The sequence below is a fragment of the Lonchura striata genome, chromosome 11, assembly GCF_046129695.1.
Source record: "Lonchura striata isolate bLonStr1 chromosome 11, bLonStr1.mat, whole genome shotgun sequence".
Classification (NCBI taxonomy): Eukaryota; Metazoa; Chordata; class Aves; order Passeriformes; family Estrildidae; genus Lonchura; species Lonchura striata.
This window is the reverse complement of record NC_134613.1, coordinates 14,255,842-14,327,930: the sequence shown is the minus strand read 5'-3', so window position 1 is coordinate 14,327,930 and position 72,089 is coordinate 14,255,842. Positions and strand designations below refer to the sequence as shown.

At 36.1% G+C, this 72,089-nt stretch overlaps 2 protein-coding genes across 2 annotated transcripts; both read right to left on the bottom strand.

Annotated features, from left to right (window-relative positions):
* Positions 1-19,105: 19,105 nt before the first annotated feature.
* DTWD1 (DTW motif tRNA-uridine aminocarboxypropyltransferase 1) lies at positions 19,106-28,757 on the bottom strand. Its single transcript, XM_077785906.1, is given in 7 exon segments — positions 19,106-19,372; positions 19,375-19,456; positions 19,653-19,878; positions 23,830-24,103; positions 24,834-24,977; positions 25,987-26,265; positions 28,699-28,757. Coding segments are annotated over 6 exon segments (1,020 nt in total). The 5' UTR covers positions 26,260-26,265; positions 28,699-28,757; the 3' UTR covers positions 19,106-19,351.
* Positions 28,758-44,949: 16,192 nt separating this feature from the next.
* On the bottom strand, positions 44,950-68,861 carry FGF7 (fibroblast growth factor 7). Its single transcript, XM_021537376.3, has 3 exons — positions 68,576-68,861; positions 45,532-45,635; positions 44,950-45,144 (listed from the first exon to the last, which is right to left on the bottom strand). Exons 1-3 carry the CDS (start codon positions 68,859-68,861, stop codon positions 44,950-44,952), a joined length of 585 nt encoding a protein of 194 aa, XP_021393051.1.
* Between the last annotated feature and the right edge of the window lie 3,228 nt (positions 68,862-72,089).

Here is a 72,089-nt window from a genome sequence, read left to right as displayed (position 1 = left end):
TTCAAGTACTAGAGTTTATAGACTCAAATGAACACATATTGAACACAGGAGCTGATAAATAAGAAAAGGTGAGATCTGTGTGATGCACAAAAGGACTTCAAGTAGTGCAAGTACTTCAGAGGCCAAATGCTCTGGTGACACTTACTGCATCTTTGCTCCAAGGTCAGGAGAGGTGGAACATTGCTAAAGATACAGTGGTTTTCTGCTGAAACAACCAGGGTTTTAACCTGAGAATATCAAACATATTTCAACCCTGATATGACATCATTAAGCTATAACCTGCGTAGTCACCATTGTAGTAACAGCAGCCCTCATGCCTTCCTATAGCCTTCAGTCCCTTCTTTTGGAAGAGAAAATGAACTAGATATGCAGTTAAATTAGGAGACAGGCTTAAGGTCTGTGAAAACTGATATTACTTGTGTGCTGAGCGCAATTTTCTGTGCGCAAGATGTTTCTTGAGATAAAGTGATTCTTTTTCAGTCAAGTTTATTTTGGATGTAGTTAAGAAGAATAATTCATTTCTGTAGTTGTGGTGAATTGAAGATTGACAGGAATCCATATTTGCCTGCAGGTAGCATTAAACCAAAGTACAGACATGCAAAACATCTAGGTATTGGCAGACTGGAATTACTTTTCAGCTAAGGAAGTGTTTGTAAAGAGAAGCATATGCATTTTAAGCTTTTAAGGAACACAGTCTAGGATTTAGGTGTGTTATCTTTTTTAATGTTTGTTTCCTGTGCTTTCTTTTGTGTTTGATTTGTGTTTGTCTTGAATTTTTTGTTGTATTTTTGTTCTTCCCACTTCAGTGATTAGTGCATTACATCTGAAATATGTCAGGTCCAAACTGGTTTAGTAGGAACAAAAAATTGTTTTTTACTACTGATTGCTTGTAGTGGTTGGTGCTGTTTTGCAAATCAAGGGTTATAGTAATCAGTAAAAGGTAAAGGCCAAATCCCATTCTATTTACTCATGTGAGTAATCCCACTCATTTCAGAAGGACAAATAAGTCATCATGACAAAACTTTGCTGAAACAGCCAGCCCATAATATAAAGAAAGGTAACATACAGTAGGAATCCATCACAACAAGTATTGTTTCTGCAACAGGAACATGTAAAGCATCATTTCAATAACCTTTGCCAGGGAGAGCACTATTTTCTATTAAAAAAAAGATTAGCACAATATCAGGAAGAGTCATATTATAATCTAGGAAAATTATGAACACATTGGAATTTAGGTAAGAGGTACAAGAGACTTTATCTATATTTCTTGTTACCAGTTGGCATTTTGATGATGAGCCATGCTAGGAATAATTATGCAAAAATAAAGTGAGCTAGTAGTGTGGACTAACATTGAAAAGCCACAAAGAGTGGTAAGTCAGGTCTCCTAACGTGTCCTGTTGCTTTCCAATTAAATGAAAGGCTAAAAATTCACTTTTCAGGGTCCTTGGTGAATCACCATATGCCTTTTGTTCCCAATAAATTTACTCTGATATTAATTATGTATTAAATAAGGAGCTAGTATAGTATAGGTTAAGAACCCAATACGGGACCAATTGAAATGAACATAGGTTGTTCTCAAAAGCTTTTGGATCAGGGCCTGTGTATACTGCATATCCAGATGTCATTATCTGGAATGGATAAATGAATCATATAGCAAGGTTTTGATTATGTTCAAGAGTATTCTTCTCATAAACAAGATTATTATGTACTTTAAATTAAAAATAATGATGGAATGAAAGAATAATGCAAATGATAACAGAAAAGGGTATGTATAGCAAAGCTTTTCGAGGGTTCACTACCTTCAAGACTCCTGTTCAAGCTTAATGAGTAACAGTAGAAATATCTATTATTTGAAGGAAGGCAAATTCTGGAAGTATGAAAAGTTGATTTTAAAGGAGGAAAGCAGAGAAGGAAGTCTGTTTCACTCCTTCCTTAACCAAACTTTGTACAGCAGCTGAAAGTCCTCCTTTGCTGTCTTCTCTCAGGGTCATTGATTTACCATGTTTTGTCCAAGGTATCACCCTTGTTTGAAGATCTATTCTCTTTGATTAACAACGGGCAAATTTGTATATACGTTTTGAAGATTTTGTTAAAAGCTTTCTTAAGTGACAGTACAACTGAAAATTAAACTGTCATTTCTAATAGTGAGATTGGAATATCTTTCTGGTTTAGCCTTTGTCTTGAGAGAAATTAATCCTGTGCAAAGATTTGCTCAGAGCTTACTTGGGTATATTTAACAAAACCTTGTGCAGGGGTGATGGCTCTGAGTAGAATATCGTATTATCACAGATTAATGAAATGATCTGGTCTTTTCCTAAAGAGGGAAAAACATTTCCTTAAACCACTAACACATATGGTCAAAGAGACTAGTACTGGAAGCAATAATATTTTCTCCCAAGGAAGTGTTGTTGAACTCTTTGTGTGGTCTGCATCTTTTAACAATATTCAGATGCTACACTGTGGTCTGTATTTCTACTAATGCAGTAAAGGTTGTGAAAAGCCACTAGGGAATTTATGACATATTTGATTTTGGAGTTTTTTTGGTGAACAATTTCTCCATATTGGCCCAAGTGGAATATTTTTTATTTCATAAATTTAGTTTGGCAGTCCCATGTGCATCTGCTGAATCCTGGGGTACACACTTTGTTGTCACGTTGGCCAAGAGTCTTTTATTCCAAAATTAGTTTTCTGGCAAAAACAATGTACACAAGTTATCCATGCAAAATCATGAGCAGGAAATGCCTTCTGCTATCATGGCTGGCTGTGACAACTTCTGTGGAAGAAGGATTTGGGTTCTATGCCTGTTTTTTTTGTTTTTTTTTTTTAATTGATAAAGAAAATTATTTTTTACTCTAAATGCATAGTGTTTTTTCTTTATCAGTTTGGCAAGTATTTTATGACTGATGCTTCTTTCTCCCAATCCTTTTCTTAATCAAATAGTGAACAGATTTATTCTTGCTTGGAATAGTGTTTATCACACTATCCAGGAAGTCACACCTGGCTTTCCTTTGCCTCTCATACCAGAAATTGTATTTATTATTCCCAAGTGTATTTTCTGCTGCCTTCTTCTCTCTTCAAAGTGATATACTTCACTATGACAGATTCGAGTTCAATTTCATTGAAAGGGACCTATAGGAAATCAAAACAAGGTTAATGACTTCTCCAAAATGAAATACAAATGAGATTACAATTTTAGTTCTTGCTTAAAACTTTTACTCCTGGCGCTAAATTATTTTTTTTTCGTATTTACTTTAAATTCATGATGCATATTCATGCACAAAGATCTACTGGCAACCAAAGGATTGTATCATCACACATAGGAATGCCAACATAAGCATCAACTTCATGTTTATACCTATTGACTCCACAGTAAATATACATAATTTTATGAGTGATAAGATAACAAAAGTAGTAAAAGTTTAACAGAATTAATGGAATAGTGAAAAGTGATGATAAATTTTGATCCAACCTCAGGTATGTCCGTCTGTATCCTTTGTTTTTTTCTCTGCATAGGACCAGTTCCTTTCTCCCTGATTAGTCCAAAAAGGAATACATCTCCCAAATAAGGGAGAGTGTTTCATCAGTTCATGAAGCTACTAGGTTAAATCTTACATCTGGGGATGGGTTTGTCATGCTAATTAGCACTCCACACTTATTTGTCTGTTATTTCACCAGATGTAGCAGATTTTTATAAGCTATCTAGTTGGTTTCTGAGTCATAATTTGTGGTGAAAAAAAAGATCCTGAATCACAATTTATTATTTTCTGTAATTAAAGATAAGGAACTTCATTTTAGCATTTCTCTAAAATACTGCCCAAAACTGCATGTAGAGACAAAGTCTGCCACCACAGAAAAGAAAGAGCTGGGAATCCTATGGAATAGGTAGAGCTTAGAGCAGCAGGGTGAAATCTGTTCTGTTGATTGGAATATGAAAGACTATTGAAACATTAAAGATATGGGGTAGTTTTCAAAACACAAGACTGGAAAAAGCAGATAAATTAGATAACATAATCTAGCATGAACTTCTGTAGCTCTCAAAGTAAAGCAAAGATAGAATTTGTTCAATGGCTAAGTAACCCAGATTTAGGAGGGTGGTCTTGGCTAGCAAAATGAGTAATATGGGCAAGTAAAAAGCTGGATCCTGAGTGAAATATTAGTGCTACAAGCAGTGAGGAGCAAGACTTGTGTGCAGAATCAGGCCTTCTTGAAAAACATCCCTCTAGGAAAGCCATTCACTTATATGGGCAAATATTTGTCATCCTTCTTCATTAGACCATGGAATCTGGTATCCCTAGGGCCAGGGAAACAATTTTATAGCCTTTTTGTTTTCTACTGTCCTTATTTGAGCATATTCCTTTGACTGTGCTTTGTCTCATTCAAGAGAAAACAGCTTTGCATTTCCAATTTTATAATGCTCAGTGAGTTAAAAAAGCAGCAGTATTCATTGAAGAACTTAAATTGCTCAGGTACCAATCTCTAGGCACTTTAGAGTTTATCAGGAGATCATATTTACCTTGATTTGCTATTTTTAAATCCACCCTCTAATGCATTTATTTTCTATTTTTTTAATCCATATCCAGATGCATGTGTTGTTCAAAACTTATTAAAACTGAGCTATTTCTTATTCTTGTGGAATGTAACTGGCATTCATCTTTACTAAAGACAGAGAAAGGAAGTATTTTGGGAAGAGAGAAATCTGATAGTAATTAGACCTGAACTGTTTTTTACCTGCCCTTAAGGCTTCCAACACCCTAGAAAATTGTTCAGCACTTACTCTGGAAGAAATGAGGTGTTGAATTTCATTAATTCTTTAAAGTTGTTTTAATGATACTATCACTGGAAAAAAAATCTAATGGATGTCCTGGACTTGTACGAATGTTACATAAGGTGTAAAATCACTGTAGCTAACTTTTTTCAGTTGTCTTACAAATGAATACTTGAGAGGTGTTCTGGGAAATTTGTGTTGTTTCTTGTGTTGCATCCTTTCCACAGGCCATAGTAAAGGGCACAGCAATACAGTCATACAGCTACTCTGTTTAACCCCAGATATCCTCAGGGTACAGTATCTATAAACTTGCTCCATCTTGGTATCCTTATGTGACAGCTTCCCTTCTCTCAGCTTGATGCCTTTGGGCTTAGACTCCTGAAAAGCCCATAAATATTTCTTGCAGATACCAGCCAACACATGGTCTTTGGCCTTTGCAAATGTTCCAAGAATGTTGTTGAATGGTTATGATTTGAGTATCATGGATTTTTCTGACTATATTATTTTGGATCATACTTCCAACTCATTCAGTGATGTAGGTTAAAAGACAGTTTATTATTTAAAATTTTCACCATGTGCTCTTCAAATATCAGATGGATGACTGCATGCTTAGTAAATGAGGTCATGTAGAAATTTCAGAGCATTTTTTATATCAAATAGCTAAAATCAAAATGTGAGAGAATCAGAACTTCATATTTACCTTAATAAAATATAAAAATGGTACCCATGAAGAACATAATAGCCAAAACATTTTTAAATGCGCACAGTGCAGGGCAGGACTAATCTAGCAAAGGTATTTTTTTCATCTTTCAACTTGAACTAATGTGCTAAGGGCTTTTCTATAAGGGCAGAGTATTAAGAAATAAGCCTGAAAACCATAAAGATGAAGGCGGTAATTGAGGCATTTTAAACTAATATTTGAAAACAATACCCCAGTGTTGATGATAATTGAAAACATGTACTCAAATATATGTCAATGGATCCTGGAGCTGAATTGCTGGGATGCTAATTAGTTTCATAGCTGCTCGCTGAATTGGTGTCATAAAAATACAGAAACCAGAAAATGTTGAGAGGAGTGTGCAGAAGTCTAATAATCAAAAACGGATATTCACTCACAATAACAAACAAAGAAGAAATCTTTCATCTTTAAAGACAAGCTATCTGTTCTCAGTCCTCCTGGCAATTAGAAAATAGTTTGAAATATATCAATACTACATGGTTGATTTTTTTCTTTGATTTTTGTGGTTTAGTTTTTTCACCTAATGTGTTTCAGCTTGGTTGTGTGCTGTGTGGGAGGGATGGCAGGGCTGTCTACTCAGAAGACTTCTGGATCTGGGAGTACTCCTGGTACAACTGAGGTGTCAAAACTTCTGCAGCAAGCAGCAGTAGAAGCACTGAAATCTTCAGCAGAAATTCTGGGCGTGGCTCTGGGTGGCACAATGGATATATGTACTTTTTGTAAGGTAGATGTGCTCAATCCACAGCATCCTTGTTATTGATTAATTTACTCGTCTTTGAGAGGTTAGGAAAATACAATTATGAAGACATAAATTCCTAAAGGTGACACTTGTATCTAAGGGGTGAAAGATCTTAATTGATGTTAAAAATTTGTTTTGTTCAAATCAAATGTTGTTTGTTGTTCACAGATGAAAAATCGGTGTTTAAAAAAGCACTGATCAAGTTAGACGTTTTTGGAACTTCCCATTTGTTTTCTTACATGAAACAATTTTCTTGTTATGAATTTACCAGCTGCCTCAGTTGATCTAAATTAAAATAAATTTATGGGAAAATAAATGTTTGAAAATTTTAAGTTAGTTTTAATGCTGATTTTTTAAGGAGGATTTTGTATCCAATGCTAGGGAGGTTGATAGAAATTCTCAGAAGCTGAGCCTGAAACTTGGTAAGAGAGAAGAGGGGAAGGTACTACTCTGCCAGTTTGTCACGTAGATTGTGGCAGTCTTCTAAAGCATCCAGAGCTGTTTTGCCTGCCTTGATTCTCTGTAGGCTAAATGTGTTTGGAAACTCTGGCGAGTACATCCACACAACTCTCTCCCATCCCTGAGAAACAGTGGCTTCAAAGGAGCTGTTCTGGCTCTGTTGCTTACAAGCTGTCATCCCAAAATGTTCTAGCAATGTATTTTTGGAAAAGACTTAAATTAGGTTAAAATTTCCTATAACTATTATATTTCTAATTCATTGTATGAAGAGGAAAACAACATAAGTAAACAGACCTTTCTTGCTCAATGGTCTGTTTATGTTTTGAGTATGAAACACAATGTAATATTTCATTTGGATCTAAATAATTTAATTTTCCAGGTCTTACCATTGCAAAATGAATTGAAATCTCTGACCTTCTTTAGCCTGTAGCTGCATTTCACAGTCTGGTTGGTTTGGCAGCAGCAATTCTTACATGAATTGCCAAGTATGGAATTGAATATCCACACCTTGATGTTCACCCTTCTGCCAGTGTTCTCAAGATTGTGGCATATCTGGGCACTATATTAGGGTGTAGTTTTAGTGCTTCTTTAGTGCTTCTTTGTAAAAGTTCTGGGTACTTTACTGTATTCTGTCATATGAAATTTAGAATGCAGTTCACTAGAGGCCCTTTTCTGTTTTCCTCAAAATCCAGTTGGCTGCTAGGAGGAGCCAGGGCATAATTATCTTAGGCCCTTTACAAGGGAAGCAGTCTTACACAATTTAGCTTAACAAATTTGGTAGGACTGGAACACAAGGAAAAAGAGGTTAGTGACTTTGGCTTTTGTGTTGATTAGGAGAGATGCTGATGTTGGTCCCAAGGATTTTTTTTCCCCTGGATTTGCTAAACATTTTAACTGAGAATCTGATTTAGATTCCATAGAGTTTTATTCCTAAGAGACTCATGTGAACAATTGTTGGCTAGAGGAATTGTAGTAAGAGATCTTTTAGGCCCTTAAGTAGCAATTATTTCCTACTGTGAACTTATACAGCTATTCAAACTTCACATTCTGTGTAATTGATGTCCTGTCTGATACTACAAAGCAATCATATCAAACTGCTTTTGTTTTCTCATGATTAACAAGGCTGATAGAAGGAGTCACAGACTGTGACAGGAAAAGAAGCTGGAGCACTTCCGTTTCTGAGAATTCCTTAAAAAATTCATGACTTTTTGTCTTCTATCTGAAATTGGCAGGTCTTCCTTCAGCTTAACTAATCACCAAGAAGACTAGTATCTTTGGTATTTTTATTCTGTACCATATTTTGCCTTAATTTCTAGTGCTTTAGCATGAAAAATATTTTAGTGCTAAAGGCAATACAGCATCAGAGCAGCCACGTTCACTTCCAGAACTCAGCACCATTTCTTCCTTGGGCATCAGTGCTGGCTTGTTGACAGCATCCATAGCTAGCATGATCAATTTTGCATTGGGTCCAAGCTGCACCCCTGGATTAGGAGGCACTCCTGGTGTTAGAGGATTCTCCTCAATTATGGTCAAAGTCTCCGGAGTGCAATTTTTGAACCATTTCATTGCAAATGTACATTTTTTGCATGCACATCCAGCATTGCTGAGTACTCTCCACAAGGGAGTCTTGCATGTCAATGGAAAAAATTGGCATCAACTATGAGAAATCAAAAAAGCACTCTGCAGAATGTTTATCTAGCCCTATAGAAATTCCTTAACAAGTCTGCAAGACCTCGTAGGATCCCACTAACCACATTGCAGAGATCCAAAACTTTCTAGCCAGCAGCAATGCTGTAAAATAAGCTGTGGATGTTTATCTAGTCAGATGTATATGTAATCCTAGCCATTGCTGTAACTGTGGACTAGTTTTGGAAATAAGTGAATAAGGGTCTTGCACTGCACAGTAACAAATTACTTCAGCTCCTATTATGCCTGTAAAATCTTTGAGCAAAAATTCTAAAGGCATATTTGCTTATGTGACCAAACCAATAGAGGTCATAGGTAACAATCTTCTGCTAACTGGGTGATTAAATGAATTTTATTTGCTTTTATTTCACTTAGTAAATATTTTAGGAATGATATAATTTCTTGAAATATTACTTCAATTTTTATTTCCCTTATGTGGTGCATACTAGATTGCAGGGGCTGACAGCTGTAGGTGGAGCAGCTATTGCTGTTACTCAAATATCAAACAGTCACTCTGTGTGCAGAAGGTTTTTTTGACATTAGTCTTGACAATTGTGGATGTCTTAATTAGCTCCTCTGGATGGAGCTATCCTGTTGTGCATTGTGTGTGTGGCAAGGAAATTCTACTAGTTTGTCCTCTTTTCTGTGTGAAAAAATACAAAGGCATCTACTTAGGAAACTTTTACAAATAAGATGTTGCAGCAGATTGGATGACTGGACTGGCTCCATGACAGAATTTTGCTCATATTGGTAGTATAAATAATGAAGTTATGACAACTGGATATATATGTCTGCTGGGTTTCCTAGAATTAACATTTGGCAAAAAGACTCCTAAAATGCCAATGACAGCAAAGAAATCAAAATATGTCTGGGTTGCATGATGTATAACACTGTAGAGATATCCTGCCAACTGAAGGATTGCAAGCAGTATATATGCACAAGGAGAGCTCTTCCTCATTTTTACCCTGCTTTTTAGCTCCTTTACCCAGAGTTCAAGCACTTCCATGTGGCACTTCAATGAACAGTGTGAATGTGCCATCAGTTCAGTTCTGGCTGGTCACACTCTGGGTCATGACTGGCACTCACATGTTAGCATGGAGTACAAACCAGTGGCCTTGAGAGAGTTGATTCCTTCTGACTGAAGTGGTGATCTTATGCCATAAGAGAACTTGAACATTTCTGCACGAGTTCTAGCTCTGCTGTATGTAAACAGTTCCTAGTACACTAAATCTGGCTACTGAACTTTAAAAATAACTAGAAAAAACAGTAATAGCAACGTGATTTACTTGTGAAACCAGCCATGTAAGTTAATATTTTATAAAACATTGAATAGCCTTCAATGAAAGATCTCACCCAGCAACTGGCTTTGAGGAAGTGCAAAATGTGCTCTTTCATAATATGCAAGATGGGAAATGTAATTTAACAAAGAACATCTTTGTTTCACTAGGGAAAAATGTTAAGGTAGTTTAAGGAGGAGAAGAGAAATAATTTTAAAATGTCTCAAAACCAAAGTTTTCTCCAAAGTGTATCTAAAAATCTGTTTGAAATGTAATTTTTATGCCAAGTGGGATCCTGGAGCTTTAAAAAAAAAGGCAATGCAATATTAAACTGTTGAAGTATTTCTGTATCAGCTTCACAGCTTGTTAAAGTAAACTTTAATGAGCTGAAAAATAATGCAGTCTGACTTCCCAAACAAACTACATGGGAACGAACAGCAAATCAACTATTTATTTTGGGATTCTTTTAATGGACTTGGAACTGTTGTTTTGACCAATATACTCATTTAATATATTGACATTTGGGCTTGATCTTTGCCAAATGTAACTTTTGGGTGGATATGGCACAGCATCTACAGCAGGAAGGAAACCTATGGAAATTGTTGGAACTTAGACCAAGTTATTGAAGAGATAAAGGAGTGTGATTCTATCATTACCCTGGGTGAGTTCAGATATTTGCTGTTCAAATTACTCAACAACAGGCTTTCCAAGCTACATCACATCTTGAGTAACACTGAATATTTTACTGTTCACTTCACATTAATCATGTCAAAGTCTTGTTCCCACTTCCTTTGAGTCTATCCAATTCACACTTGTAATCCAAATATTAAAATTGTTAAATACCTCTTCTCTCCTTATATGCCATCTGTATCTCATCTGATGTTAGCAGTCATTCCTTTATTGGTTTTGTCCATAAATACAGACCTTTAAAATTATTAGTCAGCTTCAGAGCATAGATCTTGGTAGTCCTACAGGGCTCATTCCTCTGTAATGGTATAGCATAAAGCAAAATGGTTAATCAAGGCCCTAAGACTAATTTCATCATGTTTACACAATTTGTCGTATAGTGAAATTTTGAGGTTTTGCAGTTGATGTGTATTCCACTTCCCATGTAAGTCAGTCTTGTTCTTTATGATCAGACCTTAATGAATAATGACTCACTCGAGTCTGTGAACTCTTCTGGGAGTTTTCCTCATCTTAATAATGAAGGCCTTCACTGCAGGACAGGGGATAGTAGAAATACAAAGAACTGGACACAAACCTAAATTATTTTGGTTTTTTACCCTTTGAATAGTACTGGTTTATAGCAAAGAAATGTGAGATGAAGTCACTGGCGTTACTTTACTGGGCCTCCCTCGTTGTGTTAACTCTCATTAAAAAACCCTTCCAGACTTGCTTTTCCTAAAAATGGGTAACCCAGTACTGCCAAGATTTATGTAGGGTAATTCAGCTATTCAGTCTGAGATTTCTCTAAGAATGGCAAGCTTTGGCCAACATCCATTTTCAATTGCAACAATAACAAAAAAGTTTGTGTCATGGCGTTTCAGGACAAATTAATTTCTGTAGCATAAATATACACGAAAAAATATTAATGGAAATCAGGAAACATTCAGTTTCCAAGCATCTCATCTACAGCACAGTATAAGCCACTAAGCTGAAATGTGCCAGCTAATCATTCCTTTTTCATTATAAAAAATTTCAAATGCTATAAAAGCATGTGAACAAAAGACAATGGTTCCAAGTATGTAGCAGAAAATCCTTAAATATAATAGTTTTTGTAGACTGGATTGCCTGAAGCAATTGAGAAGTTGCTATGTAGCCAGCTAAAATGTTCTGCACCTCTGCTGAAACCCGAGTGGAAATCTGGGTCTTCTGTGCCCTAAGTTGCAGGCGTTGGAGGCGCTGTACATCCCAACAGCTGGAATGAAGCTGACTTCTCCAGCTGACCCAAGAATACAGTTGGCTTCTTTCAGAGGCAGCTGCATGCAGCCCGTAGCCAAATGAATGGGTCATCACGACGAGGGGCCTCTGAGAGGAGAGGGATATGGAAAAAAAAGAAGAGAATTGCCAAAGTGCCTCCCCCAGCAAAGCAGGCTGCTGTAGAAAGTAATGTTAAGTGAAGTTCATTTGGTATAGTCACATTAAAAAAATCCAGCAGAAAACACTCAAAGTCTTAGAAATTTTGATAAAAATAGAAATGTTTAGAAATGTTGATATACTCTTCTCCTGAAGATTAAAGAAATTATTTTTAAAAGGGTCAGGGGCTTTACTTGTAATAAAATAGTGAATTCCAAGTAGAATGGTGCATTGTTAAAAATATGCACATAAAATTTTCAATGTTTAGGGTGTTAATGGGTTGTGGTTTTAATTTTCACTCACTTAATGGTCTCTTTTGGATTTTTTTTCTGTAAGTCCTAAGTTTGTAAGGATGGCAAATATTCCCTGATATATTCAACACTTCATGAGTAAGGAAGGTTGTAAGAGCTGTGATAATGTCTCTGGAGATGCATATGAGCTGCAGCACTAGGAGGAAAGGCAAAGATGGCTCTATAGTACCTCTGCCTTTCACTTCCTTCTGAGGCTGTCAACTATTAAACAATAGACTGTGTAGGCCACTGAGAGGTGGGGATCTGGTCATTTCAACAGCACCTTTTCAGATCTTTGTATCACTTTGCACTGACCATATTTCCTTCCAGAAGAATTCTTCACTGCTTAATCTGTTTGAGAGCTGCTTTGCATTGCTGGACCCAGCTTTAATGGATGGAGTCAATCTAGATGCCTTTGTTCTAAGCAACTATGCAGGAGATAGCTCATAAAGGAATATTTACAAGCTAATTTTAGTACCATGGGATCTTGAATTTACTGCTACTAGAAAAGTCAGTGTCAGATGTTTTCAGCTGACAATCTTAAAATTACTCACTGTGTATCTATAAACTGAGATTGGAAAGACAAGATTATGTTTCATAAACATTCGAAATAGGTGTGTCTTCATTGCTGTCAATGAGGATAATCTGCTTGCATTGATGTATTTGATGCTGTAACTTTGTTGACATTACATTTGCACGCACTTTAGGAACTTGAAACAGCAGGGAAATAAGACATTTATGTATTAGACTGCTTTTGTTCCCTTCTATGCTCAAAGTAGACCTATGGTTGCCCTAGACCTGGATGTTGCTCTCCATGTAACAGTACACTAAATTCCTTTGGCCCATGCCCCACAGTCACTTGGAGGGCTGTTGCAGAAGATAGAAAAATGGTACAGCCAAACATTCTTCTCTCATTCTCAGGTTGCTACAATCCTGGGAAGCACAGCCAGCCCTGTAGTTAGAAAGTTCAAGAGATATGGAAGCTCTAACAATCTAAGCTGATTTTAATACAGACTCTAGGACACTGAACAGATGTACAGACCATTAAGCTTGACTTTACTGGGCAAGCTGTGAACAACTTTGGAAAAAAAACTAACTGGTAGGCACATGTTGGGCAGAGGGAGTAGTGCTGCTCCTCAGATATCTCACAAGCCTATTAAAGAGTTCCTTGAAGGATTCAATGAGCATGAAGAGAACAAGGGAAATCTATTTTATGCTGCTGGAGCTAAAGCTCTAAGCTAAACCCTATGTTTTTATCAGTTTTTATCAGTGTTACTCTAGAAATATACCTTTCATGACCAGCATGGCAAGAGGTTTCAGAAATTATAAGGAATTTTTAGAGCTGTGTCCTACTATCTTAAGTGGTGGAATCTCTTGAATTACTAAAATGTTAATTCCTACAATGGTGCTAAAATGGATTGGGTGTAAATGCAGTGCTTCTTGCATGCAGAGCCATGGAACTGAGAAGCTGATCAGAACAGATACTGGAGGTTTGGCCTGTAAGTGAGCAGTGTTGAAATTCTGTGTGGTATAACATAATGCACGTCATCCTCAGATCCCACACATGTGCTCTATTTAGTGACCTCACCACGGCCTTGCGTAACACTGCCTCTTAAGTCTTAGGAGTATTTATTTTTATGATATCTTGCATAGGGAATGCATGAAATTTTTTCAATAGTTTTCATTAGCACATGGAACTGCCAAGATTGGATTCTAGGTTTGAACACCGACAGATGGATTTAATTTTTTCATTCACATGAAACAACAAGCTGTCATCATTTATTGTCTGCTTGATTAATGTGCTTTGGTGTTGTCTTGATAACTTGAAGCAGTGGCTTTTCCTTTTATAATAACACATTTTGTAATATATTTCCTTTTTGTCTGAGATACGCACTTGGCTCTGGTCACTGGTGCAAATGACACAGTAAACTCAGCAGCACAGGAAGATCCCAATTCTGTTATCAGTAGCATGCCAATACTGGAACTTTAGAAAACAAAACAAGGTACTGAAAGACAGGGACAGAGTTTAGTACAGAGTTAGTTATGATACATTAATTTCTTACAAGAAAAGTGCCAACATATAGAAATATAAACGAGAAATGTCTTTTCTAAATCAGTTTCTTAAAGATGGAGGTACATAGGCACATAGGCCTATATAGAGAGGGCAGAACTTTGCAGAGGCTAGAAAACCAAATCCTGGCCATTGCCATCAGACCATCCATATGTTGGAACAACTGAAGTATTGCGTGTTACCTTGATTGCTTGAATCTACTGTGTTAGTTTTCACAGTCTTCAAAAAATTCAAGCATTTTTTTGTTTCTTACTCCATCCTCTTTTCAATGAATTCTTTTAAAATGAGCAAAAGCAGCTCAGCCTGCCTACTTTAGAGAGCCTTTTGCACTCAAGACTTTGACACTATAATTTTGTTGGCCAGGTCCCTGGCAGCTACTTCAGGCATTGGTTTTAAACCAGTTGCCTGGAAAAAGTAAGCCATATTCAAAGAAAAGAGAAGTTTTTGGTGATGTAAAGGTTTCTATGTTATATTTTTTTTTGCCAACACAGTCACAATAGAATAGAATGCAAGTACTTTTGTATTCTTAATCAATGCATGCATGCAGAGCAAAGCCAATATTGTCACCAGACACGTGTGAGGTTAAAAGAGGAATGACGTGATCCAACTGCCTCAAGTAGACTGAGGTGTGTTATGTGACAATTCTGACAATGGAAGCTGTATCAAGTTGCTTATCTGCTGTAAATATGAAAAAATGAAAAAGACTGTAGCATTGATTCTGCCCAAAGCAAACTTGCGAACAGAAAAACTATACTGCATGTTCAGTTGCATAACCACTAGAAAAATGCAGTTTCAGATCAGCTGAAATTCATGCTGCATTTGGCAAAAAATTTAGTCATGAAACTGAAACCTCAAAAATAATTTTTGAAAGAAATAAGACATTATGGTGTTCTTGAAATACAAAATTTTTATTTAACATTAGGAAATTAAAAGAAGGCTGAGTTTCAGCTTGAGCAAGCTTCTTTTGCTGGAACCTCAAGTATTGTTCTTCTGTAGAAAAGACAAAAGGATAGATTTTTAAATGTAAAGGAGTTTGATTCTCTTCAGTTCATTAATATCCATCTCCAAAGCAAATAATTTCAAAAATTGTACTAAAGCTTTTAGATTTCATGCCAGTTAAACTGGCTTATGTGCCCAGTTTCATAGAGATAAGAGTTTCAAAGAAAGACACTTTATTCAGAGGCAGAAATTACTGTTACGAGTAAGGGAAGCACAGTGTACAGGATCAAAGAAGGAGCAGGACTCATTCTGGGGTATGTTGGTGGAGCACATTCTCTTCTGTTCAATCTTCTGTGGTATTTTTCTAAACATCCTGTTGCAACACCAGTGGTCTGAGAAGTCAGCAGTAAAATCATGTGGCAACCGCACCAGTATTGCTAAAGTTAGACAAAAATTTCCACTTTCCATTAGGTGAAAATACAGTCTGCTGTCTGTTTTGCATTAGAGAACTAGTTCCCACCTCTTACCCTGGAACTTCAGAATTATTTGAATTTATTTCTGGCAGATAGGGGTGAAGAAATCACACCACTATGAATAGTTTTATGTGATATACTACTTTCTAAATTCGACAGCATCTCATTTCTCTTCTGAATGTGTAAAATGGCAGCTATGTGTTACCTTTCCCAACAAGCAAACAGGAAGAATGTGGTAGATTTTTCATATAAACACTTCCTTTAAATGTTGGTATTACTAAGTTTGATCAGTCACAATTAACATTCTTAATGACAGCATTAGAATTTTACTAAAATGGTGTCCCTCAAGAAAAGGAGTAACAGTTGAGGAACTACGTTGAGTCCTTCAGTACCTTGGTAGGTGACCTCATATTCTGGTATCAGTAGATCAGGAGTTTAACTGCCACGTATTTTGATCTTAGTGAGAAAGCTTTCCTGTTGTAATTGTGCTGCAATCATCATTAACTGTTGTGTCCCAGAATACTCTGAGACACAAGTTAATGGCACCTGGGAGTGTATTAACTGCATTGTAGTATGTGATGAGAAATTAATAGGAAGTTTCCCTCCCTCCCTTCTTCTTTTGGCACTTTTGAAGGTGGGGTAGGTAGGAAGGATTTTCATATTGCATCACATTTTGTACATTTTGCACATTTTGTATGCTATAACCATCATTTATGCAGGCTGAGTTTTAGAGCATTCAGGCAAAGTACTGAAATACAGGGCAAGGTAAGAACAGATCCTTGTAATACTCTGCTGTTGGGCCTGAAGAACACTATGTCGAAAACCAGATGGACTAAAAAATTCCAAGAAGCAGTAGCAAAGGATTTAAATCAGGTAAGATTAGAAGTGCTTTGGGAGGTTGCGCTGTAGATTCCAAGTTGGCATCTCTTTTCAATCTCAATGTATCTTTACCCCATGCACTGACATGACCCTTTATTCAACCTCAGCTTGGATGACATTTCTGCTACCTTCCAGGAAAGGAATTGTTTTTTGCAGCAGCTCCCTCTCTTATTCATTTTGAGAAAAGGATTAAATACTCCCTCTGACCAAGCTTACAGGCATGCTAAAGTGAAGCCACTTCATGCTCCTGGCCAAACAAAGAACAAAAATACCCACAATAAGCAAAAGCAGATGGCTTCCGTGGCAGGAAATGAATGAGCCAGACTGCAGGTAAAATGGTTCTCTGAACACATCGTGGAGGTTTGCACTGACAGGTTCTTTGTTATTTGGGGCCTCCCCACAGGAGGCCAGATGTCTCCTGTTGTGAGAGGAGATAGAGATGCTCTTCCTTTTCCTCCCCCTTTAACTTATGGCTGTTTAAGTTACTGCTAATGGAAGCAGAAGCCTGTTTTTCTCTCTTGGTCTCTGATGTTTTTGGAAACAGAAGAGATAGTGAAGGGGTATTCTGATATGAAATAAAAGGCCCAGAACTGGCCTTTACCTCCCCATGACCCTCAATTTAAAAAACAGGGAGGTCAGTGCTGCTAATTGCACTTGAAAGGATTAACTACTCGATTGCTTTCATTTAGTGGAACAAAATTTTTCTTTAGTCTCAAAGCTGGGGAAAGGTATCAGATGTACTAAGATGCTTTCAGTGTGAGACAGATGACTTGGTTTGGCTTCTTATACCAACATCAAAATTAAATAGAGGATGTAAATATTTTTATATATATGAGAGAATGGGCAACTACATCTGCTGCTCAGACAGGACAGATTTGCAGCAGAAGTGATAAAAACCTCCTTCCTGCCCCCATAAAAGGTTATCAGAGGAATAGCAACAGAGCGTAACGAATTACAGATATTAGGTGTGCCTCTGTCCCTTGGTATAACAAATGACTCTTGCATTACACTGAGGTTGCATTGGAAGAAAAAGAATCTGAGCCCAATTCCTGGATACAGTATGCCAGATTTAAAATCCTTTCTGTACATTAATTTCATCTGAGAGTTAAAACTAATTTTCTTTTGGAAAGGATGCTTAATTCCCTTTGTTCAAATAAAGTGAGATACACAAAACTTAAATTGGGAAACAATTTTTCACCTTATGAAACTATTTTCCAAAAGTAACGAAGAACAGCTTATACAAGCTTTTATCTGACCTCTGCTTCTTAAATAAAAAACATGTTTTCAGAGAAATGTGTCTTGGAAGTAACTACCCATCTCCCCCCAGATTCTTCTCTCTGGTTCTTGTAAAACATTAGGTCAGTGGGTTAATTTTATTTTTGTTTGTTTAAAGTGGGTGAAAGTTTCCTTCTCAAGCCATTATACTTGTGTGATTAAAAAAAAAAATACAACAATCTTTGTTTAAGAAATACAAGAAGAGATGGAAATGTCAAAAAACTATCAAAATTCATACCAAAGGAAATAATAATAATCATTTTAAAAAGCCAAAATAACCTCTCAATAGCAATAAGAACCAAATGAGTAGGCAGTGTTGTTTCACTAGCACTGAGACATGACTGCTGATTTTTCTCTTTGCTTGGCACATAAACTCAATATATAGGTAGATATAAAAATGATTTTTCTCATTATGACTTCAAGCCTGTGTTTCCTGTGGTGCTATTATAGTTCATGCATATTTCATAACTTCATAACATATCCAGGATTTTGTTCTGCAAATGGGGATGTTTTTGTTGTCCACTGAAATGCCTTTTTATATGCACTTGTGTAGATAAGCATACCAATATGATATGATGTAAGAGAGTGTCTTTGTATCTTCTGTTTGAAGCAATAGTAAGATTTCACTATCTTGAAGCATTGAAAATGCAGTACAAACCAGCCATTTCAGCCTGTATGGACTGCTGTGTTAAGTATAAAAACATTTTCTTGAAGTATGTTCCAAGACATTATTTCTATGTTCATCAGGGTGTGTGAAGTGCCCTCCTAGAGAGTATGCTACAAGCGATAACAAAAACTTGAATGCTTTGTTTAAAAATAATCTATTATAATTTTTCAGTCTGTCACTTTGACAAGATGTATTTTGTCTAAAATAACACATTTCTAAAAATATTCAGAAATATTTATCCATCTTATATTGTACCTGTAATGAAACATTTTTTCTATTTTAGGAATATAACTTTTATCAATGTATAATCTAAAATATATTCCTATAACTCTGCTCTAAAGCTCAGGTCTATTACCTCTGTTTGGCCAGCACTGGCTGTGCTGGTACAGCTTGGCTACATCCACATGTGATGACTCTGACAGCAGCACTAGACCTATGACAAAACTCCCATCAGCACAAAGTCTTACTGACACTGTTCTAATCTGCCCTGTTACTGCAAAAGGAAAAACAGCAGATTCACAGCCTGCCTAGTTTAAGGAAGCCTTGTCAGAAATGTTGTGGTTGGAACCACCATCTTTTATATGCGGTGACTACAATATGCCATAGTGACATTTGTTAGGTTAGTGCTCCCCCAAATAATGATAATATATAATAGTAAGGAACATGTAACTAAATTTGTTTGAAGAAGTCTAAAATTACCCAGAGAGTTGAGAATAATCCTAATATAAGAGTACATGAATGGTACTACAGAAATCATACATTGTATAACAGTGTTTAAAGAGACCACTTTTTTATTACTAGAAGAATTTTCCATATTTAATCTTGAAAGTATATAATTCATATTCAATTAATGTGCTCTTTCATTCTGTATTGCTGCTACTCTCCCCAGTAACTAAACACCACCTGCTCATTTCAGTAAGCCTTTGATGCCATGAAGGCAAAATCAGTATTGCTGTGTAAACCACAAAGAAAACATCTGACATAAGTATTAGTAATGAGAATGAGAAGCCAGCATGCTAATTCCTTCTTACACTTAAGACAGATCACTCCTTACAGCAAGAGGGGTCAAGTCCTCCACTCCCATCTCAGGAAATGTGCTCATCACAGTAAGCACACCAGGCCTGTAGGTTGAAGTACAGCAATATTTAGCAAAATCTAACTATTTTCAAATAAGTCACTCTAATCAGACTGCTCATCTGAGCAGTTCTACAACCTCAAGCGTGCAGGAGGAGGTCTGCAGCTCACTTCTGGACATTATTTAGAATACAATATATTTCCAAAAAAAAAAATCCTGACAGACACTGACAGACAGCTTACTCTTTTCCTGCACAACACTTTGCATCTTTAATCAATGTATACATAAATGAAAAGAAAAACAGCAGATTATCATATTGTCCTCTGTAGCTCTCTTTCAAAATTTCCTGATGATAGTCCACAAGGAAATAATAAATTGCCTCAATTGTGGAAAGGTATGTATCTGGTTTTCCCTTCTGGTGACGCCAAAAGCAAGTTTTCCTTGTCTTCAACTCAATTTGCAGTAACCCTGTCAAGGAAAAAAGATTATCTAGATTAGACAATGTGGATTAGTGGCCAGAATGTCAAACAAGACTTCAGTTTTGTTTTCTGACTTTGCTGCTACCCTGTCCAGTGCCTGCATGAAAATAATTTCTCTTCCTGTACCTCCATTTTTTATCTGTCAAACTGAGGCAATAATTTTATCCTTTTTGGAGCATTTTGGCATTTGATGAAGTGCTGTAAGTCCTACGTTATAAGCTTCATATGGGCAGTTAATTACAGTTGTCCTTTCATTCAAACAGCCACACAGCCCTCAGTAAACTGCAGTCACTCCACATGTCAAGAGTGAAACCCACTCCTACCAAGACTCATCAATGTTCATAAAATCATTATTTCATCTTTTGAAAAGTTAATACTTTTCAAGTGTAAAACAGAATCCCTCAGACTGTTAGTGTTGCTGAAGTGAGGACTATTTGCAAGAGCCAGGAACTTTTCATTTATGCTTGTTAAGTAACTGAAATTTATTGAAATTTCTCAGGAGTAAGTATGACAGCATCTTGTAATTAACTTTATTACATACTAAAAGCATTTCCACTTAAGATGAAAGAGGGAATTTGGTGTCTCTATGGCACAAGAAAATCTTTAATTGACTCATAGTCTCTGTAACTATTCTATTATTCAGATGAATTTTAAACATGTATCTTGGTTTTTATGTTGCCTAAGATGCATAAACTATTCAAAACTAAAACCAACTCAATGTGTTACCACTTTGTAAACAGGATGGGCAGTTGGATCATGAAAAACAAGATACACACCTGTCATTATCAGAAGCAGATTGTAAAGTTATCTTTTTCTATAACAATCTGATACTCTGTCTCATGGAACAGTTTAATACAGGTAACAGTACAAAAACCAGTATGGTCGAAGAATTGATTGGAAGTTACGGACAGGGAGGTTTCCAAATTCAGGTGAGGTCCAAATTCAGGCTAGAGCCCAGAACTTGTAATGCTACACTTTTAGCCTATAAACTGTGTTTTATTATTTTCAGTGTTATTGCAAGAGGGATTTAGGTTGCTCTGTAGTTAGTAATGTATCGTATCCTGCACTGTAGAAGAAATCTCAATTACAGCATTAAAAATAACGAAACTGAACAGGAGAGCCTGCCCCTGAATTTAAATGTTATTATTGGCATTTCAGAACCAAACCTCAAAATAGCATACATAGTCTAATTATTACCTCTAATAATCCTACACATGTGAATTTTAAAATAGCAGTAGGAAACTGCATTAAGCTTGTTGCCCTTGAGATTTTTCAAAAGTTGAATTCTCAGCCCTAACCAAAGTGAAAACTTCCATCAAATCCAGCAGTGCTTTCACCCTAATAGTAGTGAAGTAAATCTCAGGGATGATTCCTCCAACATAAACTCCCAAGTAGTTGTGGTTTGAATACAAACAAAAATTCACTGAAGGCAAGACCATGGACACTACTGAGCTTACCACAAATGCAGCATTGCTTACTTTCAAACAAAAGACTTTAGGACCTTCCACAAAAATAAAATAAAACCAGAGGGGGTTAAGGATTAAAGTTTACTGAGCATGTTTGATCTTTACTGGATCTATACAGCCAAAGGCAATGTTTTCTTACAAATAGACACTGTTCATATGAAACCCCACAATACTAATGTATAAGCTAATAAAATATTTGGCTGATACAAAGCAGTTCAAACTTACAGGGAAGAAAACCCAAAGCAATCAGTTTCTTTAACAGTCATGGTGATATTTCTAATAAGCTCCATCACTCATGTGCAAAAGTCATCATCAACATTAGATTCAACTGTTTTTTTCTGATCTAGGGATCACTTTTAATGAAGTAATCAATCCTAGACATTACCCTGTTTTTTTCTGATCTAGGGATCACTTTTAATGAAGTAATCAATCCTAGACATTACCCTGTTTTTTTCTGATCTAGAGATCACTTTTAATGAAGTAATCAATCCTAGACATTACCAACTCTCATGTATTTCTTGTCTTTAACCTATTTAGTTTTGTTTCCTAAAGATATATTAAGCACTTTTCCAAGATATAGAAGTATTTTTTGTCCATGTTCTCTCAGCTTATTTTAAGATCAATGTACTCATTTGCTTTCTCTTGCAGCACAATTTACTAGATTTACTATCTATATAAATATAGGCTTATAAAACACAAGGTTTTTCTTTAAGTTTTCTTGGCTTCATTAATGTTTTCATTCAATATTTCTTGTAACTTAATCTTCATAAGTATGGCAATTACTTTTTATTTGGAATTATGAACACTCCTTTTTGAACTTTAGCATATGATGAATATTTTGTTGGATGATGACTTCATTTGCAATTTAACTGAAAAATGAAAACAGTTCTCTATTTTTCGTGTATGTACAACATAAAAATGTCATCAGTTTATGCCTAAGGAAACTCTGCCTCATTCATCTTGGAAGTGAAAACTGCAATCTCTAAAAGGGGTATTAATGCAATTTATGTTCTTTATGACAAGCACTAAGGAAAGCAATGCATGCACAGGCTGTTACACCCAATGTGTGGATGGGTAAAATTCTCCCTTACTAGAAACTGACTTGCAGGACACTATTAAACATCACATAATTCTGAAAGGTGCTCAGGAACTCAGGGAGCTGCAAAACAGCTGTAACCGAGTAGTTCTAGAAAGGAGAGAGTAGTCCACCAAATCAGCATTGTCACAGGGAAACTGGACACCACTCAAGAACTCTAAAGTAACACCAATTAAGACTTTTTGACTAATATATGCTTAGGCTTCCATGGGAATTTTCAGCTCCCCTGGCTGCCTGTTATTTTCCTTGAATTCATTATCTTAAAATAAGTTTCAAATGCCTTACATTAATGTGCAGCATGCAATTCCTCTAATCTTTACAGTAATACTTCAATGTAGCTGATAAGAGTATGTTTTGTGTTAAACTAAATACTTGTAACAGGATTTTAATTAGCCAATACATCATACTAACATGTGGAATTCTTTAATAAACTGACTAGACAGCAAGACAACATTCATCTCCTATGTAAGAAAGTCCATGGAATTCTTTGTAGGATCCAGTGTGAAGCAGTAGTAGTATATATTTGTGTGTGTATATATATATATATATATATATAGATAGATAGATAGATAGATAGATAGATATAGTATATAAACTTGACAACCTGCCTCCCAGCTAAGTGCACTTTTTGCACTAATGAAAGTATTTTCAAACTCCTATTCATCTCAAAGGAAATGGAATGCTGTTGCTAAATTGTTTTGTCTTTTGTGGTTTTAATTAGAATGCTTAAATGTAAACTTCTTGTAAAGAACCTAAGACAAAAACTTTTTGCAGAATTACCAGTTTCTGCTCTCAGAGTTGGAAGGATGTGGAGGGCAAGCAGCCATTCCCTTTTTATCTGGAGTAGTGAGATCTTGGAAATGTTCATTAACAACTCCAGGAAAAAGAGAACCCAAGCCATGAGAAACCTGTGCTGAACCTCCTAAATCCCTCATTTACCTTCTTGGGGCCTGTCTGCCACCAACATGTACACAAATGGTCCTGTGGGTCTCTGGAAAGCAGGCAGCCACCTGCAAAAAAAATCTTCCTGGCTTCCTTCAGAGGCCATTCAAACTACTGTTGTACTTTCTAACATGCCACCTCCCATTCTCTGAGACTGAGGAAATTTTCTCCAATAGAGAAGTGAGACAAATAAATGTAAATGCTCTCTTAGTACTAGTATTACCTTTTTGCAAAATAATTTATATTACATAAAAAGCAATGGAGTCTTTGGCTCAGGAAGTATTTTACAGCCCTGGAACAGGCTGCTGAATCCTTGATATACACTCAGAGATAGGGGTACATACAAGCTTACATTGTATTCAGGTCTGTTATAGACATATGTCCCTTAATCATTTCTGCAGCAATAATGTCTTAGTATCAACTTGTACTTTTTTACCTTGAAGTCGTTCATCAGTTATTATCTTGTTAGTTTGATTCCAGGTACTATCAATAAATATTATTTTCTTCAGTCTAGTGCCTTCACTCCTGCTGCTTGAGATGCATTCATTTGGAATTTTTTCTTCTTCAGGCTCTATTTTTGCTTGTTTAAGAAGTGGCTCTCTGGAACAGTCATCATCACTAGAACAGACACCTTTCTTGGTGTACTTTTGGAGATGAAAAGCAATATCTTTTACTGAAACTGAATTGGGGCCAGGAAATATAAGTGCTATCTGAATGAAGAAAACAAAGAGATCTGAGTGTCAATAAAATCTAACAAAACAACAAGAATTTTTGTATTAAAAGACAGAAATTTTCTACCCTGTCTATAAACATTGAAGTCAGGACAAGATGAAATATCTCTTAAAGATGTTCTATTGTCTAATCCAGTGTTAAATCTGTGTTAAAAACATGGTAATGAATTGAGATCCTTACTAGAGATTTTTAATTAATGTTACTTCCATGCCTCTACTACCAACTCTAACACTTCTGTAGAAAAAGATTTTTCAGCCAAGACAAAGGTGTCAGCTCTGAGGATGTTCAAATATCATTTGTCACTACTGTATATGGGGCAGGAGGGCCAAAAATAGCTTACCATTTAAATTAATATATACATCCAAGTCCATATCAGCACAACATTCAACTGCTGTTTAACTTGCTCCAAGTTGAATACTTTCATTTATAGGCAAAATATTTCTTCAGATACACAGTAAATCCAATTCTCCATTATGTGAGGTAATGAACATAGCAAATTCAAGGTGGTTAAATTGTGCTGCAGTCTTTCTCAGCTTTGGAGAAAAGGCTGCAGACCAGAACTGTGTGTTTGCAGAGCTAAGCTTTGAGAGAGCACAGAATGGACTGCACTAATGGAACATTGGTTTCCTCCCTGCAGGGCACTACCACTGCAGGAGGAAACTGCACCTCCCCAGCATAAAGCCTGGCTATCTCTAGAGAATCTCTTACTTCATGTCTCTTCTTGTCATATTCTGGAATGCAAGGGTATTTATAGATTGTAACATCATCAGGTGCCAGGAGCTTAGCATGCACAGCAGTGCTTTTGCCGTCGGTTTCGTTTGGGTGTTTAATAATGTCAATCTTCAGAGGTAACTAGAGTAGAAGAAGAAAAAAGCAATATTTATCATCATATTTATAAATATCTGTAAAAAAACCTATTCAAAATTTGGAAGAAATTCCTATGGGTATGTAACTAAAATATACCTGATAATTTTTGATAGGTTTAGAACTAGAGACAAGTCAGAAGAAGCACCTATTACATTAAGTTCATGCAAATAGCTAAGTAAGCAATGATGCACTTTGGAATGCTACCAGCAATAGTTTGGTAAAATCTCCAGAAATAGAATATAAGCTGGATGTGGTCTTAATTTGAGCAATATAATACTTCTAAATATGAATACTTATCTCTACTAGGTATTCAGCCAACTGTGAAAATTACTATTTCAATGAAAATATACCTAAGTTTACAAAGTCAAATTTCAAAAGTACTGCTAAAGTATTTTTATGATGCTTTCAAACTCCAGTGTCTTCAAAATGCATCTTTGATCCTAACTGACTTTGCAAAATGTCTCAGTCCTCTCTGGTAGTTTCCCCAAGTAACTCAGCTGAAAGGCATTACACTACTTATATTTTAAGAGTAGTTATCTGAATTATTGAGTCATGGAATGTCTATAGAAATGTCTTTTAGGTCACATTTTATGTAAAATTCACCCTTGGTTTTGGACAAATTTTTTGGTCACAATATAACATGTTCTGGCCAGAGTTATTAGAAACTGAAGAATGTGCAAGAGCACCATAAAGAAACTTTCAACAACTAAGTGAAAACACAGTTGCATGAGAAGCTGAGTGACTTCAGCCTATATTCTCATCTAGAAGATCCATAAATGTTTATGTGAGGATTGGAACATTTTCAGTGTTTGTACATGTAATTCCTCAAGTAAGAACAGTAACTTTATTTAACTGTAGTTTATGCCTACTTATAGCTGTGTTCAAAATGAATGTCTGTAAAGAATGAAAATAAACAGCTGCAGACAAGACTATTGTCTGTCCACAGTAACTAAAACCTAAAAGATATTCTAAAAAATCATTAAGAAATATTAACCTTCACAGTTGGAATGTCTTTGGTAGGGACAGTTTCAACAGGAACAAAGCATGTGTAACAATAAAACATCCTTGAACTATTGCATCGGGGGCATTTTGATCTCCCACTCTTTTTTGCCTTTTCCAGTACTTCCTGGGATGCTAACTGTAGTTGTTGAAGTGGATTGTTTTGAATTGATGATGGAGTCTGCAATAGGCTTTCCAAACACTCAGTATTTCTTTTTGCTTCTTGAGTGCTTTCTTCATTTAAAAGTGTAGATGAAGTTAAAGACATGGTTAGCTGAAACAGACAAAGTTTTGTTAAATAAAAATCCAATCATGATGAACTAATCTACTGGAAAATATTCTGTAGTATCCCATTTAACAAAAACATCTCATTAAACAAGGTATTTCCTACAACAGAAAGAATAATAAAATCATCTGATTCAAGAGATCCCAGGAGAGCATGAGATAAACAGCTGGAAAGAACCTGAGATCTGCATCTTTAATGCACAGATGCACATTCATTATCCCACTCACTCAAGTCCTGCAGAAGTCTACTGTTGTTAAGATCTGTGTCTAAAAGTTTATGAAAACACTGCTAAGCATGTTTACCTGGATGAGCAATCCCATTAGTCTCCAACATGACTACTGACAAGGAATTACATATAGAAATTTGTAAGACAGACATTAATTGTGCAAATTTAGATTTCCATCCTATAATTTATTGTGTGTGGGCCAACCAAATAACCTGAATGAAATTCCTCTTGGACAGAACTTTGTGAAATAGAAGAAATTTTCCAGGAGAAGAGCTTGAGGCTGAAAAGTAACAGAAGAGGGCTTTGATGCCCCATGTACCAGATAGTAAGTGCTGATCCAGTCTAGACTTCCTTTTGTGTTTATTAGTACCACTGATGGATTTTTGTCAGGCTTTCTTCAAGACAGCTGTTGTCTCACCCTCTACAGCTGGCACAGAATTTTCACCATGTACTGTGACCAAGGCATGAGAAGCATAACCATATGCCCACCCCAGGGCAGACAGAATTAGTGCTGCTGTGCTGTCACAAGCCTCTCTGATCACTCGGGGTGCTCTCTCATCCCCAGAGCAGCCCCCAGCCAGAAGCCTGCACAGCCTGCAGTAGTTATAAACTGCCTTTGGCATTTTGTGCTGCATTACATGCAATGAAAGAAGTTATTCTCAGGATTTACTTTCAGCTAATTGAGGTTTACTTTTTCATGTCAAGGATCACACTTATGAAATCATGTAGCAAAGACATGTTTAACAAAAACAAACAAACAGTAAGTCCTGAAATGTAATCCAAAATGAAGCGTTTAAATAAAATCAAGTGTAATGTAATTGGAAAGTAACAAAACCAAAAAAACTAAGCTATGTTTCCAACACCAAATTAAAATCAATCCCAGAAAAAATTGTTATTTTCTGGTAAAATTAAATACTCATGCATGCTATGATACCTTCCCTCCACCTCTGCCAAGGTCAAACTTTTGAAAAGTCAGGGAAGTCTACTCAAATAAACACAAAAACCTAATATGCATACGAATTTGCTAGTGCAATTTGCTTTCAAGTTTCTCTGAGATAAAGCCAGTATACATCTCAGAGTAACCTGTGCTATTATCAAGTTTCCTCAAGAAGCAGAGGGCGAGAGGCCCTGGAATTGGACATGCATTCCCAGCCTGCAAACCGATTCTTTTCAGTGTAATGCCTTACACTGTGTGGCGCTCAGCGGTGACACCCCGAAGCACTTTTGTTATGGATACTGACAAGGGACACGCTGTGGCCTCCAAATAAAAGCTGTGCCCAGGCTGCAGCACTATACAGTACAGTACACTTCAGAAAATTACAGACTAGAATTTTAAGACCCAAATCCCATTTCAGACACATATTTTTAAGACTAACAACTCCGTCTGCACCTCATCTCCAAACCCGTAAATCCCTCCACACTCGAGCTGCATTTCTAGAACGCCTCAGAACGCCGGCCGGAGCATCTCGGGGGCCGTGCCCGGCTCACGGGGGCCGTGCCCAGCTCTGTGCCCGGCTCACGGGGGCCGTGCCCGGCTCACGGGGTCTGTGCCCAGCTCTGTGCCCAGCTCACGGGGTCTGTGCCCGGCTCACGGGGTCTGTGCCCAGTTCTGTGCCCAGCTCACGGGGTCTGTGCCCGGCTCACGGGGTCTGTGCCCAGCTCTGTGCCCAGCTCACGGGGTCTGTGCCCGGCTCACGGGGTCTGTGCCCAGCTCTGTGCCCAGCTCACGGGGGCCGTGCCCAGCTCACGGGGGCTGTGCCCAGCTCACGGGGTCTGTGCCCAGCTCTGTGCCCAGCTCACGGGGGCCGTGCCCGGCTCACGGGGGCCGTGCCCGGCTCACGGGGTGCCAGGGCCCCGCTCCGTCACCGGGCGAGGTGAGCGCAGCCGGCTCCGGCGCGCAGCGCTCGCAGCCTCCGCGGGCGGACAGCGCCGGGCACGGCCGAGCCCCGCGTTACAGCGCGGCTCTGCCCCGTGTCTGAGCGGAGCCGTCCCGCCGCCCCAGCGGCACCGAGGCCCCCGCGGGCGCAAAGCCGCTTCCGACCGCGGGCCGCCCGAGCTCGCCCCGCGCACAGCGCGGCCCCTCGGCGCTCCCGACCGCGCTGCCTCCTCTCTCCGGCCGCCACCGCCGCGGCGGGGCGGGAGCGCCTCAGCCGCTCGCCGCCCGGCTCCGGCGCCCCGCACCGCCCGCTCCTCACCCGCCGCCCGGCGCGGCTCCCGCGCGGCCCTCGCAGGCCCCGGAACGAAAGTGGCGGGCTCGGCGGGCGCGGGGAGGCGGGAGCGGAAACAGCCCGGGGCTGAGCGCGGCTCCCCGCGCCGCCTCTGCCTGAGGGGTTTGCGCTGGCTGGGCGCCTCACGTCCCGCAGGGGCTGCTCCGTGTGAGGGTCACAAAAACCCGGCCAGAAACCACTGCCAGCTACCTGGGCAGGGGGAGAATCCGCCGCTCCGAGCCCGGCTCACGCCAGGTGTTCCCTGCCCTGCCCAGCGCTGCCCTCTCCGTGAGGGGGCACCGCCTGGGAGCCGCTGGGGTGTGAGGCTGCGGCTTTGGCTCCCCCGACAGCTCCAGGGAAGATAGAGCAGAATTTTTGTTTTTTTTTTTTTTTTTTACTCTGTCGTTCCCCCGCACCCAGTAGTATCCTTAGAGCATATTTATTGACTGGAGGAATTGTGCTGGCGCATTCCTCTCCGCTTGTTTTTCATCTCTCTAAAGGGAATGTGGGATCTCTTCTGCGGGATTCCTTGGCCTGGTTGAGGATGCTGCTCCATTGTAGCATTTGCCCAATATCCAGCCTTCAGGGTGATTTCCGGCTAATCTGCAAGCTTCACAGAGCTGCCAGCTTGTAAACAAATTACTGAATAGTGAGAATAGTGGCAAATCTTTAACTTTTTCTTCAGTGTGCATTTTAGAAGTATATGAATAATAATAATACAACATTGTGGAGGCAGTGGAAATTCTGTCTCTGTGATTCAGTGCCTTTACAAATCTTTCATGTATTTAGTCTGTTTCTTAGCATCTAAGGATATGTATTGTTTTGTGTATTGGAAGAGCCTACAGTGTACATCTTCCCTGTATACTAGAGTAATAGCTTTGATTGTCAGTTGTCTAAACATTTGCTAATACATGTTAACTAAGGGGTTTTTGAAAAGACATTTGGGTGAGAGCAATTCTTAATGTCTGCAAGCAGAAAAGACAAAAGCCTCTTTTTATTTTTGAAGAATTATTAAGGTCTCAAGATTTGGTGAATCCAGTTGACTTTTGTTTCAACTGCCCATGTGCACGGAGAAGTGAACATGTAGGAAGCAGGTCCTGAGCAAAATCCTGTGAATGTAAATACTGAGAACTGAGTTTGAGTGTAGATTTTATTTCCAAGACCCTTGGGTACTGCAAAAGAACTTTGTAGAAATGGCACACCTTTAAGAGAGCAGCCTCTCTGCTGTTATCTTTCTTTTTTCTTACACCTGTAGCATGGAAGAAAATGCCTGCATGCTGTACGGCAATTTTCTGTGGTTGGAACCGTGCTTGAGTGATGATCCTGAATCAAGTTTTGTTGATCAGGCTGTGCCATTACTAAGATAATAGAAAGTCCTGAGCCCTGAGGCAGAAGGTTCTGATGAGGATTAAAAGGGGAATAGTTGGTTCTGATTTTACCTTCCTCTTTTTTCTTACACTAGTAGGACTGCTAAGGAAATCTTTGACTATATATGCCTTCCTGGTTTCTTGAAGAATTCAGTATAATATGGTTACCAGTGATTTGTCAGGATGACATTCTTTTTGAAGAAGCAGAACATTCCCTTTGACCTGCCTACATTATTTGCAAGTATTAATTCACTCAAATACTTTAAACCAGAAAATTAGCTCTTTTGAGCTTTGAACCGGAATTTTTCCCCCCACTGGCACAAAGAAACAAAAAATGCTTGAAAAGATGTGGAATATTTCATTATAAAATTTAATTTTTTTTTAGAAGTAGATACTAAGGAGGAGGAACCTGACATAAAAATGAAAAAAATTCAATTTAGAGTAATATCAAAGCAAAGTAATGAATTATTTACATTTTAAAATTGGATTTGCTTAACCATTTTATCCTGAAGTCACAACATCACAGAATGAGCATGTGTGTGTTAATAGTTTCAGTGCAGTCAATAACATTTCACTGATTTACTTTTTTAAAGAAATCATTTGTCTTGCTGCCCTGCTATTAAAATAGAGCATGTCAATGTCCTTCAGGAATACCAGAGTGCTTAAAAACACACTGATTACTCTGTTTTAATGCTCACTGAGTTATTTCAGTGAAGTGATCAATTTGATGATCAAGTTCAAACAACTACCTTTGGTTCCAACAATTTGCTCAAATATTTAAGCTGCTAGTTTAAATTCTTTGCTAGATCATGGAACAGTTTCCTCCTGTGCTTCCAAGGCTGTTCTCAACAGATGGAAGGCATTACTGGCCTTTCCGAGAACTTAAATTGCACATGATTTTATTTGTCTCTTTAGAAACATAATGACCCTTTTTTCTTGAGTTATCTCCTTCTCTAACTAAAAAGTTATAGTCTTTTTAATTGCTCTGTGTCTGCTGTAATGGGCCTCCCTGGTCTATTTCTGTTTTTCTGGCTCTTTGAGATGATGTAATCCTCTCTGAATGCAGTACATGAGAGAGGAGGAAAGTACAGTCTGCATTGCAATGTTGCCAGAATTAGAGATTCTTCGATGTAAAATGCATTTATACTTGTAGTGCAATTCTTTATGCAAAATAAACTTCACATGTTACTTAATTTAATGTTTGCATTTCTATAATTTTCAGAAAAGGCTGTTTTTACAATATACTGGTTGCAGAAGGAGTGGATGAGTTGTATCTCCCTTGAGCTTTCCTTTTTGGTGGGTAAGTTACAAACAGATTATTCTTTTATTGATCTGTATGAACATCAGACCACACTCAGACTTGGAGAAGAGAATAAACACATGTCACTGAAGCACAGAAACATGCTCAAAAAGTCTTCTCATGCCAATATGGCCCTGTGTGTCTAGAGGAACATCTTACTGCCCTTGAACACCTGGCAGGCATTGGCCCAGATAAGTGTTTGCAGCTTTCCTTCAGTCTGTGAGTGTGAAGTGTCAAGTTTATAATTTGAAAAAACCTAATAAACCTAATAAACTCATGCCCCAGTTCTGCCTGGGTTTTAGGAACATTTTGCTTAGGCCTAAACAAAGTGCAGGCAAAAGTCTATGCAAGCCTGTTCTCCACAGATTGTGGTGTTGATAAAGGAAAGATGAGTCAAAAATGGTAACTTTTAAGCCTTCCAATCCTTCCAGTGACATAGGGAGCCTATGCAGTGTGTTAAGTTTGGTGTATAGACACATTTAGGTGTAGATACAGATATATGTAAGGTCTTGCCTGCTTGGAGCTTTTAATCAATAATATCATCAATCCAGCCCCTACTTCTTGCTAAACCTGGCTGAATTTTTAAGACATTGTCACTGAGGAAATTACTTACAGAGGGAACTCTGACTGAGGCACATGAGATGTGGAAAGCAAAGGAGTATTAAATATTTTTAGTTCTTTTTATGGTTAAGACAAGAAAAATCAAATTGTCTTTTTTTTTTTCCCCTTGGATACAGAAATGGAATTACACCTATCTCTGTATGTTTTTTAGGAGGTAAAAAAACCCAGCTTGAAAAACTATTTTGGTTTCTTTATATTTCTAAGAGTATCTTATAGTTACCTAAAGTATCTGTTTTACACCTTTGTTCCTTATCTGAAATATATGCACAGTTCATTGTATATTATCTTACAGTGTATATTATCTTAGCTGAAAATACTGCTTATTTCATTGTGTGAAATAGAATTAATTATGAAATAAGTATTTATAAATTTTTCAGGTTCCTAAATACTTTGCTGAGGAGTCAAATGGTAGAAATGTAGAGGTGAGTTTCTTTTGCTTGCATGTAAAAAAGCACACAGCATTCTGTCTTATGGATATGGTTTGACTTAGAAGTTAAAAAGATACCTCTGACAACAAACTAAGTCATTCAATTTTTGTAAGATTACATGAATTCAGATATATCGGGTAATGGAAATTCCAAATACTGTGTAAATATGATGACTGACTTCACCATAAAAAATGTAAATTCTAGGATTTTTTACTCAACTTCAGTGGGAATTAGCTATGGCTTTAAATACTTTAGAAAAGGCAGATGAGAAGTCACAGTCTTTTCCTGTGAATTCAGGCTTTTAAATAACAGTTGCAAAAAACCAGGGGTGATTTTGAGCTGTGTCTACTGTCTTTGTGGTCTGCTTCAGGCATGATCCCTGTTCCTGAGCAGCTTGGTGACTGCTAGGTCAGGGTGCCTTTCTCCTTGGGAAGGTCACTTTGGGGTAGAGTCAGAATTCAAGGTTCTGTGAGAGGCCAAGGTTCTACATTGTTTTATAATTTCAACTTGAACTGGAAATGTATAAGCTTTCATTAAAATTTGTCTTTAGTATGAAAATGCTTGATGTAATAAAATACAGACTAGATAACTATACCTACTTAGAATATACATTAAACCATAAGTAATTTATTTTACAAAAAAATTGAATTCTCAATATAAAAATATTTTTCAAATTTCATAGTTAGCTATCAAAAAATACTTCCTTTATGCTATAGGATCAGTAGCATGATATTGGTACAGAAATATCTATAATATTGTCTGTGAAATTTTGACTTTTCATCTTTTTTGCATATTAAGTTGCTATTATTAATAAAATTATTTTATTAGTTTTTGCAAATTAATCTATCATCAAATAATATTACACCGATTGAATTTCACAATCTGTGTTGAAATAGGTACTAGATGATAAGACTTAAGAATATGGTAAATATTCTGAGTGAATTTTGACTGCCTCACATTTATAAATGAAATAAACCTAATTCCTGTTATTTGTCCAAGTCCAGATACTGGCAAACTGATAAAAACAAGTTGTGTAGAGTGAAGGATAGATACAAAATTTAGGTGCTTGAGCTGCCTTAATAAACTCTATGTCTGAACACTGAACTGTTGATAGCACTTGCCACAAAACATGTGTGGGTAAATGCAACATTTTTGAGGAAAAGTGTTAAAAGCACATCCAGAAGCATGCTGGTTGAAGTTGATAATGTGCAGAAGTAATCACTAGTCCTGCAAAATATTAAATGTCTTTTTTTTCCCCCCCCGTAAAACCCAATGTAGAGCTTACTGCTGGCACTGGGTAAAAGTCTTACATGAGTTTATAATCTACACCTATTCCTCTTAGAGACATTTGTAATACACTGACAACAGTTGATGATGCTTTCTGAAATGCCTCCTTTGGTGGACTGATAACATTTTTTGTTTATTTGTGCTTAAAGATGTGCAAATATACCCAGACAAGCAAGATGCAGGGAATGTGGAAATTCTATTAGCGTTTCTTCACACAGTTTTGGCACAGCTTAGGATCAATGCTTGTCTCCTAGATCATGTTAGTCCAATGTCTTCATCTACTTTTTAATGGTGGTTATTTACAGTATTTCTGTTCTTGCATATTTTTTATTATGTTACAGATTTAATACAACAGGTGTGACTGGATGCCTTACTAATTTTCTATCAAACAAAAACATTTTTGTGGTTTAAACTTTAGATGTTTAGACTTTTAGTCTTAGGTTTACTGAAAATTGAAAAGAAAAATCAGTAATAGGCTGAGAGACTTGGAGGTGTCTGGCAAATGCAAATCAGTCCCTGTATTTTGACAATGTAATGTTGAGATACCCAAAGAAGCTGCTTTTGTTTCTCTCAGTAAAAGCTAAACATTCCCCCTGCAAGTTTTTCCCTTCCGTACTTCTGCAAGCTGAAAGAAGTTCCTATATGCTTGTGGATCATGTTTCAAATTAAAATCCTTGTATGTTTTATCTTTGTCTAGTTGTGATTTGCTTTGTGGTTTTAGGAGTTTTAAATTCCTGCATTCATTGTACTGAATATTTTTTGTTGTTTTGATAGAAAGTTGTTCTCAAAGTCTGGAGAAGTCTGTTTCTCCCAGAATAATCTATTGCAGTGCTTCAGGATTCCTTGTGGTCATGGTTTCTCCAGAAGTTTAACATATAAATTAATTTCAAGTGTTCTTATAGCTGTTATTATCAAACAAAAAATCTGCATATGCCACAAGTACAAAAATACAAGTGTTTTACTCATGCAGCTCAAGTGCATCAGCTGTAGGTCCAAGATTACCCTTTCATGTAACTTTAAGGAGCTGTAGTTGAGTGTATGAAGAATTAGTTTAGTTAGCAATTTTATATCATGGAACTTAAAATACAGTTTTAGATGAAATTGACTGTTTATTTTGCTTTGCTTACCTTGTGTAATGGTGCTAAAATTTATAAAAGGTATGAGTTTGGAATATTTAGGTTAAGAGCATAAATCAAAAGTGTGTGGGTTCTGTTGCCTCAGATAATCACGATGTTCTTTATTAAGAAGAGGAGAAAAATATTCCTGTGGCAGGAGGCTGTGATTATGTACACTGGCTTTGGTTCAGTACATCACTTAGATTCTGTCTTAATTGTTGGCTGGTAAATGTAGTATGTGCTTCAGATAATGCATGTTTTAGTGCTGTTCTGAATCAGGAACTACTTCAATATACTCAAAAGTGATTAAACACTTAGAAGTTGTTAAAATGTTTAAAAGAAGGATGTGTTGGAGTAAGAGAGGGCACAAACTGAGGAATTGATTTGGTGCTGCTCCTTTGTGTTGGCAGTGCCTCACCTCAGATAACTGTGAGTTTGACAATGTTGTACATTACTATTTTGCTCACAGCCATGTCTGAATTTATGTAGGTATCTTTGCCCTGATTTTTTCCCCTTTTGAAACCTAACCAAGAGCACTTGTTTGACAGAATGGCAGATTTTGTGGCACATTTTCTTCTTGTTCCCAGACATGCTAAAGATACTTTTTCTCAGGTAAGAGTATCAGTAGGATTTTCATCAATACATGGTAGCTGCTGCATTTTGGCACACAAAAGTATTAATGTGACACATAAACCAATGTTCCTGCATCCAGATTGGCAGCTTTTGGCTCCAGAAGGCAGCATGTAAGTACCTGAGAGACAGAACAACCAGGACTGGTGAGGAAAAGCTGGAAATTATCATGGGTGGTTATTAAAGGGAATTTTTTTGGCGCATATAATAAGTGAATAGCAAAATGAAATTATTAAATGATGTGATTTTTAAAACTTTTTTCCTCTAACTGAAGTTCATTGCAATTGTGACAGTTCAATATTTTTACATTAATTAAAAAAATTACTATATGAAATCTTTTTCATAGACTTTTTAGATATGGTGTTATTTTGTCAGGTGTATTGGTTGTCACAAGTCATTATGTTGTTTTTTTGGCAGTACTTCCTGAATCTATTAAATATTTTGATGATGGCTTTAAGGAGGGATTGGTAGACTTAGTTTTTCAGTGGGTATCAGGCTGGTACTTCTTTTTCTTTCCCTGAGGCATATTTTATCCGGAGTACCAGCTGTGCATTTCAGTGAGAATATGTTGCCTTATGTGTGTAATGCCATACATGTATGCATACATAGAAAATGCAGAACTAGAAACACTGATGTCAAAGTTAGCTTTTTCTGTATACTGATTGTAGGTATATAAATACGAATAATATTTTAAAACAGTACCCTGGAAAAGAATCTGAACTAACTATTCATGGTGTTATTTCTCCTTAAGTAAAACAAAACTGAATCAAACATCTCAAAATGTTTTTTGCAAAAGCAACTGTTTATAGGTGGCCTTGAAGGTATCTCTATATAAAAGAGCCACCTTCTACAAATATTCTTACAGAATTCAGACTATACCTGTCCTAGAAATTTCTATGGGAAGTAGTATTATATTACCATTAAATACCTGCATGTTTTGACAGTAAAAGTTTATGATTTTTAGAGTGCACATGTCATTTGATATCCATTCCAAAACTTAGATTTAGAGCAGATTTCTGTCTTTAGTGCTCATTTATTTAGATTTCATGACAATGTGGATTTCATTATGTTATATGTTGAAACTGATTGACAAATGCAAAAGAAATATGTTTTTGAAGTAAATGTAAAATACAGAAATATCTTCTCAAAACCTTTCTCTGTGTCAGTCATTGTGTATTGGGCAGAATTTTCTTTTTAGTTACAGACAGAGAAAATTGTATGTAGAAAAAGATCACCCTGAAAAATTTAATTTAGAGAAGGTTTATATACATAAAAGTTATACATGCTCCAAACTCCTAAAGGGCCTTTAACTTGGAAGAGACGGATAAGCCCACAACATTCTCTGTAATGTGTAACCACTATAAACAGATAATGGATAGATTTAAGTGAAATTTAGTCAGACCAGAAAAAATCCCAGAACTCTAGGAGACCACTGCTATGGCACAGAGTCTGTGTCTGCATGAAACCTACGGTGTGGGAGCTGTGTAAAATTTGAGTGGAATGAAGACTGAAAACCACAGAATAAAGTAAATTAAGTATTGCTGCGAGAATAATTCCCAACCTCAACAAAACATATGCAAATGTATTAAATTACCAGAACTGGAACAACCACAAAGTAAGGATATTCACCCATGTGCAAACCCAAGCAGAAGCAGAAGGGAGATAGCAAAAACTGTTCTGGTTGACTTTAAGTATATGAATGTAATTATTTCAGTTAACAGACTTAGATCTCATGCCTAAAGTTGACAGTGGCATAAAAACCGGTACATTTGAGACAGGAAATAAAGCAATTTTAATTTCATTTGGGGATATTCATACGGTAGTTTTCAAAATTCACATAAACATTTTTCTAAATTAATTTTTTTTTTTTAATTTTAGGTCTAAAACCAAGGAAATGTGTCTGGAATAAATTGAATCTCAAAAGCCTTAAGGCTGCCAGAGTAATTCATACTAGTAAAGATGCTACTGCTAAAATACAAGCTGATGCATCTGCCAGTTCTGCAGCAGCCAGTCAATCTTGTAAATATTTTAAACACATAATCCATGTGACCATAGACTTTGGAATGAAGCTTATGGTACACTGCAAGAACTTAATTGTCAACATAAATTGTTTCTAATACTTCCAGTTTATTTTGCACAAACCCAAAATGTTAAAGCAATTCAAAATTAAATGTGAATTTTGATCAACTCTAAACATATATCCTGCCAATATTTTGTAAGTCAATTTGATTAAGCTGTGAACAGTATTACAAAGCATTTAAAGGAGATGCTGATAATCCATCTTGGTTTGATTTGTCTGTTTTCTTATACTAATGACAGCCACTCTTTTTCTACTCATTTCTCTGGTATTTGGATCCCATTTTCAATATGTCTTGCATTGTAGCCTCTTTTACCTCCTTGTTTTCGCTGTCCCGATGGATCAGACCTTGAATTTTATTCTTTCAGTCTAGCCTTCTCTTCTTTCTCATGGCCAGTATTTTAATTTTTTTTTTCAACCTTCTTGTGTTGATGTTGCTTCTAACTTCCTCCCTTTTTGAATGTTATCCAGCATTTTTTTCCTTCAGGGTAGCCAGTTTCTTCTCTCTTCTCCCTTCCTAAAATTACTGTTTTCCTTCAAGCATCTACAGCCACAATTTTATGCAACAATAGTCTCTTAATCCTTTTTGTCAGTCTGCACCAACCATAACCATAACTTTTCCTATCCCTGCCTTTTTTCCCCCCTTCATTTGTTTTGTTTTCATGGGCTCATATGCTTTTTCTGAATTTAAATAATTTCCCATTCATCAAGGTAGAAAAACTTTATTTTTGTTGTGAAATAATTCAGAGGAAAATAACTTGAGCAAAAACTTGAAAGTTTGCATTCCCAGTTTTCAGTGACACCACTCTGATATATTTTCTCTACAATTAGAGTAAATGCTTAGGAAAAGATGGTGGGTTGTCTCTTGTGTCTGTTAATGTTAACGAGAGGAGGTTTGGAACATGTTGTACTCAGAAATCCTGAATTAATGAGGTGCTGCAGACACAGCAGAGGGTGAGAAGAGTTGTGTCATGTGCCATGATTTCCACAAAGCTTTCTCTTGTAATGTGGTTGTGAAAGAGCTGTGTGTGGCTATTTAAGCAAAGAGGAGAGTTCCTCTTGAGACCTAGCTGAGGGATTTAGTGTCTACAAATGGATATGGCTTTATGGAATCTTTATGTAGATTGCCTATGCACAGTTCACTTAATAAAGTGAACTATCTTACTGTCATTGTGTATTGCTTGTTAGCTTTCCTGAGTAATTTTCCTTTTTTACTTTAGTGTTTCTTTATAAGTAGAATTAATGTGGTTTCTTTAAAATTGGAAGTCTGTGTTACTCTCATCGAGTTACAGTCTTGAAAGGAGATTCTTGTTTACAGAATCCATTTTTTATGTGTTGCTCAGTTTGCAGTACAGTGTTTAGAAATAGAAATGTATTTGTGTTTTTGAACACAGGAACATTTGGGTATTTTTTTAAACCCAAAAATCTAAACTCAGTGGAAACATTTGCCTGATCTTTATAACATCTAGTGGTTCCATTCCAGTATAACCATATTTCCTTTTAGAGCTTGATACTTTACTAGTATATAGAAACAAGAATATGAAAACAAATAGAAGGTGATTATTTGGAAGCAGGGTCAGTAAATCACCTCAGCTGTTGATTAACACTTCTGACCTCAGGGAGCCTGTTTTAATGACAATAATTTTGAAGTCTCTGCAGCTGTTACCTTGATGGTTTTTGCCAAGATACACCAACTTTTTTTTTTTCCCCTATGGCAATAAAATAAAAGGGAGAAGCCTTACTATTTTAGTCCTTCCAGTAGAGATTTACCTTAGGCTTTCAGGGTGCTCACTGTTTTATTTAATAATCACTTATTCTCTTTCATGGCCACTGAGTAGTTAGTTACTTCTTCAGATACACTTTTATGCCTGAGTTTTGGTGAAATCCATAGGAATGAGGTGCATAGGCAGGTTAGCTGAACTATTAATGTATCTTACACAGCAGTTGAGTGTCCGTGGCTTTCAAATGTTCACTTTCCTCTCCAGTTTCATCCCATTTTTCTGTACTGTGCAGTAACATCAGAGTAACTCAAGAAGATATAAACAGGCTCACCCTGTTTGCTCGGGTGAGCAGAGACACTGATCTGCCTTTGGCATGGGGGTGTTCTGGTAGCGGCAGAAGTCACTGTGAATGTGGGTGCAGACAGCTGCAGCTCCTCTGCTGCCTGGTGTGATTAATCAGGTAATTTCATAAGTCAGGTAATTTGTGTATGTTTGATGTTTTAGCAGTGCATGCCAGACTCAAACTTGTTCGTCTTTCTTATCAAGTAAGACATTGAAAGTGTCTTGCTGAAAGCTATATAGGAAATCTGCAGCAGAGCAAGGTTTCAAAGGCCAGTAGATGAACCCTGGAAACTCGGCAGTCACTGAGGACTGAATTATTGTCCATCAAAACTGGTGCTGTCCAAGGTAATAGTGAATTTGATTTATGTTAGGACAGCCAGTTGTAATTGTAAAGGGAATTGCTCCTGGATCCTGATTAAAATTATATTATATAATATTATAAAGAACATTTCTAGGGGTAGTAAAGAAATTACTAGACTAGCTGGAAGAAAATGAGGTGAATCTTCTGTTCTACTCAGTGCTGGTGACTCCACACTTGGAGTACTGTGTTCAGTTCTGGGCTCCCAGAACAGGAGAGACATGGACAGAAGAGAGGCGAGGGAAGTGGCACGGAGGTGGCTGGGGGCTGGTGCATCTCTCCCATGAGGAGGGATGGGGAACCAGCTCCACTGTTTAGCCTGGGAATGGAAGGCTTGGGGGAAACTTAGCAATGTATAGAAATTCCTGAAGGGAGGGGTGCAGAGAGACCTGAGCCAGGCTAACTTCTGTGGCACTAACCCTTATGTGACAAATTTATGCATCTTCATTCTAATTCCTCTGTTTTTCTGGTTAGCACTGAAGTAAAAGAATTATTTTCATGAGAAAGTAATTTCATCTGAAGTGAGTAATTTTGGTTTTCCTTTCGTATTGGGTCAATCTTTTCAAGTGCCAGGCCTCTAAATAAAAGAGTTTCCCTAGTGAAACAACCAATCTTGGTGAGTTAGGATTGGCCTTCCAGGCAGAATGGAAGAAAATCTCCCTTTTTAGGCCTGGAATGTAAGCGGTTATGGAATTTCAGTGTCTGGAATGCTTAAGATTTACAAGCTAGCTTTCCTCAGACAGGTATTGGGAAGTTATTTACAGAACTCAAGACTTCAAAATTAAATGTGGATTGTTAGTTTTAATACTATATTAATCCCCCAACCCCCAGATATTTAAAATTAAATTTTCCTGGTTTATGAATTTCAGTGTATGGTGTTAAAAAGCTTTTTTTAGAAATTTTGCTGGGGCAATATTTATAAAGTTAGTATAAATGTCATGTTAAAAACCTTGTGCAACTCTTTGAATATTTTTCCCATCTAGTTTCTGCTTTGAGTACAGTCCTAATCTTCAAAATTATCAGCATAGAGAATTTAGCATCTTGTCCTGCTAGTAAATTCACCTTCTCTGCTGTATTAAGTAAATGTGTGATTTAAATAACTGTTACCATTTAAAAATCATCCAGTGGTGTAAATAATTGTACTTACTTTTTTTTTTTTGTTATTAAATGTTAGTTAAACAAAATATTTCTAAGTGTGGATCTCATCTCTGATGATGACTTTTCCTAATTTGTGGAAAATCATCTAAACTGTCACTTTCTTTTTCTACATGTTAAATGTTACTAAATCATTGTGGTATTTGAAAAACTAGTAGTGAGGAGATAGATTTCATAGCTTTATGAAATATTTAGACTACTCAGATACTGGTCACTAAGTGCAATGAAATACTGATGTCTTTATTGCTTTATTGATTTAATGTCAACTTACATCTTGCTTCAGCTTATTAAAAGAGAATATACATATTTTCTTCAAAAAGTAATTTAAAACACAGACAAGTGTATTTTAATAGTCAATTGATCAGCCATTTAATAATGTGATTATTACAGATGCTATGCAGAGCCATGTTTTAAGGTACCTGCAACAGAACTAAAAGTGAGACTGTATTGTACCATATAATATATTTTACAGGTCATGGATATTGTCCAGCTGTCATTTTTATTGTGTATGAAATGTATTTACACCATTTTGTATACCTTTAAAGACTCACAAGTTATGAGACAAATGTGTAAGTATCTATCTCCCTAACAAGGAAATGTGTTTTGTGTAGTTGTTTGAAGGGATTCTTTCAAGAAAAATATCTTTTATAGAATCCTAGACTCATTAAAATAGGAAGAGTAGCACTGCAGGTCTCTTGTCCAATCTCCTGCTCAAATTAGGACCCACACTGCTTGTATTGGCCTTTGTATTTTAAAACCCTACAAGAATGGAGATTCTGCAGTCTCCTTTGAGATTCCTCAGCTGATATTTGCTCATTTGTGTCCCAGAGTGCTTATCAGCAGTAATATCAAAGTAAGTAAGTAAAACCTTTCTAATTACAGCTGCTGTGTAGTGGAGCAGTTTCTGTGAGATGTGAGTGGCTGCTGTAGGTGCTGCTTTGACCACAGGAGTTGTGTTTTCCCTCTGAGCCCGTCTGGACACACTGTGTAGTGTCAGTGGGAAACAAAGAAAAAAGCTCCAGCAAAGCCAATGCCTCTGAAGGGAAGGCAAAGCAATTACACTTGAGATTGGCTTTTATTGCTTTTTTTGCTTGGGTTTTCTTGAACTTTTAGTATTATACAGGTTAGAAATGAGCCGTTTCCAGACTTGTGTATCAGTTTCTTTACGTAAAAACATATTTCCCTCTGACATGGTATGTTGTATGTTGGTGTTAAGATTGCATTGGATTGTGATGTAATTGATGTAAGAGGCTTTTGTGAAGATTTCTGACATCTTTCTGAATTACTATTAAGATCAAATAGATTCTTATTATCCTTGTCTTGTAATAGTTTGTTACTGGAGATCATCACTGTAAATTTTCTGATTATTATTCTCTGGTTTCAGCACTGAACTGATTTTTTTGAGTCAGTGTTTGAGAATAGATTTTCTAAGATAAAGATACATTGACAATGCTCAGTTCACAAGACATATGAGTGTGGTATACTGATGAATTGCAGCGTTTGCAGTCAAGTGTCTTTCTGGGAACAATTCCCTCACAGAACACATTTCAGTTGTGACAGCTGTAAAAAAAAAAGTAGCCTTGGCTTATCTGAAAATGGTGGTAACATTGTGATTCATTCTGTGAAGCATTTAGCAGTAAGGCTAATTACAATTTGCATTCAGGATTTGTTTGACTGTATTTCTATGTTACTGAATTACATAATCAAAAGATTGTTTAAAAGAGCCTGTCTGCATCTGGTTTTAAGCTTTTTTACATATATATTTATATATTAACGTGCATACATACATTTTAATTAAAACTTCAGTAAAGCTTTTAAGCACAAACAATCCTAATGGGGTTTTATTATCTTAATTTTTATTTTAAAGCTTCTGCTAGCCTAGTTTAGATATTGAAACTTCTGATAGTATGTTAATGTTGATCATAAGTGTGAGCTTTGTTTCACTGTTACATATTCACAGAAAGTAGTGCAGGGAGGTGCCAGCAAAAAAGCTTCCTGTATAGTACAGTCTGTTGTGTTCAGTGAACAAGTAATAAATAAACTAGCAAAAGCACAGTGAATGAAGGTTTACTGGTAGAGCTGTACTGATACATTTTTTTCATGGATCTGTTTCTATCTTCTTTGATTTTTGACTTGCTAATATCATAAATGATTTTCAAATGGCACTATTTGTTAAACAAGATTTTTTAAAAAAACATAAATATATGTCAAAGGAAATTGTTGCCATTTTTTGTGAGTGCTCTTAAAATGGAAGTGTTTCATGTAGGAAGAAATGTTTGACTCTTAGACACTTGTTATTCAATGCATAACATTGAAGCATTTCAGAGAATTTTTAATTAACTTGACTCTATCCCAGTCATGTCAGCTGCTTTAACTAGTTTTTGGTGATCTTTATCTAAGTGCAACTATCACAAACCCGAGAAAAAGTGTAGGGAAACTGAATTAAATTATATAAGGCGTAAATCAGGTAGGGCTTAGTTGAGCACTTTCATAGCTAGAAAATTAAGATGTCTTTTCTTCCTCAGGTCACAGTGGTTTTAGCTGTAGTTTAACTAGTCACGCAGGCTTGCACATATTTCTGTATCTGTGAGTAGGATTTTAGGATTATTTCCAGTGCCTGCTGGAACTGTAACCTTCTTTTACCTGGATAACCGAGCATGCCGGTAATTTAATTATCAAGAGTATGTGGCATAGATTTTTTAAATTTTTGCATTGTTTCTTTTGAGATGTCCATTGTGTGATTTGCTGCAGGCTGTCATTTTTGTCTGCCATCCAATGTATGTTGGCAGGAAGGTTGTGTACTAGGCTTTGTGTCTGGTCACAGAAAAAAATTCATGCATCTCAGCCAGACCATTTTGTTATTCCTTTAGAATTAAAAGCATATGAAACAGATGCAGCTTAATAAGTATCTTTTTTTATAAATAACATTTAAATAACTTAAAACAATAAAGTTCAAATACAACTTAAAATAAAGTTTAATGCTGTAACAACAGAGAAAGCATGTATAAGAATGGAAAAACAATATTGAAAGCTGTATGCCCTAACAGGTATTATACAAAAGATAGGATATGTTACATAAAAAACCTTAATATGTCTGAATTTTTGCTTCATTGTTATATAAAATGTTAATTTGTGAAAAGTGAGATGAAGTACATTATTTATTCCTATTTTTATTTTACATATACTATTTGAAACATCTTTTAGAGCAGCATTAGGTATTTGTTTCATTAATAGATAGGAACATTTTGTGTTAGAGTAAACTTAATTTGTCCAAACTAACTCTCTTATCTGAATACAACAGTAAACATTTACAAGATTATATTTTTTTTGATCATATAGTTTATGTATAGGATATGAGTTTCTTGGGGGAAGTATTTAAAATACTGCTCAGCCTCCACATTTTCTATTGACTTGATAATCTGACAACTCATTCCAGCAGCCTTAAAGTCTGACATATTTTACACAACATTATCATCTGCTTATTATTATTATAGCAGCCATATTTAAGAAGCAGATAGTTTTTTAAATAAAATATTATCAGATAATCAAGTAATGACTTATTCTTCAGGGTAAATTAATTTAAGAAACTACCCAGTTACAATGACTAAGATAATGATTGTACAACTCTTTAGAATTTTTTACAACTTTTAGTTAGTAAATCTGGTTTTGTGTATATTTTCAAATCTTTTTCATGTAGTCTCTTAAAAATAAACATAAATGCGCAAGTCCAGCTTGTTCAGTTTCTCAGTAGTATTCCAGCCTCTCTTGGTATCTTGTCGAACAGTCTTCTTAAAATTAATCTTCCTGCTGGAACTAGTTCTTTATAGATCATTTGTGATTAGGATATTGCCAGAGGAAGAAAGTGGGATGCTCTATGTTCTTTCTTTGTTTTTTTACCTTTCATTGGAACCCCTTTGTGGTTTAGTGTAATAAACATCTCTTTTCCTTTGTGTGTCCATTTTGCAGAAGCGTATGTGTTATAATGGTTTTCTTCAATCAGTTCAATGAAGTTGCAGTCCTCATTGCAGACTTTCTGTTGAGAGTAAATAATAAAATATGGTAAGGCAAGTACAAGTGTCTTTTAAATACTTAGATTAGGGAAGATGGGAGACGAATGAGCATTATAGAGCCTGCATATTAGGAATATTTTAATGAATAAATTTGGCCTCTGAAATCTGAGTATTGAATATTCTAGCTTTGTATATTCCCCCTTAGAATTCCACATTTTGAAGAATTATATAAGGTCTAATCATTTAATTTATTGAATGGGCATGAAAGTCTAATATGGGATGCATGGATGAGTCCACAATACATTTTACATAGTTAGGAATCTGTTTTACAGAAAACCATTCAAATTCTACATCTCAAAATGCCTCTAAGATTGTAGGGATGTACACATAAGAGAAGTTTGCATCCATACCTTTCCATAGAGTCGCCCTGACTTGTTCATTGCCAGAAAGTAATCACTTTCCACTCCTTTGATTGCCACTATTCCAACTGCCACTGTTCGGATTTCTAGAATACCTGCAAAGGTACACAGCAAGGGCTGTAAAATGGTTGGTTGTGCTCCAGTTAACTCAGAAGGTTACCTTGAACGACTATGCTGTAGTATTGCCATGTTTGTTGCATTTATTCTTGGAAAACAGAAAAATTATATGTATTCATGTGAAGAAAGGGCTAGACTTAAAAAATTCCCTTTATAATCACATCTGCATAGAGCCACTTTAAAATTGTATGGTGGTAATTTAAAAATATATATTGAAGTTGTGATGTCAGCATAAGTAATTCCTCTATTTTCAGAGACTCAGTGTAGCTCAGAATTTATCAGGATCAGGGTTTCATGTGGGATATGTAGTAAGCCATCAAGGTTCACAGAATTTGTGTAAAGCCTTTATTTTGAAGTCTTGTGTAGCAGTATCATCCCCTTGAAAGAGTGTAAACCTTAGAACTTGCGAGTGACAGAAAACAGACCACAGTGTCTTAAATTAGATAAAGTATTTGCTTGACCTTTGTGTGCTTTTATGACTGATTGGAGCTGTAAAGATACGTGTATTTGAAAATCATTAAAGGCTGCCCTGAGAGCTTATTTATTCAAAACCAGAAAACATTTAGTGTTGTTTTCTATAACCTGATTTATTTTTATCTCATGCTGATACATATCAGCAATATTTTATGTAGTTACCAATACATTTATGTTACCTGCAACATAAAAATATTCTTTTTTTTTAATATTAAAAAAAAACGAAGGCAGGGGATTATGCAAGTTATTAAGGAACGCCAGGTTGTTTTCAAGCTTAAATATTATTAATGTTTTCTTAAGCAATAATTTAGAGTTACATATTTGAGTTTGAGCTATTTGTTTCATTACTGAATTACTGACAGAACTCTGCCATAGCAACTGCACTGTGAGTCCTTCTCCAAAACTGACCCTTTCAAAGGCAGCCAACTTCAGGCAAATTGCAAGAACTAAGCATGGAGGAGTCAAGTGAGGGAGGTGGGAGAGAGGCATGTGTTAGAGCATCACCTGAATTTCCTCTTAAACTAAACATTTCCTTTTTTGCCCTTTCAAATTGGCATTGACTTTTCACTGTCACACAATAATAGTTTTTCATTAGTTAGGTTTTTAAGACAGGCATTAAATATCTATGATATTTCTCCTTCCCAATACATTTTTGTCTCCTCTTGTCCTTTGCTTTGCTTCGTGTTCTGTTTTGCTTTTCTCCTTGATAGTACTGATGTATCAGTTGTAGAACATATGGATATATTTTTAATCCTTTTTTCTTTAGCAGATCAGTTCCCTCTTCTCATGGCGTGTGCTGGGCATTCAGCTCAGAATGTTTATACTTCTGTACTCCGCTATAATGCTAAGCCATCATTTTTTTAAGTCAAGCTTTTAGAATTCTTTGACAAGTTCCACTCTTCTGCAGGCCTAGCAATGGTAACAAAGGGTAATTTGTAACCGAAACTTACAAAAATTATATTAACTACCATTTAAATTTCACTTTAGAAAAACCACAGTGAGGCTAAAAACCAGATGAACATCTGCATTTAGCCTAACAAAGAACATAACAGTGGAAGGGATCTCTGGGTCATCAAGTCCAGTGTTCTGCTAGCCTGGGAATTGCATCAGATAATTCTTTTCATAAACTTTGCCAATACTAAATTGGAGTTGTTATTTCTTTGCCCCCAGTGTTTCTGCTGAAGGCTGTTCCAGAGTTTGATTTATTTTAATGGCTAGAGATTTTGTAGTAAGTTGCACTCTGCATTTCTTCAGTGACAGCTTATATCCATTTGTTCTTTTGCCTCTGCTGGCCATTAACTTAAGGGGAGTTTTTTAAAAAAGTCTATGTTTGAGTTTCTATTTATACAGAATTTTAAAAAATGAAAGATTTAAAATTACTTTTTAAAACAAATCATGCTAATAGGAATTGATATTTCCTTGAGTAAGCTGATGTTGGCTGAAATTACAATAGTAGAAATCTTACTACTTTAAAAAAGGAAATGCCAAAAGATTTTGTCCAAAGCAATATTATTTTTTTTACAATTTTTACATTATTTTTTTAGTTTTTTCTTTTTGCCTGAAGTAGATTGTGACTAACTTGTTGGAGTTACTTTATTTTGGTTTGGGTTACTTTATTCACAGTTGAGACATCAATGTCTTTCCTTGTGTTAAATGAGAAGGTCTATTCTTACGTGTTTCCTTTTGAAGCAAAGGAATGTATCTATTCATTAAAAGAAAAAAGTCACCAAGCTAGGATGGGAAAGAGAAAATTTCTTTACATGGATTGTTTCATTGACCTTTTCATACTCTAGTAACCAAAATTACTTTAAAGGCATGCTTAAATTAATAAGATGTGGATGAAGAGAAATTCAGAAGGCCAGGCTTCAACAAGGTATCAAATGTCCCTGATTTCAAAATTAAAGTGTAAACTATGTTATTTGGTTGCTTTATCTAAAAGCATCCCCGGAGAAGTTTGGAAGAGGTTTAAGAGAAGACTTCATATACCACAAAGTAACTGGGAAAGAAATCAGATTTAAGCCAGGAAAAGAAACAAAACAAACAACCTAGAGAGGGGCATCCAAAATTGAAAACAACTGTACTTCCTATAAAATCAGCATGAAATTCCAAACAATTTTATATGGTTGTATGGTCAGTGTATCAAATGTAGCTTAAAATTCCTGTAGTGAATGAAGTTTCCTACAGAGCTGAAATTCCTCTGGTGTATGTAAAAGACACTCAGCAGAGATGGGCTATAGTTTGTCTTCAGAAAAGATGCCTATGATGGTGGCAGCAGTCTTTGGAACCACATGGTGCAAATTCAATAACACACAGTTGATATCCAGATGGAAAAAAAAATAGAAAGTAAAGAAAACAAGCCTTTAGGCCGACACAAGAGTTTCAGTGGGTGAAATATGTATCAAGTTTTGGGGAAAATTTATGTCATAAATAAGATGAGTTTTCTAGCATTTTGGTCTAGAATGACTGTTCTCAGTACTTAGAAGCAGACACTTATGTGTAGACTTATCTGAACAACAGGACAGTACCTCAGGCTGGAAATGTATGCAGAAAAATGGCATTTAGTTATATGATTGCTATAAAATTGAGCATTGTCACATGAGATGATTCTTTCCTGGCAAGTAGCATTTGATAATTTTGTTTTTATCACCTGATACTAAGTATCTTTTCTGATTCAATTAATGTTTTCAAAACAGCCTTTTCATCTCATTTTATTTATTAGACTCCTTTTTGCTTTTACAACACAGATGTTATATTTGTTAAAACAAATATTTGCTTTTATTGCTACACAATCTGTTTGCAGACTGTATTAAAGTAATTTCCATCAGTATGCAGGCATAGCTGAATAGGCATTTCTTTGTGTTTGCCCGTAATATCCCTCGATAAAAGTATCTTATCTATAACAAAGTAGCAAGAGCCTTTTGATTTAGCAAAATCAGGAAATTTCTCTTTACTCATTTGTCAGCTAAGAGGCTGCAAGAGCGATTGCAACTCTGGCTCCTGAGAGCTGTAAGGAATCCAGTAAATGCTGCTCATGCCTGAGGATCCCCTGGGTAGGTATAACCTCTCAGGGGGCTTTTAGAAGAGGAGGGGCAGCAGAATCACAGAGGGAGATCTTTTTTCATGTTCTAGGGAACTGGCCCAGTATGCCAGGGTTGTTCAGGAAGATTCTGGGAAGCACACATTGTGTTCAGTCTCTCGTCAGCTGGCTCTATTTCCAGACATTTCATATGTTGCAGGTATCCCCTCAATGTCTATCACATGAGGTTTCTGATCACTGCTTCTCAGTTTGCCAGACTCACAGTGTCTGTAGACATTCATTCAAAGAAACATTTTGGCATCCATTACATTTTTCAGAAAGCTGACAGCAATTTCATCCCAGTACTTTTCTGTTCTGCCAGGTACATATGTTGTGAGAGCACATATGGTATGTTCAGCATTTTATTTCTTGTGACTCTCTGTGCTGGGAAATTGAAAAAAGCAGTCTGTTGCTGATTTTTAGGGGTAGGGAGGCTGGCACTGGCAGTTCAGCACTTGTGAGGAATGTGTTTGTGAAACACTCTTTCCTCAGCAGAATTGTCTTTAAAAATAAAGTATGTGAAATCTTAAACAGGGACAGAGGGGCAGAAAAGACTTGGATAGAAAATGAGTCAAAACAAAATGTAACTTCTAAATTTCACTAACTTGTGTTTCTCATTAATTGAATTTGGAGCACATATTTATGAATTCAAATGATCTTTCCAAATGATTCAAGGCCAAGGAAAATGACCTCTTCTTTGCTTAGAGGGCACTGTTTAATGATAAGTAATGTAATTTGTTCTTTTGTTCTGGCACTTAATAAGTTAATAGTTGTGCCTCTTAAATCCAGAAAATATGGTTCATGATGGTCAACCTTGGAAAACTTTCATGATGTTACTGGTACATGTGTGCATTTCGTAAGCCAGCACAGTATATAGCTGGTGTATTACACTTAAATGTTTTTCCAGAAGAATCTTATCAGTGAAATGAATACTTTTATTGGATAGCTTTGAAAGTAATTTGTTTCAGGAAATATTTTTCTGTGTTTTTTTTGTTTTTAAATACAGTGCCTATATTGTAAAGTATTTGTGCAGTTTCAGTTACTTTGAGTCAATATTTTTAAATGGATGCATCATGAAGTTCATTTTTAGGTAAAACAATTTGTGTGCTCTTTCTCTCTCAAATATAAGACCTAAGAGTAAATAAAAATACTGCAAATAAAGGTCTTTATTTAGTATATTTTGTAATATGACTTAATTTTTACCTTTCCCTATTATCAAATTAAAATTGATAGAAAGTAGAATTTGCATTTGTATCAAATACTTTCTTAGGAAGAGAATGAAGGGGTTTCCTAGATAGTACCTCACAGAACTCCTGTTCATAAGCTTATTAAGTATAAATAAATGTACAGGTATATGTTACAATGCCTTTCAAATCAGGAGATTTCTCCACACCAGGAATTTTCTGTCTGTGGATGTGATTTTAATGAACAAATAATTACCAAAAAACAAGATGGTACATACATTCACTATCACTTTCTTCTGTCTTCTCCTTGTGATACTCAGAATTTTGATTTATGTCATAAACACATATATGTTATTATGTACAGCATAGAAGGCTAAAAATGTTCTTCAGAAGCTTTTTGCCATATCCATGTATGCATTTGTTGTGCATGTGTAGAGCCTCTGAAGCACTTTAAATATGAATATGGCTGTAAAAATGATCTGAACAGAAATAATGGATCTGTCAAGTATTTTCAGGAGAACAGTGAAGCTACTGCTTCAATGAGATTCCAGACATCTGGATATCATGGAGAAATACTCAAAGCACTCAAAACTCCTGTGTTTGTCCTGTGTATAATTTCCAAGCAGGAAAAATTATAGTTGTCCAAGGAAATATGATTAACGATAGAGAGGTATTCCTTGAGGATTTAATGCAGCTCAGTGTTCAGCATCTTCAAGCAACAGAATTTGCTTAGAAGGTTTAGTTTGTGTACAGAATGTTTGATTAAGCATAAGTAGCTGATGTTTAATGACCCTTTTGAATTTCATTGGGCACAAAAAGGAGGCATACTGTATTAAAATCAACAAAGTGCTAAACAGAAGTCCATTAAAGTATTTTTTGTACTCCATTAGATTTTAATTTAAATTTTCTTTATTTGACATTACCTTATCCATAAATGTCCTCATTGTTTTCCAGTCATACAAACTAATTGATACATGCATTGCTAGATGCAACAAATTTATGATAAACCATTGTCCACATAATACTCAACACCTGACAGATAAGTTAGTTATGGAATATGAGCCATGTCAAGATTTATGAATGAAACTGATAACTTGATAACTCTGTGAAAACAGTATAAAAAAGGCAAGGTAAGAATTAAACATAAGAGGAAATATACAACAGGGGACTAAAATAATTGTTTAGAATTGCTTTTACTTACAAGATCTGTTCTTTGCATGTGTACTTGGACTTGTGGATGTTTACTGCAGAAAAAGAAGGGGTAAGCCAAGTTCCACTCTTAAGTCTGCATTATTCAAAGTATTTACACAGTTTCTTATGCATCATCAAATGTATAATCTACCCTTCAACCATGGATGGCTGATTGTATAGTGTAAATTGAAGAGTGTGGTTTGGACTATGTTTGGAAATACATCTTCCTTTTTACTTCAAACTTTACACATTTGTTCTGCAGTGAGAAATATTAAAAGCCATAATACCAATTTTTAGTCATTTTTCAATGTGAATAATTGTAATGCAGTGCTCATCAATTTACAACACTCTTTAAAGTCTACCTCCCCTAATTACTGTAGTGAGAATTTCACTGACCCTATTTCAATTAATAACTGAAAAGAGAAATACCTTACAATTTTCAAGTAATTTTTTCTTATTGTACCACCTACTTTGCCTCAGTTTTGTTTTAACTCTCTGTTAATTTCGCTGAGTTTTATAAATCAAATGTTTCATTCTTCAATGAAAGTGGTGGCATAGTAAGAATTGGTGTAGAACATTTTGACTCTAAATTGATGCCTTCTATTCATATCTCTGTTGAACATTAGCTATTCAGACCACTCCATTTCCAATATTTCTATTGATTTGATCTTCAGAACCAAAGGGTGTGACATTTTTCACTAAAGTGGATTGTAAAGTTATGGAGCTTTTCAATTTAGAGGTGTGACTTGTGAATAGCAGTATGTAGTAACAACTGAATAACAAGCTGCCCCAGGCAATCCTTCTCTTGGGAATGTCTCATTAAACTTATTAGAAGTCTTTATTTCGCTGATCTCCACTGCTTTAAATAAATATTTTCTTTATCGGCCTCTTAGACAGCATGTAGTCATTTCTCATTTTTGCAGGAAACTACATTTCCCTCCAATAAAAATTGCCCTGAAGCTAAGCATATGGTTATAATGAAGAATAATATTATTTTTTAGAATTAATACTGTCATGTAAAATTCAAGTCTTAATCCTCAGTCTGAAAAAGTGCTCTCTTATTACAGCATTAATAATTTACTGATATGAAAAATGGAAAAAAAAAGTGTTTGCAAAATGTAATTGTTTCCAAGCAGTAATAAAATTAATGATTTAATACTTTAGTGTTGAACTTGTACAACAGATGCTTTCCCTACAGCTCAAATGAAGGCTATTTCTAGTATTTAAATATTTTGTGTTAATTTTACTAGAATAAATGATGTTTTCAAGCTCTGCAGATGTTCAGAATGTAGCCTCAAAATACCAAAACTAAATGTAAAATGTTGCTTATTAACCTTTTCAAAGCAAAGTAAAATATATCCAACTGGAGGTGAAAAACTTCCCAGATTCAGTTTCAGTGTCTGCAGCTATTTTGGTTATCTGAACTTGGAAAATTCCACATAAGACCGCAGCCTCCTGTTTTTCAAATTCTTCCATAATGCAAAAGTCTTTAAACAGATTACTTTTTTTTTAATTTGTTGCTATGCTATTTTATGTTTTCATCTGGTAATGAGCTGTGCTTTCTCCTTTCCTGAGTTAGTGATCACACTTGACCTAAAATTATTCATGTCATTTCTATATAAGACTTTTTCTTATGTTTTTCAGAGAAAAAAAGGAGTACATGTTAACGTGCCTTTTCCATGTACAAGTATTTCATTCTCTGAATTGTGTTCTGAGGAACATTAAATCCAGGTGCATTTCCTGTATATCACCTGTATGAACTGGCTGCAGGCAGTTGCAAAATCACCTAAATATAATGTGGCAAGGGGTGCTGGATTTATTCAGCTAAATGGGGCAAAAATAAATCCAACATAGAATCTGCTCTTTTTATATTAACTTTTCCCTGAGCTGAAGGCCTTGCTGTTTGTTCTGTGTATTGTCTCCAGCTGTTCCTGTGGCAGTTTTTTTGGTTCCTGAAACAAGCTTCACAGGAGGAAGAGCAGAGCCATATTCTGGGACAAACTGAATCTAAGAACTGCCTTCCTGTGTTCTTTGGGGATAACTGAAAATTATACATCTTTGAGACAAATCACTAAAAGCAAATATTAAATTCCTGTGGATTGATCATCATGACATTCTGCAATGTCATTCTGCAATGACATTCTGCAGTTAAAATATATATACAACACTTCTTAACAGTGAAAACAGTCCCAGAAGTGGCTAATAACCAAAATTATTTAAAATAAATAAAATTCAGAAAGCGGTTGCAGAATAAAGAAGGTGGCTGCAGCATTCCAGAGCTTGAAGATATCCTGAGGGGCCTATGGCATAGAAGCAGAATTTTAAATGGCTTGAAATTTTAGACAGTTGAATTTTGTTTCACGTAGTTAAGAGCTCATTTCAGTCGTAAACACTGCAATCCCTACTGAAGAGAGACATATTTTCCCACTCTCAGTAGTTATGTAAAATGTAGGGCAAGCACTACCCAACTGCATAGATTTTAGTTCCATTTCCAAATCAGATCTGCTATTTTGTGCAGGAACAGCTGAAGCTGAATATCTAAATATATCAATTATAGTGTCTAGAAGAACATGAGCAGGCACTACGTAATTCCTTCCAAGGTACAAAATGCAAGAAGCTGCTAAGAAAATTGTACTAACCCTTGCTGCCTCTCAGAGTGGGAATTGATAGAAACCAGCTGGCCTACTCCTGCCTTCAAAACACTACTAGATGTATATTTATATGTATGGCCACTCAAGTTGTTCTGGGTTGCTGCTGACAAATAATTTAGATTTAGTTGAACTTTCAAAATCTGTATGAGACCAGACACGAAATTATAAACTAATAGAAGGGGAAAATTTCTGATAAATAAATTAGGATTTTGTAGCAGATGTTTCTTCTGTATTATTCAGTAGATGGATCAAAATGTGTGTCAATTATCCTACCATTGTTGCTTTTTCAAATAGCTTAGGTCATTCCTTGTCTTAATTTAGCCTAAAGTAATTAATTTCCTTCTAATTACACCCTGTTTTTACCAGTCAAAAATTTAAGCCTGACTGGAAGCCTGACTTTAAGGAAATCAGTAGAATAGCATTTTGAAAACCTCTCTGTTTACATGCCTAGATATTTGTAAATGCGTAATTGTTATCCAGTTGTTATCCTTAGTTGTTACCTAGCTTTACAATCTATACCAAAACTGAGAGAAACAGCAGCATCAGCATCAGCAGAGAAAATTGGTCCTCTGCTACAGGACCAGTTGCTATTACCAGAGCAAATATACTGTAGGAGCTGTAGCCAAACTTCTCTTTTATTCTGTATTTATTTATCTGTCATTTTAATCTGCCTTTTAAAATTCAGCTCAATTGACCAGTTGGAAAATCTGGACTTCTTTTCAGTTTTAACTGTAAATGCCAGGATGTAGAGTAACCATCTTGAATCTGGTGATAAAAGTATTCATGTACACTCTTATTTTTGGGCATGTGCATAATATCAGGAAGTCAGTGAGAAAACTATTTCAACTAGAATAATGTAAACATTTTCTATTTTCTAGAATCCACAGCCTTTCTGTGCTTTTCTTTATTTGCATTAAATAGGAGTAGTGACCTCACTTTACAGTGACAGTGACTTGTATCCTAAAAGTAGAAATCAGAGCTCTAGTACTCACATTCCAGTGTGTTGAGAATAATATCATATTATATTATGAAAAGAAATTATCAGTCATAGCTAATGTAAAAAAATGGCAAAAGAAATAAGTACTGAACAATTAATAGTGCATAGGATTAGCTAAATTATGTATTTCTTTAAAGGTTTTAATTAACTTTAACACATTTTTAGTATATTGTTGGTTTTACACAAGTTTCCCATTGCTTTTGTTTTAACTTTTATATCCCCATGTGTGAATCAGCACAGTTATATTTATTTTAATTAAGTTATCAGTTTATATTTACTGAAGATATATAGAGGGAACATAAAAAAGGGTAACTATGAAGTAAGAAAGCTGCCTTGTTTTCTTACCCAGTGTTCCTTTGTGTTATCACTAAGAACCCCACATAAAATATTCTCAATTAACCAGAGCATGTAAAATCTGGTAGAAACCTTTACCTTTACCTTTACCTTTACCTTTACCTTTACCTTTACCTTTACCTTTACCCTTACCTTTACCTTTACCTTTACTTTTACCTCTTTACTTTTTCTTTTAAGTAAGGAAAGTTTCCTGTGGCCCTGAGTTGCCTTAGGAAGGATGTGAGCTCTCCTGTGCCTGTAAACTGCAGTACTTCATTTTCTCAGCTCTCAAAGCACATGGGTACTGCTGTATCACTATATAGTGACTGTTTGTAATAAAGATATCTGTGACCAGTCTGTTAAAGGATTTAATAACTTAAATTTGGATCCATTCTGGCATCCACATTGTTATATTGGTAACATTTCAAACTTCCCTCTCTGATGGTAATCAACCAACCTGTTTGATAGCAACAGTGCAGTGTATTGGCATAAGTGTAAAGACATAATTTTCTCTTGACATTGAAACAAATGGCATATTTCATACCATTAAAGCATTAGAGAACAGCTTCAGTCAGGGGCCTTTGAGAATGTTCTACTTTTCAATTTTTTTCTGCTACAGTTTGTTCTTATGTGTAGTGTTACCGCAAACGTTTGATGAGCTCCACAGAAGTACTACATAAGCAACCTGTAGCAGAGTATTTGGACCCCTTTAAAATCTGGAAAACAGCTGGTCTGTGAGTTGTAGATACTTGAAAACATGCATTTCAGTAATGGGCTTGAACAAGGACCTTGTTCAAAAAGGGAAGAATAAAATGTTTGTTTTAAGGAAGCAGAGTAAAATGAGACTTCTTCCGTAGGTATATAAACTTAGATGACTCAGTGGTAGTGGGGTTTTAATATAAGAATCTGGACTGGGTAGCAGATGCTGCATGGGCAAATAAAGGGTTTGCAGCTCTTACATTTTTATTTTGTGGTGGATTTGTATTAAGCTTGCATAATTCTGTGATTGGCAGACTCAGTTTGACAGCCTTTTTGATTGTTTTTTACCACACAAAATGGAACAAAGTAATTTTGCTGTTTTTAACTTTGTCTTTTTGTGCCACCTTAATTCCCCCATGAGTATCAATATATTCTTGATTCATATGTAAATGAAAATGTTCTGTGGTGGGAAAAAAAATCTCACAAAATGAGATTATACTTATGTATTCACTATAAATGATACTATCAGTTTTTAGTCAGTATAGAAATGTGAATCTGTGCTTTTAATATAGGTCAGAAAAGCCTAGAATAAACTTTCAGTTATATCTTTCATATGTAAATGTAAATTTGCACATATATTTGAAAAGTGACAGCTAACTATTTTTTGAGTATCCTAAATTGGGTATATTCTGATGTACTGTGCTTTTCAGACCATATCTTAAGTAGAATAAATAGTGATAGCAGCATTACTCCTACATAGATATTGGTAAGATAGAGAAGTCATTCTGACTTGAAAGTCAGGAAGAGATTAATAGTGGAACAGGAATTTCATTTTTCTTTATGCCCAGTATTTATTACCAATGTTATGAAACGGTATCTTAAAGTAAAAGCACGTGGATTTGCAGAAGCAATAGTTATTATTTGCCATATTTTAAAATGAACTCCTCAGCCATGGATAGGCATCAGTAACAAAACTTTTCCTGATTTCAGTAGAGTCAGACTTTTACAAATGGCATGTATTTGTCTCTTTCCTAATATGGGTCTTTCAACTCTTGAGCAAACTTTTCCTAATGAATCACAGGGTTAGATAGCTTTTCCACTAGTCAGTAACTTAACTCCTCCACAGCTGTGCAATATTCTTTACTTTCAACAGCAGCTATTTAGACCATCAGTGATAGTTTTCCATAGTTCATCCCTAAGTCATTATAAATAGAAAAGCCATATTTTGATTTTTTGTTGGAAAGAGATAATTCTGTACTTCTTGGCAATTACATAGTCATGCTGATTATATCTCTGTGTTGCTGAGAATTTATTTCAATCAAATACCATGCGCACAGAGATGGAATTGTTTTTTTCACATAGAAATCGATGTTAATGAAACAAATATGGCACAGTCTGACAGGGCTCAAATCCGACTTTTTTGTACAGTACCACCTGTGATGTAGATTGTGGCACGTGTGATTTCAAGAGATGATGTATATAGAATTCTTTAGGAATCCACTGGCAGAGGCTAGTTTGGGGTGCAGCTGCCAGATAGCGCTTAAGAGGCAAACAAAGAAAGGAACCATCCCGCTGTGACGGGTCTGATGTTGTAGAGTAAACTCGGGAAATGAGCACTGTAACAAACAATTCTCCTTGCTAAGCTCAGTTCAGCTGAAAACACCCAGGACTGCATTGTTGAAGTATGAACAAGACAACATAATAAATTGTGATCCTAAGTCCTCAATATTTACAGTGGTGTATATATTCAGACAGAAATATTATTTATTTTTCTAAATCAACTTAAAAGAGATGACCACCTTTGGAATCTGGGTAGTCTATTGGGGAAATAGTTGTACAAAACTAATATCTGTTCTGTTTTCTCATATATGAATAAGGATACCCTAAACAAAATTATGTCACAGACAGAAAACAGTGAACAGCAATGTGAGAGGAAGAAAGGAAAAAAAGATTTTCGAAACGGCAGTCATGATTTTAATTGAGCCCTAGCAGGGGAAAAATGTCTTATGTATACAAGATTATCAATCACAAGTGATTAGGACAAAGTCAGAAAACGTGGCTTCTGTTAATTTTGTCTCACACAGTTGCATAACAGTGGCAACTTGCACATTTTTGTAGATACCACCTAAAGTGATTTATAAATGCAAGCACCATATATATGCTGTGGGGTTTAGGCTTAAATATTGCCCTTCTTTAAGGTAGCTTGAAGTGTCCCATGAGTAGTTGTCAGCCCTTTTAGAGAACTGTCTCTGGGCTGTCTACAGATCCTATGTGAAAAGGACAGTGTACAGATACCTACTTGTGTTTATGGAATATTTTGTTATCTAAGAAGAAAAAGTCTTGTTTTGACAAACAGAGAAGTGTATTCCATTTAAAATGTTGAACAGTTCTGAATAATTCTTCAATAATTTCTCACTATAATTATGAGAAATATATCACTCGATCATTTTTTGCTTAAATGATACAGCCATTGTTGCTCATTTGTTTCTCTTAAATAATCTGCCTGGATCAGAGTTAGACTGTTCATCACCAAACTAAATTAGTGGGGTTTGCCTTGTATGTTATGAATGAAAATTCTCCTTTTGGTCTAATGATAATTTTATGGTTTTGGTATAGACTGGTTTTGCTTTCAATGTTTCCTATGGATGAAAGTGCAATTTCAGAAGTTTTAATTAGAATGTGTCCTAGACAAATATGACTAAATTAGAGGAATTCAAATTCAAAACACTGGATTACTTAGCTAAAAAATCAACAGAGCATGATTTCTGCGAAATATGTGGTAATAGTTTCCTAGAAGGATGTGGTAATTTTTTTTTCTTTAATTTTGTTGCATGATAGTTTTCTTCAGTAGTATAGACTGAATTTCCCAAGTCACATAAGGGTGCAATCAGAAATGAAGGCATGCGAAGTAATTTTAGTTTGATATTTGGTAAAGAAGGCTGGGAGCCAATTTGTTAATATAAACATTCTGATTGAAATTGGTGTATAATAATCTAAAAGCTTGTTTTATTAATAGCTGTGTTATTTTCATTGCTCAATTTAAAAGGCATTTAAAGGGATGACTGTAAGTGGCCTAGGACTCTTGCCATTTACTTTTGAACAGACTCTCCTAAGGCTACTCTCAAAATTCATGTAACATTTGATTTCTTTTGAACTACTAAATATATACTACAAAGTCCAACACAAATTCACCCAAATATGTTGCACTGTTAGTAAGGTAGAAGAACATGCCAGACTGTCTTTCACAGCCTCAATAAGAAAGCTTTAATGGCTGCTGAAGCAGAGGCTCAGAGAATGCTCAGCTCTCTGAAACAGTGCCAGTACTGATGGGGTGTCAGGATGCAAAACAATAAGAGACTCAAAGCACCTCTGAACCTGATTACATACTAATGAGAGGAAGGAAAGCAGAGCCAGGCCCTTGTAGCTGGCCAGCAGTTAGGAGAGGAGGATTCCTTACAGGGAAGAGGCTCTCCATCCATTTCCTGCTGGGATTTTTGCCACTGTTCTTATGTTGTCCTTTACCTAGTGTGGTAGGTGGTATTTCTTTTCCTGAATGGATGAATTGTCTTTTTGAAATTATAATTTGGACATAAACATATTTTTTCTTTTTTATTTCTGACTGGTTTGCAGTCATTTAGAATGCTCTAAAGAACTTGCTTGCCCTGTGAATTATATACCTTTTAATTTGGTTTTGGTTTTCAGTCTTTGTTGGAAATACTGAGGAGAATCTCTACACTCAGTGAAAAACGTAAGAAGTTTGGCTAGAAGTGTGGAGCTTATTGAAATGGGAAGAATGGCTTTTTGTCACCAGTTAGTTTGAAAGTATTTGTATACAATTTCAGTTTTGATTAGTAGCAATGTTTGACGGTGGAGTGCTGTGTGAGTTCTGTCACATTTGCAGTTCAGATGTGGTCAGAGATGTACATGGCAGAGAATTCTTTTTGTGCTATGTTCTGGTATGGTATTGCTAAGATGGTGTTGAACTAATGCAGGCACTCCTGCTGTGTGGGGAATTCATCTGGGATGAATCTCACTTAGCACAGGTATTTGTCCCTGTCCATACGTAAAGATACTATTACATTTTTTTTGCTGTAGCATTGGGAAGCAACATGGCTGTGATGACTTCAGGACTTCTCAGGTGCAGTTTTCCCACAAGCAAACATAAAGGGCTGCTGCTGAGGGAGTTTTTGTGCTGGCCTTTCTCACAGTGTAAATCTCTCATGTTGTAAGGCAGCTCTATCAAGCAAGTTCCATTATTTGAATCACCCTGTGCTGGATTTACATAGCTGGTTCCCTAAATCCTTGTAAAGTGTCACCAATAAGCACTCAAAAACTGCTTGGACTTCTATGTGTCATCTTGCACATTATGTGCGGTCCCCAAGCTGCCTGGGCTATTCCAAAGGAAATAAATTAGCTTGGTGGAGTTAAAGTTGCTTTTGAAAGCTGGTGAAAGTTGCAGTTTCCTATTGTGTTAGTACTGACTGCACTCTCCAGGATTCAGTTATCCTTTCTGGTTTACTTCAGAGTTTCTGTCAGGGAGTACAGCTCTTGTTTTCACAAGGACCTACACAAACACTGAATGGAATCACTCCACTGTGTTCTGCCTTCTTCCCTTGACTAGATCAGCATTCTCTCCCAAATCCATCTGCCTAGTGACTAGCTAGAGAGCCTGAAGATTGCCACCCTTAGAGTTCATGTAGACCACTCAAAGGGCAAGTCTATCATCACCATATAATTTTGTGACTGTGTTATACAAGAAGCCAGCAAGCTCTTGCAGTGAGCATTTCCACACACCTGGCATGTAAAACTCCACATTTGCCACTGCATTCCAGCTGTGCACACAAACAGCCACTGAACAACAGCTTCGTTCACCTGAGCAGCTGAGGGACTGCCGCACAGATTCACATACAAGCTTTTCCAAATTTGATGTTGATTGTGGTTATTTTTTCCCTCTAATATTTTTTCAGCTCTACATAATATGTATGTTCATCTAAAAGAATTTCCGTGTTTAACAGTCATGAAGTTATCTTTTGGTTTTTTTTTTACTGTAAACATTTACTTTTGATTCAAATCCCATGTGACATTTAAAGGTCATAATAAAACATATAAAATTAGCAAGGTTATTAAGGAAAATATGCTTCTTTTAAACAGTTGGGGCTATTTTTTTCTGCTTTGAAATACAATACCTTCTAGTTAGACAAATATTAAAAACCCAAGGTACCAAAAGTACAAGTCTGATCACCTTCTTTTTATAGTCTATAGCACCTCCCAGTGTCTGGTGACACATTTAAAAGGAAGCAAGCCAGCTTACCAAAAATGGAAGTACTAACACTAAGAAACACCTTAAAAAAAAAAAAATCGCCCACACGATGAGGGTAGTCAAAACTTGTCATCATTGAAGAGATGGATATGAGTGGTGTGTGTTGATCCCTGTTGAAGTCACTGTGTTTATCAATTCCATGGAATAGTCATGTTTGCTGTTTCCATTTATAGTTTTGAGTTAATCTATCCATATGCTGATTGGGCTTAATTTTGAAAAACTGTATGCAGAAGGAAGATTTCAGTGTTTTGAACAGTGTATCTAGACCCTTTAATAACTTCATGCTGGTTTTGTTCTTTGTTTTAAAAACTAAATAATAGTCAAAGGAGCCTATTGATTGCATTGGTAAAGTTTTTGCTTCTTTGGTGTGTTTTCATGAAGTTATGGGCCACATCTTGAATATCCACTTCTAACTTTTCAACACCAATTGTTACAACAAATTTTTTCCATTTGAATAAATGATGTCATGTGTTATGAAAGTTTTAAAGTGTGACAATTCAGTGCTATAATTATTAACCTCTATTATGTTACTGCCATAAAAAAATTCATTATTAACTTCTTATTAATAATGTTTTTAAATTTCATATACCAGAAGGCTAACTTGATCTTTCTTTCATATCCAGATTTAAAAATAATGTCAAAGGTCAAACAAGACAATTGAAATACGGTTGCCAAATATAGTCATAGACAGTCAATTATGCAACAAAGGCAGTGTGCCACCCATGAAGAGTAACAGCCTACATTTGCCTAAACTTACTCTGTTTTGATGAGAAATGTGTTCCAAAATATACTACTAGTTGATAGATCTTGTAGTGTGGAGCAGTGTAATTATATGGTTTAAGATGCCTTGATCTTCCTAAGCTTTAAGGAGGATGGGAAGGAAAGCCAACTCTGTTGTGTATTGCAGGATCCTGGAAATCTGAAACAATCACTTTTGCATACTCAAACAATACAGAAAGTTGGAAACTGTGAGGGGGATTATCTGGATTTAGGCTTTGTTTTGCAAGACTGACTGTATAAGGAATTAAATTTTATACCAAATTCTATTTGCCTATATTGAAATTGCTTCTTTAAGATTTATCTGAGCTGTTTTTCTGACTTCAGGACTTCTAGTTAATTTTCTATTAGTCAATTATATTCTATTAACAAATTATTTAATGCTTATAATATTACCACACAATTCTTTTGTGGCTTGGAAGTTTTTTCACTAATACTTTTTAAAGGTCTTTACAAGTAGGTGAATATTTCTTTTTTTATAGAGGCACAGAGAGTTTGAAGAATTTTCCCAAAGTCTGTAAGCAGATTGCTTAGAAGTTTGAATTAGCCTCAAGTCTCTTGAGTGTCAGGTCAGGGCCACTTTAGCACATTTTCTTCAGGATGGAGCAATAACATACTTAATGATACAACACTGAATTTTTTGAAGATTCAGAAATTGTAAACAATGTGGGGGGGAAAGCTGTGGGGGAAAATGAGATGTAGTTTATATTTATGTGTATCCTGTAACTGCTTTTGCAGTTGGTTGCTAAATTATTCAATAAAAGTGCACTATTTCTCATTTCTGATAAATTTCAGCATTGAGAGATACAGAAAAACTGCCAGGTCACAGCTGAACTACGAGGGTATATCAAGGTTGAAGGAATCAGTAGGGGCAATGTATATAGACTCAGATTTTTTCCCTGCTCAGACTGATGCTAGCTCAGTTTTGAAGCTCCCCCAGGCAGGCAGTGTTGGTGTATGTTAACTTGAGGAGCGGCTGCCTGGGCCTGAGGCCAGAGGTTTGAGTTTTCCCCCACAGAGCTTATGCAATCACTTTTGTTCATGAGAGTGAGAAGAAAGTGAGTGTAAACTGCTACCGTCTGGCTTTACACATATTTTTCTGCTGGCAAATGCCTAAGAGTAGACAGGTGATGAAGACTGAGGAAGTAAATTCAGAAGTCATAATCAGTTTTGTGTTTTGTGGCACCCCTCTTATGCTATGCCAGTTGAACAATGATCTGGATGTTGATAGGTGAGACTGAAGAAGTTTACTGCAAGCATTCAAGGCTTCACACCCTGCTTTCTTCTCACCTCCCCAAAGGCTACACTCACCAAAAAACTCAATAGAAGCTGTAAGACAGGTACAACTCAGCTGCTTCTGTTATCTGCATCTTTGCTAAAACCCATCTTCATCAGCAGTTGAGCGTGAAAACCAGGGATTTGTGATAAGGCATAGGCTGAGGGATAGGCAGAGATCTCTGCTGGCTGACACTTGAGGGTACCCCCAGTGCCAGACAAAGAACTGGAGAGGCAGCAGGGCGGTCTGGTATATTAGGTTTGATTAGTTACTGTGGGAGAGAAAGTCATCCTTGGTGCTGTGGGTTAGGTTTTGAGAGGATATGCCTATATTTCCATTTGAATTAAATCCTTTTGTTATAATTGGAAAGATTAGCAGATTACTAATGTGAAGAAAAACCACTTCCATGTTAGTGAAGGTTTGTGTTCTTCTGGCACCAAAGTGTTGGTTGAACCACAACCTCTTGAAAAACCAAGAATGCAGTTGCAGAGACAGACTTTCTGTTTGTCTGGAACAAGTATAACCCTTAACTGCATCTAGTCCATCAATATCTGTCTTGAAATACCTGATTTTCAGGAGCTGAATCTTCTTGGCTCATCTATGTGATATGTATTTAAGCAACAGAAACTACATTTATACAGTAATACAGCATATCTACATTTATTTTATGCTAAGAAGCATCTATAAAATGCTAGTGGAAGTAATTATTATTTCTAAGCAAGCTAGAATATTTAACCACTAAGATGTGTATAAAGTGTATTTTGTCATCAGTTAGGGTTTACATTGAGTCAAAGTTCATTTAATATTACTGAAAACTTTGACTTGTTGGATTCTGGTCAAAATAGAAGTAGTTTTCCAAAATAAAATTGTAATCAAGATTTCAGCCATTTTATGTCAAGATCTCACTAGCCTACTTTCTCTACTTTTTCTTTGGTTGGCTTTACCCACTGAAAAAAAAGAGGAAATGGGCACTCTCTGGGTTTAGAGCTCACATGGAATATGATAGGATCAGACATGTTAGGATTCAGGTTCCGGGAAGGCTTTTCTAATAACTAAGAGACCCTTTGAAGTCTTTAAAATGAGATTCCAAAGGCAACAGAGCATGGAAAGTCCTAAAGCATCATCCAGTCATAGTTAAAAATCCTCTTGGATAGAGTCAAAACAAACTCTGATTTTGCTGCCTTTTTTTCTGAATAAAATTAACTAAATCTGGCAAAATTCTGAAACGCAAACTGAAATGAAGGCAGGAGTAAACAGTGATAAGGAGTGATTTATTTTTCTATCAAAGATTAAGAGTTATCAAATTGCCTTGTTATCTCCAGGATTTCTTCAGTCAATCTCACATTTTACAATCATGAATTCAAAAAGCGTGTTTTGTGTGCACAGTTAGATTCTTTTCCTTGAACAAGATGCAGAATTTATTTTTTGTTAAAAAGGCTTTGGCAAGTTTTAGTAAGTTTTTGTAAAAGAGAAATTTTTTTTATGAATAATGACAGATTTTTCTGGGTGACCTAACCTCTTGGCTTCTGCCTAATTCTTGCTTTAGTTTTTCAGTGGATGACTCTCAGTTCTCCCTCTGCCATTTAGTTTTCAGACTGAAAGCAAAGCTGTCAGGTGCAAATTGATTTCCCTACTTGGTGGAGATCACTGTCCTCTGATTTGATTAGTTCACTCTTGAGTTATCACCTTCATGTCCACCAGAAGGCTCTACTGCTTTCTGAAATGTGCACAAAACCATATTCTTTGGGTACCTAACAAGGTCAGTACTGTTGTAAACAGGATTTGGCAATTTGCTTGCACTGAGACAACACATATGTATTTCTATAACTATGCAATTCTAATTTTTTAGAAATAAAAATCTGATAAATACAGATTATTTACAATTGGTGAGTGAAGATTTGGTTCAGTATTTAGTTCTGTTGTGAAATTTGAATCCACACACATTTAATACAGTGGCTGTTAACTGAAAACCTTAGAAATTTTAACACTTTCACTATTTGTGCTGTTACTTTCATAGTATGTGTGTGTGTATATATATTTATTCTGTAATTAGAGGAGTTTGAAATACAAAGACCTTAATTCCTCACCATCTTGGCATTCTTATAGTTATAGTCCCAATTGATGAGGGAACCTCTATGAATTTTGGCACTTGCCAAAGTTATGATGAAGTTATCCTTCTACAGGCATTTCTCAGTGTGAATCACAATATTCATGCTTCACACCTCATGGCCTGAAAAGAAGTAGCTCACTTGAGCTACAAAACTCTCAGGACAGTTTCCTTCATGAAGCTAAATTACGATAGGTAAAAATATGATCTTATTTCTTATTTAATTTTAGCAGCACATTCAAAAGGGAAAGCAGTTTCTTTTATTTATTATGTAAGTGGAAAATTGGGATAAAATGAGAAGAAACCTCTTGGAGCAACACTTTTCATGTCCATTGATTAGTTTGACTACAGCAGTTCTGGCATTCCATCCTAAGAAATCATGGAACAAGAATGTTTGAACACACAAAAATACATCCTTTTCATCTGTATGATTTTAAAATTACACTTTTCAGAGAACCTGGATAAAAATATACTGTTTAAATTTCTAATGTTATTTTTTTTTCGTTAAGGAAGGTGTACAAGTCCAGGTGGGCATTATTTTTTCAGGGTTTTTTTTGTTGGTTTTGGTTTTTGCCCCCTCATATCATTTTCTTTGTGGTTATTGATTTTGGTAGAGAGCCATAGGCACATCTTCAGAAAGGGTCTTTACATCTTCTGTTGAACAAAGGGTATAACAAAAAGTGTTTCCATAATATTGCTGCGGTACTAATTTCTTTAGTTTCTGAGAAAATCCAGATTATCAGTGTTCACATTTTTCTAGTCCTGTTTGTCTATATTTGCCTATCTACTTGTTCAACAAAAGCATTTGGGTGTTATTCCTTAAGATACTATAGATAAATTAAAGTTAAGATGGTGGGAGTATCCTATGTGCTTCTGCCAATTTAAAGATGGTTCATCACAATGCACATCAGTTAGCAGATAACCATTACAATTTCATGGTTTTTCTCATCATACTCATTACATTTACCAGAAAAAGGATTGGGGTTTTTTTTCCACTATAATGTAAACATAAGGGTTTAGTGACTCAAGATTCCCTTTCTGTAATTCATAATAGTTAGTTACCATGACTGAATTATCTTGAAGTGTTCAGGAAACTGCAAGAGACTACATCATTGGCACAAGGGGATGTGGTGTTCTCTGATGGGCTCCCTACAGAATGTTTAAGTGTGTCGCTAATGCGCTTAAGCAGAATGGGATCCCTCAGAGAACTGAGAACCTCTGCTTGAATTTGAAATAATGCTAAATTGCTAACAAGGTTTTACTTACGAATTATGGAGCTAAAAAAAGCAACTCTGTATAATAAATTACTTAGCTCTAGATGCTGTCATAATGTGATTGTAAATAATAACAGAAAAAAATGGATACTGTGAATATTCACTTATCTGCATTAATTCAGAAGAATCAGCTTAAACAGTCAGTAACATTTTTTCCATTTATGATTTTTTATGGGAACAACATTTCACTTCAAAACTATTCCTATGGATCTCTGTTGTAGCAATGCCCTCCTGAAACTCAAAGGGAGTCTTCTTGAATATGGACCAAATAATTTAGTTGGCTGCTGGCCATATGTTGTCTTTCAGAGGAATATGGTTATTCACTATGTAATAGTGTAAGAAGAAAGGAGACATATGGAAACAAATTTTAAAAGAAACAGTGACATTAGTGAATGCAGTTTTAGCCACACAAGTTGCCAAGCACTTAATGTAGTCATGAAGCAAAGAAATAAATGATGAAGCCCACTAGGCAGGCGCAGAGCACGCCAAAGTGCTGCTCTGGTAGAAAACAAGCACTCAGCTTCAGCTGGAGGCTGACACACACTAACAGTTCTTGAAGTTTGATTTATGGATTTCTTTTGCTGCTACTATTATAAAAAGCACACTATTATATCCAACAAATTTAATAATTTTTAAAAGCAATTATTTGAAATATATTTGTCCTTTTATTTGTCTTTAAGCACTAGACCAGCATGTCCTTGGTGGTCTTTTTGTTATAATTTTGTTTTGAAGTATGTTGTATAATCCTATGTATTTTCCTGTTGCATCTTAATAAAGTAATGCCTTTTCAAGCAGAAGAATAAACAATACATTTGTAATAACACAAAAGACAAAGTGGCAAAAATAGTGACTGTAAAACTTGATGTCTTCAAATATTAATCAAAGATTATATAGGTATTTATGTGGAAAATATATATTAGTACAACAATTCTTTTTCCAATTCAGAATTTGTATTTGATACAGCTTCATAAAATATTGTATGTCCATTCTCTCTAGATGAGTCATGGTTTTAGAAGAATGGGGGGAGAATATTTTTTAAGCATCATGATTATTGTAATAATGAACTGCAGAAACTATAATAGATTTTGTTCCTGGCTTGGCAAACTGTCTAAAAGATTTTGCAAGAGAGTTTACATAATTCTTTCCATTGAACTTTCTAGTATTTCTATGTTTTAATTGTTAACTCAAACACACCAAACTTTTAGGTAGTTTGTGCACTATATAAAAGTGGTTTAATGTTTCAGGAGTATTTTATGAGGAGAGTTGGTTGTTATACATTTTCGTACATATAACCTTAGTTCACTTGTTAAAATAGGCTCTCTGTTTGCTAATAGTTCCCAGCTGTAACTAATACATTAACAGATCTACAATGCAGTATTTAAAATGACGCATTTCAAAATCAATAGCAAATGTCCTGCTGTACGATTAATTGGAAAACTTGTTTTACACAATGGCCAGTACATGATACAAAACTCTTCTGGAATTATGATAGATCAATGGATAGGAAAAAATTATATGTAAATTTCTAAAAACTTAGGAAAAGCAAAAATATTACTTACTGTAGTTGTTGTTTGCTTCTCTTGTCCCTTTCACTTTGCCTCGTTTATCAATCCTCATATACCACTGAGTTCGACAGAAAAGTCTTCTCACTCTTACATCCCCCCCTTCCATATAATCATAGCTTCTGGTATGTCGCTCAGGGCTGGAACAGTTCACATTTGTAGCCATTTGCTCTGGAGTCATGTCATTGCAAGCTAAAGATATAGTGCCCATTAGAAAGATAATGTAAAAGTATGATCTGTAGAGCAAAATTGGCAGGATCCATGTCAGTATCCATTTGTGCATTATAGTGCAGTGTTCTGGGTGTTCATGAACAACATAATGAAAATTAAATCTCAAGTAGACTGTTGCTTCTAGGTCACCGACCTGCTTTCTGTCTTTATGAGTTACAGATTCATTTAAGTGAGATTGCTCCCTCTTCTAGAATTCTGATCGTTATTCCTTAATGTTAATGGCGAAATAGAAGAGCTTCTTAAATATCTCTTCAGTCAGAATATCCTTTAAAGACACAAGTTATAAAAACCTTTGTTGCTGTGACCTTCTTTACTACTTGAATTTGCTGCTTGCACTGAAAGTAAAAGATCTGTGAGAAAAGGTGCATGTGTAAGTCGTTATGCTCAATTGTTACAAACGTGCAAGGATACATTATGCTAATGAAAAGTACTACACAAAAATACATGACATGCTGAGCTCATTTTAAAAAATATACTAATGCATATACGATAGATATATCTCATAAAACTTTTTACATAACCAGATATTTACACTGATTGTAAACACAGTTCTTTCTTCAGTTTTAAGTCCTTCCAAAAATCTCATATTGATTCATTTCAACTCTCATGCATGATAAAATTCTCCTGATTACATCTTACATATATATTTACTATTAGCACAATCTATCATATAAGTTTTCTCTAGTTCAGATTTCAAAACAGACCTCATGGCTTTAGCCCTGTGTTTTATTCCTACCCTTTTCAGATTATTAGTAAAAATAGTTTTCTTAATTATTTTTTTAGCATCTAGCATGCAGAAATAAAAATAAGTTACTAGCTATTAGAAACTGTTGAATAATCTTGTAAAGGACAAATAACTTACTTGTTCCTGTTGATAAGAGCTGGATACCCATGTACTCCATTTCTGCTGTCTCCTTTTTGCAACATGAGACACTCTACTGTAGCTACAAACTTTCTCAGCTCAGAAAGACTCCACCAGAATTATAATTGTTTCCATAAATCAACAGGCTGGAGAGATGTGTATGTGCTTATGCGTGCGCGTGCATGTGTGTGTTGAGCCTGTTCAGTCCTTTTCGATAAATACCTTTGCTGACCTCACTTGGAAGCAATTAGAATTTAACCAGTCAGCTGTCAGTTGAATGCACGAACAAAAGTAAAAGGAGACTTGCATTGTATCGTGTCCAGTGGTCATCAGAGGGAGCTATGTACATAGTTTATGGTTTAAATCTCCAAGAATCTTCTTTCTAAAAATGTATATTTTGTGCTGCGTGGATAGAATTGTTTCACATGCTAGTTAGTGTTTCTGTGCTCTGGTTTAGGTCAGTATTCTCTGTCCTTAAAAAATTCCGCCTCCTCTCTTTTGTACTCACACGCTTATCTCAGTGTGCTTTCAAATCTCTTCTGCAGTCTGGTGGATTCATAGTCTGCTTAAGTGCCTTTCTGAAGGATATATGAGACATGGGTCTGTTACATACGTTGGAGAAGGGTGTGCTGTAGCCCTTAGAGATCATGAGGTATATTTTTATAGCATGGATTTGAAAAGAGGGACCACTGCATTGAGGTTTTATTTGATCAGCCACTAGGTGAAAATGAGAAAGTATATTTGGATGTTTCAAAGTCTGACATTCAAACGCAACCTTATCAGCTTGAAGGAAAAATTGCTACAAGGGAGCAGCCTTTCTTAGCATATGTAGTTAGTTCTGGAAACACGGAAAGGGAGAATGAAAACTGGCAGCAATGTAAGAAAACCCCTAATACTGCACACCAAGCAATGGGCTTAAGATCTAGAGAATGAAAATAATGAGTGGATACACCTGGTTTTCTGCTTTTGTGTACCTGTTTCTCTCTCTGACACTGGCCTGCCCATGCTCCATTTCACCCTGAAATTCTGTTGTTTCTGTTGAGTGTATTTGTAAAACTCGTTGAAGCAAAGTTTTCAGTAGCTCTTTATCCTTTCTAACTGCCCCACTGTTGATGTGAGAACACATCAGTCCCTTTAGTAAGTAATATCAACAAGGAAAGTTTGGAATTAATCCAGTTGTTAAGAATATTTTACTTATGTTTAATAGTTTCTGCCTAATAATATATGCTGTTTATGATTCCATGTTCTTATCCCATCCCCACTCCCTTTCTCCCTCTTAATTAAAAATTAAGTGAACTGCAGAAGCAGTTAAAAATCCCAGGGAGTACGTATGTGCCACCTTGTGGTGAGTGGGACATAAGTAAACAGGGTGTTTTACTGGACTGATCCAAAATTAACAAAAAGGCACACCAGGCAAACTTGTAGTACTCAGCCTTTCCTATACACAGAGAGAATGAGTAATTTCCTTCCTTAATATCAACAGCCTCCTTGTCAGCACCCACATGGATCAGTCCCATTTGTCACTTGCTTTGCATTCTTTTTTAACCATTTTCACACTATATGACTATAGTCCACAGTTGATAGATTTTTCTTGTTGTTATCCCCATTTCAGCATACTGGGCTGTTTTCTGTGTTCTGTAGCTCAGCCTCATTTTCCTACTTTAGCAAAAGACTCAGTATATGCACTTTTCTGATATGAAAGATGTACTGCTGAGGGCTTTCAAAGGCTGCCTACCTGCAGCTGATACACAAAGAAGTAGCTGTCGTTAGTTAACTCTTGTAAACTGTGATCACAGCTGTCTCCGGTTTGACTTCTGTCTTGTCAACCCATGCCACCATTCTGACAAGGAGTGAGGACTGAAGTGACTTATCCCACTTGTGGCTTTTACAGTACATTTGCTGGATTTATATCAGCATGTTCTCTGACCCATTCCACAGTCTGAATTCAGAATGATAGCAATGAAAAAAATTTGTGGTATTCAAAAGGCTTATCTGTTGTGTATTATAAAGAAAGCAATCAAGGATAAAAGGTAATCTGTGTTTTACTCAGCAAAATAGGATGTAAGTAGAAATGTTTTTGTAAATATTCTAGGTCTTTTATGTTCAGTAACAACCTGCACTTTCAGATCCATACTGGTTTTAATTTTTCTTTTTCCTTGCTAATTTATTGTTTCTGACAGTTAGTACCAGAAGAAAAAATACATACCTGAGGTTTCAATTCCAGAAAGCTGGAGCTATTAGTGGTCCAGGCATAAGTATGTATTTCTCTTGGCTCTGAAAAAATAAATCTCTTGATGTGAGTTTTCTTAAGTGGTGCCTCACTTCAGATCTCTGGAAACTTTTGTAGTTAAGAATAAATGAGAAATGGCTTAGATAAGGCACTAGGTCCAATTTTAGTTGGTGAACAATGCAGTTACT

Excerpts from the sequence above, each read along its gene's own strand:
- FGF7 (XM_021537376.3), bottom strand. The coding sequence starts at position 68,861 with ATGCACAAATGGATACTGACATGGATCCTGCCAATTTTGCTCTACAGA. Across the intron at positions 45,636-68,575 it reads AGAAGCAAACAACAACTACA|GTATTCTAGAAATCCGAACA; the intron begins GTAAGTAATATT and ends GTACCTTTGCAG. Across the intron at positions 45,145-45,531 it reads CAGGGCGACTCTATGGAAAG|AAAGTCTGCAATGAGGACTG; the intron begins GTATGGATGCAA and ends TACTCTCAACAG.